The following is a 62,398-nucleotide window of genomic DNA, read 5'->3' on the forward strand; positions in this document are numbered from 1 at the left end:
GAATTTTTTGAGGATTACTTTAAAATACTTTTCTTCTATTCTTTGTGAGCCACGTGTAGTAGAGTGCCGCTCTGCACTTTTCTGTCTGAACCCGTCCAAGGCCAAGAGAAATCCAACCACGCCCAACCCAAACCCGACAGGCATTCTGTTTCGTTGTGTCCGGACCCGACCCTAATCCTGATGCAGTTAATGTAAAGCTGCACTGACCTTGTCGCCCTGCCCCTGACACATGGTTATTGCTTGTTTTCCGAAATTACAGACATGCTGTGTAAAAAATCAACTCGGCTAAAGTGACAGACAAAACCAGAACCTGAATTTCCTTTCAAAATGTTTGTCCGTACCCCGCCCCGGCCTATCTGGTCCCAATGGGTCCCCATACACTCTACTTATGTATCCACACTCTAACATGTGACTCTTTTCTGCTGATCTCCTCCCAACGCAATCCTGCAGTATGGATCAGCTTATTGAATTTTACTTTGAACAGGACATAAGGTAGGCTGATATAGTACTACAGGCATTGTTATATGATCAGTGAAATTAACAAATTCTATCAAGAGGCCTTTACGAAAGAACCCAGTACAGTGATCTGCAGGATGCTGTCAGATTCATTTGGATCCAGTTACTGTTCTTAGGACATGGATACAGACAGACTTGTGTACTTTTAATGAAATGACAATGTGATAACATTGTGCATGTAACGCAAAAGTAATCCTTCAAAATATTCTTGCTGTGACCCTTTACCGTCCGGCTTTGTCTTTCCATCAGCTCATATTTTCAGCATAAAGAAAACTAAGATAAATCATTAGGTAGCTGAGATTTAACTGTATCTGTGGCAGCAGAAATACAGACGCCAATAAAATGTGAGGAAACCAACTGGAGGCTTACGTGCACCTGAAAAAATGTTTGATCAGGTGTGCAATACTTGCTTTGCTTGCATAGTCACACAAACAGAAATCTGTCAGTAATATTACTTCCAATATAATAGTTCTTTTTTTTTCAGTTAGAGAGTGTGCATAATTAAAAACCATATCAGATACCTCCCTTGGATTCTATTAGTGTACATACCAACTCAACCCCAGAAAGAGACACACATTATTGTCGTCTTAAGAATGTCTCACAGTTGGTTTTTCATGTTAGAATTAATTCAATATATTTGAGAAAATTAAAATTGCATATCTTCACAGAAGGCTCGGGCGTGCATTTCTAATCGGAGTGAAATGTAACTTAATTTAAAATAGTGTCCTCACTGAGTGTAGATAATGTGAATACGCTGCTCGGCTTGTGTCCTGCAATTTTGCTTCAGGCTCAGACAGAACACATTCACCCAGGGAGAGACAGACAGTTTAAGAGATTTTAATGTGCTTTTTCATACAGTATATTGTATGCATATCCAGAATAGCATTTCTCATACATATAACTCTCTTATATCCAGGTTTTGAAACATAGAGCTGAGAGGATGATTAACAGTCAGTCTACCATAACGTTACGCCTGCCATACGGTGACGGCACAACACAGCCGCCTCGGAGGCTCACTCTGTACTCGGAGGGCATAATACTGATTCCAGCTGTTTTCAACCCGAAATTCTCCAACTGCAAAAAGTAATAACACCTAGAAACAAATATCTAAAAACAATAAGTGTGCTGAGTTTGAGTACATTATTTACAGGGAGGAAAAAAAAAAACTAATAAAAACAAAAGTTAACAAATACAAAGTTGGAAAATAATTCAGAGAAATCAGCCATATCCTAACCATCCATAGCTCTGATTATACGTGTTTTAAATCCACAAGTCACGGCAGTTCAGAGGCAAAAAAACTGTCCCCTGCATCTTCACTGTAATCAATATGACTATCAAATCCATCATTATCATTATTATCATCATCTTTGACATTAACATTGTCTCTTGATGCTCCTCTCAGTTCAGTCTCACTTACTTATCCTAAGTAAGGGTGCTCACTTTGGAAGTTGTAGTCCGGACACACTTTTTGAACCAGCTTGTAGTCGATGCTGAAGAAAGAGATGAAAATGCAGATGACCTTGAAGGGTTTGGCACAGAGCCAGGCAGCGTGGGATTGGGTGTGCTCTGTGAAACAGGTCTGAGACGGGTCGTACAGGCAGGGTTTGGGCTTCTTGGATCTGTTGGTTTTCTCGTACTCCACCCGACAGTTAAAGGTCTTTATCTCTTTGGGGTCGACAGAGGACTGCCGGGTCTCCTGGAGCTGGACGTTCTGCTGGGTGTGAGGATGCAGCTGCTGAGGCTGGAGGACCTCAAACTCCACCACTTTGGATGGCGGCACGATACTGACCGAAACATTCCCCAGGCTGGAAGAGTTGTGGCGGAAGTAAACGGTGAACGTCCCGTTGATGTGGTCCACGATCTTCCCCGTCACCAACAAGCTGAACTTCATGGTCTTTACGTTGAAGTAGAAGTCGCCCCAACCGAAGATCTTCTTGGTCTTGGATATCTTTAGCGAGGGCTTGCGTTTAGAGCGGTAGCCTGTCTGGTCCAGGAGCAGGGACTGGTTCCGGTTCGGGTCGTACGGGTTGAAGAAACTGTAAGTGGGTGGCTTGGATTTCATGGGTGTCTGGTCGATGGAAGTGGAGAAGATACGGGTTTGGTACGGAGGCTTAACCATCCCTCCTGTCGTTCCTCCAACTGCACCTCCACCCATGCCATATGGAAGAGTCTTCATCACAGACCCCACTGGGCCCAGGTCTGAGAAGTCCACTTGCTTCTCCAACCCTTGGACCTGAAGAAAAAAAAAAAACAAGTAGAAGAAGAAGAAAACGTTATTGACAATGTCACAAAGGCTATAAAAAATGTTTCTACATATTCTTCAAGTAGAAAACTTTGCATCATTAATTGCACTCCATAGTCTGAGTATAAAGATGGATGACATGACAGCTCCCAAAAGATGAAGCCAAAACATCTCGAACACCCCCTGGTAGCTGACTGCAGTGTAGGTCATAAAACCAGTCTCCTCAATGTTAGTGGATTGGACATACACCAAACAAAACAAAAAATCAACAGGCCAAATAAACCTTTTCTAAAGATGGTTTCTGTCATATTAGGGTTAGTCCTCATCTCACTGATGCATGTTCAGAGTGTTGCTGATTCTGACAAGTTTGGATGTAATTAGTTATTTGATGCTCTAAAATGGGGTGAAAAGTAATGATTGACAGCTGACGTCAAAACTGAGCCTGACCCATGATTGGTGACCTCAATTCTGTGGTTTCACTCCACGATTGCCCAAACCTCTCGCTCCAAATGATGTTGCCAGTGCAAGATGGCAGCTCCCATATCAGGGATAATTTGGCTTCGTTTTTGTGCAGTGAGAGGAAGTTGAGATGTGATGTCCATCTTCACATACAGTCTATGTTTCAGTCATTAAAGAATTATGTAAGAATTAAGACTTTATTCCATCTGGAGCAGCGTATGAAGGACAACACAACAATATGATATTGTTATAGAGCCACAAAGTCAATATAGCATGGAGGTCAGGATGGATGGATGAGTCAAAAAAAAGAATGACTTCGCCACAGGACACAGTTTCCTACTGATGCAGATCTTTTATCGATCCCTAACCTTAACCAAATGTTTAACCCTGTAACCATGTCAACAAAGGTGTTCTGTTAATATGACACATCAGATCAGAAAACACTTCTATGTGTCATTCTGGAGGGCTTCATTTGGAGGACTTGTCTTTCCAGAGTTACATAATTCCAACTCAACTATTTTTAGGGCTGAAAACAGTGTAAATGGATATTCAAACTGTTAGAAATACAACCAACATTTCTGGCAGAAATCCACCATTTTGGAGTCTCCAAAATCCATATTATTGATCACATAATTTGGATCCTGCTCAGACTCAAAAACAGCCAATCTGGTGGAAATTCAGCCTAATTCAAAAATTAGTTGAGTGTAACCAGTCAAAAGCTGTCTCAATTTAAACAGTGTCTGTCCTGCATCAGCCACAGAGCAGCATCAGTGGAGCAATTGTAAGGTTTCAGCACTTTGCTTAAGGGCACTTAACAAAATAGCTGGCACCCAACAACAGTAGATTTAATACAAAAATATCCAATGCGGATACTGTGGAAGTAGTGCAACCAGTTTGTGACTGGTTTCTCTAGCTCTAATTTACCTGTACTCCAAATACAACAGTCTGGACAAACAGAAACATTTAAATACATCTCCATTATGTCCCTGCATCCGATCTTTTTGCCTGACTTACTTTTTTTTATTTCAGCGAGCATCCAACTTTTTCGATTTTGCAATGATTCATCTCCTGAATCGGAGAAAACAGACCCATCTATTTTTATTAGCACACTTTAATTTTGTTGTCAATGTTGCTCCAGAGAGAACAAAACAACCACTCTGCATGTAAGGTAGTGGATGTGAGCCTTTGTCTGTTCGTCTGACATCTCTCTGTCTCTAATCCGCAGCCTTGGTGGTTATTCACACGGCTGATTGACTGGAGATCTTCCTCTGCTTTCCTTCATGTGTCATCAATCACATTACTGCCATGCTCCCATACATACGCATTCAAACAAACACACACGTTCACACACATGCAAAGACTACAAGCTCGAAGCTGTCATGAGGTGACAGGAAGAAGTATTACAAATGTTGGGAGAGGTTACATGTGCTTCCCCTGAGGATGCTTTCGGGTGTGGTTTAAAACTATTCTTCTGGTGAATAAACAAACCAAACAAAATATTAAAAATAAATGAAAAAACAAATAGGATCAGACTTTTGATCATGCAAGGACAGTTTCTGTCTCTATTCACTCTTATCCAGGGCAGTGGAACAGACAGGTTTGTGCCAAAGCTCTCCTCATCGTTCATCAATCACCGCACCTAATAACGACTCCACATCGCTATTTGCAGAGGCAACAGTGCAGCGCTCAATACAGCTCCTAATGTATTCAGTCATTCAATTAACATATCTATTTCTGTTGGCCATTCATTAACATGGCAGCAGTGTTGACTTCTAAGTAGATTGATTGAGGAGAAAATAACTGAAAATGTATTGACCACTGAAGGAATGAATTACCAAAAAAAAAGAAAAAAAGAAAGGTGTTGATAAATGACCAGTGACTGGGATAATGAACCACTGAAGGTGTTTTTTTTACCCAGACACTGACTCCCTTTGTGGCCGTGGCAGGAGGGTTGTGCAGTGGTCTTGCAATTTTGAGTGTGTGAATTGGCGATGTGAGCTGATTCTGACAGGTAGGAATAATATACAGTGGATGGCGGGGAGAAAAAAAACATCAGAATACATACGGCAACAAACAAAGTGTAGAGAGCATGCAAGATGGGGACTTCCTGTGAATGCGCTGTCAGCACTGCTGTCAGCTAGCTCCGTGTGTTGCCATCTGTCAGGCTAACACTCGGCTGGTGCAGTCCTAATCACTTCTCGAGCTGATGGCACAGAGCTCGAACTAGCACCATCATCATAATCCTCAACCATCTTCAGCAGCAGCATCACACCACGAGCCTCAACCCAACCTTCAGGGTCAACTGCATGAAGCTCAAAGATGATTTCATGTTGGGGCCTGAGGTCGGTCTCTCTAAGGGGGAGCAAGTGTACACAGTCAGCACCTTTGCCAAACATCGACTGATTGGAAAGAGATGAGTGTGTGGAGAGGGCTTCTTCTTCTGTGGCATGAAAGTAATAAAATGCCAACAGAAACCAATAAATAGATGGCCTTTCTATTAGCATAAATATGAAATTTTTTTGTGCTTGACAGTAAATCCATTTAAAGGGTGAGGATTTGTTAGAAGAAATATCAGATATTTTCTCTTGACATGAAATCCATAAGCTATAGACTTTTTTGCAAAACAGCGGATGTTTGCTATAAGGTCATATCAGGCGGCCGCAACCGGCGTCAGGTTGACGGATTGGAAAACACAGCTTCACCCGTTTCTCTCTCCTCCTCAGCCTCCATTCAGTTCGGTTACAATGAGTGAGAAGTAAGTTTCGCAGCAGCAGCCGGAGGGATGTTACTGGGGTGATGAGGAGGTGATGAAGTTAAAAAAAGGTGCCTGCACACAGACAAACACGGAGTTGAATAACACATTCAAACACTGAGTCAATTACAGACGCTCTGGCTTGTGTTTGTTCAGAACTAAAACATGTAAAACGTGATGTCATTCAACAGTGAGCCACGAATAAACATTTGTCACTACCATGAACATAAGGCAGGGATTAACAAAAATAGACATAACGATACAAGGCTTTTGGTGTATAATGTTTCCTGAAGTATATTTAAATCCAATACAGGTACTCTAGTTTATATCAGTTACTTTAATGTAGGTTAAAAGGACTTTGGTCTTTATTTTACTTGTGTTTCACAGTCTTTATATAATAATACACACGTTCACAATGAGGAATAGAACAGGACTCAGGAGTTTGTAACCTTTGCAGGGACAGTCCTCTGACAGATGAGTAATACCTTGGACTTTAAGAATGCAAGCCTAATGAAAACAAGTGAGGCCTACTTGCCAAATAGTGTATGAAGTACCCATTTGTCCAGTCTGGAGTCTACAGCCATGCTACAAACGTTATGGGGCTGCACACAGGAACAGCTGTGTTTTGGGCTGAATGATAATAATATGCTTACACTGACATGCTGATGCTTCACTGTCTGAATTTCTACTATGACCACGTTTGGAGCGATGCAAATATCAATAGTTTTGTTAGAATTTCTCATAAACCAAAAATAAAGTTTATCACGTTGCTATTTCAAAAGTCAGGAAAGAGTGTTTGTGCCAAATTTCACTGTAATAACCAAAATCTGCAAAATACATCAACATCTGTACAGAATATTGTACCAGTAATCTAGTTGACAGAGTAGATAGTTGAGATAATTTAAAATGCTGACGGCTCGAAAGAAAAGTCATTAGGGTTCATCCCAGAGGGACCATGAACGTCTTTATAAAATTGAGTGCAATCCATCATGGACCAACCAACCGACCTTTCCCGGCCTACAACCAGTATGCAGTATGGCTAAAAATCAGACTGTGAATATCACAAGGTGAAATTAGCTGTGTGTGAAATCACTGGTAAAAAGACGTATTTCCAGTAAACATGTCATTTATCATGTTCCACTGAGGTTAGACACCATTATCTTTCCACACTTTACTTTGACATTAAATCTGCACCAGCTTTTTTAAATGATTTTCCTCTAACACAGAAAACAAACTTGAATACGTCATTTCCAACCCATTCAGCTCACTAGAAATGACCTAACAGTAAATGTCAGTAGAAACCTGACTTGAGGGGCCAGTTTGAGTTTTCACTTGCGGGCCAGTTCGGGCTCCCAGCCTGACCATGCTCCCCACAGCGGAGCTTTACACGTGTCAACACAGCATTAATGTTTCCTCCCTTTAGGTATGAGATTCCTGTTTATAGAGGAGCAAATTATAGAGGGAGATGGAATAAGTATTGTGGTGGACTTATACATATGTATGATACAGACAATTCAATAACAGCACAATCACAGAAAGAACAATCAGATTACAGAGCTTGGGAGATAGAGGGAGATAGTGAAGAAAATGTTATTAGTGGAGAAGTGAGACGAGGAGAGGAGAGAGTAAGGAGATCTTGTACATTTTCCAGGAACGGGGAACATTAATCATCTTTAACTTCATTTTGAGGTTCATATGAGCAAAAAGCATCCTTAGATGGAAGGCCCTATAACTATATACCTGGAAGTACATGCAAGTATGAAATGCAGGGATTGTTCAGTGAGGAGAGAGAAGTGACAGAAATAAAAACGACGAGACGCACATGCAGGCGGACGGAAAAGACTTGAGAGAGGGAGTGAGCCTGTGCAGTGAGGGGGCTTCACACTAACGTATTAAGTAAGAGAAGGTCAGATGAGCTGCAGCATTGACTGCCGAAACCTGATATATCACATGCCACCACAATTAAGATCTCTTTTCATCATTAAGGAAGCTTTGGATCAATGGCAGCACCTCGGCATCTGCTCTCTGTCTTCCACACTCTGTCTATCGGGTGTCCAGCCCTCCGTCTGCAGTTCACTCTCTCTCATATTCATCCATAACTTCCACACCTCCTTGATAGCGCGAGTATTCAGAGGAAATGGACCTTGTGCTCCGGCCCACTCCTGCCACCCCTCCCTCCCCCTCCTTTTCCCTCCCCTGGAGGACTGATGAGAAGATGAGAGCTGCTTGCGGAGCTCTCTCCCAGGCTTGTTCCTTTGTTTAATTGGAGTTTTATCGGTGACAATCAATTCATTTCTATCTGAGCTCCAGGCTGCATTGATCTGCTGTCACAGAGAAGAGTCAAATGTACAGTTCCACTCCCACCGCACTACAAAAACCACAGGCTTCGACGCCAGCTACAGAGGTTTTTTCTTCTTTGACTTTCTCTTTCTGCTGCTTTAGACCTTGTTGTGATTAGAAGTAGTGAGGCTAACCTGTTTCCTAAGGAAGGATGAGAGTGAAGGATTTGTGAGGAGTCACAGGGTGAGATGTTGTGCAGTTGAATTCACATTTACTTTTTTAAGCCCCTTATTAAGCCCCTTTTCCACTGGTCAAAAAACCCCACTAACATCTGGCTTATGTTCAAAATGAGAATGGAAGCAATCACCATTCACTCCCTAGTCAAATGACGTGACACCCGGGTGAATGTGCTGATGTCTTCTACCTCTTTATTTTGCCAGTTTAGATGCCGACGCTGCACCTTTTCCAGCACAAGGTTATGACGTGCAATGTATTTGTGGGTGTTGGTGTTTAAACCTTTTTTTTATGCCATGAACGATTATGCACTTATTATTTTCTAAATCTTTTGAAAAACATGCAACATCAATTTTTTCTTGCAGATACGATGCAAGCGATCTAAAATTGTTCAGTGGTCACTGACTTCTCCTGGATTTCTACAGACATGATACCAGGAGGCCAGGCAGGGAAAGACAGCAGAAACTGTTCACACATGCACCTCATCCGGAGAAAACAAGAGTTCAGTGTTTGTCTGAAAGCAGCTTTGGTGTGACATGGATGTGATGAGGGTCACAGCAGTTTGCAGCTTGAAAACAATGGAGTTCTAGGTTTGGAGAACGACAGGATCTCGCAGAGCAAGAGGTTGACTGAGGTGGTTGTAGTGGAGCAGGGCCTGAGGGTGAAACTCTCAGTTTGTCAGGTGAACTACACATCTGCCCTCACCTGGTTATTCAGCTCCATAGGCTCTGAATAAAAGGAGAATTTAATTGTGGAAACAGTCGGTTGTAAAAGTTGTGATAGACAAAGTGCAGACACAACACACACAGCAGGTAGTTTAAGAAAGTTCTTCACGCGGAGATCAGCAAGGAGCAATCAAACTGAGCAGGCAGCAGGACTCTAACAACAGGTCATCATATCATGGAGGCCGGTTTCAGGCAGGTAACAGGTAAACGCAGCAGGTTGAGAGAGAAATACTAAAATGAAAAGATACAGAAAATCTGAATAAGACGAACGGCAGGCAGCCCTCATTAGATATAGTATTGAGACTGATTACAAGAGATACACAATTTTTCTGATTCAGATACTTCAACTCAAGGTGTCTTCTGATACAGGGAACAGATACATTCCAGAAGTCAGTCTGTCTGTGGCTTATTGGCTTCACACTTGGCATGTGTATTGTTAAGGGGCCAAGGAAGTGTAGTGTTGAATTTGGTGCTATTTGGACATGTGATAAACTTTAACTACACAGGTGACCAGCCCTCTCTAGCAGCAGCGACTGGGACTCATCAGTGTATATGATGATTATGAGTTATAAGTGTGTTCATGAAATCGGGAACAACAACAGCTTCTCCAGTTCAGGGTCGTTCACACTGAGTCGAGCTTCGCAGGACTTTGAATTAACAGGTGAACAGCTCTGTGTGCAGCGTTGTGGCTTCAGGGTCCAGCAGTCGGTCTTTACTTAGCTCGGCTCAATTACTGCAGGTCACTGCTGCAACCAGCATCACCACCGACCAGACAAACAGCCCAATCCGAACACACAGGTTTAGAAAGGCCAATGCACTAGTTTCAAAATCAGCCGAGTTCACTGAGTGGAATTCATTCGATTATTTGTTTTACTAGGAGGTAATATGAGGCAAAAGCTGTTATACAAACTGTATTAAATGTGGATTGGTCGTACCCACAGCAGATGCCCAATAAAGTGATTGTCACCAACAAACATCGTCACTGATACCAACGTGATGTGAGACTGTTGTATTCCTGCTGATGTTGATGATGGACATTTAAGGCCAAATACAAATCACAAATGGGAAAACACAACAGTAAATCACACAATCAAGTTTTCTTATTTGCTGTTTTGTTTCGTGACTTCCCATTATATATTTTTATTGCAGTGTTTTCCCATTTTTTTGTTGAGTTTCGCACTTGAGGGTAAGAATGAGCTTTGAGTACAGACACTAGTGCCTTCACTGAAAAGATCTAGTTGATGTGCTTTGGGCGTTTGCAGTTGTTGTAAGATCACAGACGCCTCCCTGTGGCACCTCAGGGCAGACCTATAGGTCTGATCCCAGGGATTACAAATCCCACCTGATTTATGAACACAGCTGGAAAGGACGTGGGCTTCTCTTTTTAGCATCCTACCACTGTGACCCTGGAGCTGAATGACCAATGGAAACCGATGGATTTGATGTGTTTGGACAGAGCTGTCAACAGACACATTGGATGTGAGAGAACCTTTTTCTGTTTGGTTAAAGGGTATTTTTTTGTAATTGTACAAAGTGCGTATTGCTACTGTAATAACGGTACTAATCTGTGAGGCGAATGAGAAAGAGAGAGCTGTAGTGAACAGATTTAGCTGCTATAGTGCGGCTCAGACATTTTTTTACCAGCCGTGACTCCTCTATGTCTCAAGAAAAAAAAACTTTTCTGCCTTCTTCAAAAAAAAAGAGAAAAAAATGGAGAACTGAAAATGACATTTAATTACAAAGAGCAAAATAAAGCCAGGAGGAAAAAAGATAAACCAGTAGGGGGGGAGAAACAGAGAGAGAGAGAGAGACAGAGAGAGAGAAAGAAAGAAAGAAAGAAAGAAAGGGGGAGAGAGAGAGGGGGGGGACAGTAAAAGCGATTTCGCAGTCCAGTGGTGTCGCTGGATTATCATGAAAATGAAAGCTACTGAGTCAGGGAGTATCAGGGAGCAAGGAAATGGAGCCGGGACAGATAACACAGTGAGGGAGAAGAAGAAAACGAATAAGAGGACGAGTGTAGAGAAGGCAGACACGTCTGTAAGACAATATGAGGCAAAAGTGCAAGAAAAGAAAAGAAAAGGTAAGAAGACAATATATATACGACACACAGTGAGATTATGAGTGCAATAAGACAAAAAAATGAGAATCACTTCACCCCATAGAGAATAATCAGAGGTTTCTTGAGAAGTAATATCTGTAATATTGTTTCAAGAAAGACCAGCTCAGCTCTGAAATCATAAAAGTCCCTTTTCCTATGTATCAGGCAGAATTTAAGTAGTCTGGCCGATGATGAGCAAAAGTTGCACTTAAAAGAATCTTTACTCGAACATCTTGTAGCATATACAGCAAATAAAATGATATTAAAGTGTTTGGATCGGGCATTTACTGAGGAGAGAGAAAGACGGAGAGAGAGAATGTGAGATAGTGCTCTTTTGCCATTTGATGTCTACATAAGAGGATTTATGAAGGTATTGTGCGCTGGCTTAAGTGTTGTATGCTGACAATATTGCAAAATGTTGCAGATGCCACTAAGATTGGACTTGACAGGGAAATGTGGAGCTCCTCGGTCGTGGCGTGCAACGTGCCGCGAGTGCAGCAAGAAAAAATAAAAGGGATTTCTTCAAGGTTCTTTAGGGTTTTATTATTTTCTGCAAATTGTTTTCTCCGTACATTAAGTTAACCCAGGAGTTTGGGGGGGAAATAGTGCATTTATTGTTAAGATAGATTCAATTATTTAAAAATTCTTATCATCAACACTGGTTAATTCACAGGAGACAGTTAGGTGACTGTCTCTGTGATATTGCCACAGGGTGTTGGGTGGAGAGGAAGTCAGACAGAATAATACTGTCTTTTATTAAACAGGGTTTCTTTTACCTTTATCCTTAATATCACGAAGCAAATATACCCCCTTGGTAAATGTTGAATATAACACTTCTTTAGAAATTGTCTTGCTCTGAAAATTAGAGCAACAATTTAAATCATATCCAGGGAATTTCCCACTTTCACGAGTGCATGCATATGGACTTTTTAAAGTATTCCTCCCTCTGTGATTGTGTAGGTATTCAGGTAGCAATGGCTTAGCAATAATGAGTGAGATGAGATTTTCTCACATCTGTCTGGTAAAGGTAAAGTTGTAACCAGCCGCTGGTTGTGTTAGGTTAACTACTCCTTCAAATACTCCCCGCTTCATGACATTTAGACTGCACACACAACTCTATTTGATATGTTTGCCTTCACATTCATAAATTACACATTTATTCAAAACCCGGTAGTTAAATTTGACACTTTCTAACATAATCTGAACTGGTCTCAGCTGCTTCATTCAGCTGTTGTGCACATTAGGAGCTGAACTGGAGAGATGGTAGAATTAAATGATTTCTGCCTTTTTTGGTAAAAGAAAAGTACAAACATACTAACACTGTAGCATAAAGGAATGAAGGCCCTACACTTGTAAATGCAGCTGCTATAAATACAAAATACTGCATTTGTAAACACCATCATTATAAATCAATGTAAGATGTGAACCCAGAGGAGGCTGCAGAATCACCCAGTGAGTTCAAAATCATAATGAAAATAGGTGGGCTGCCAAGAGCCCACACAAATATAATCTTTCAGACATTAAAATGTATCAACAGTCATTTTAAATCAGTTATGGTGTTTACAGGTGTCCTGCATCCTGAAAATATTCTAAAGTGATGAAAGTAAAAACAGCAGCTGACAGAAAAAAAGAGCTGAAGAGCCGTTAATCTCACAAATATCTCAGTGGTGCCGGCCATGTTGGGATTATTGGAGGATAGGTATCTGACTTTTAACCCTGGTAGTGGTGTGGATTACTCTTAATATAATGAGATCTGCAGTGGAGCGACCAAACAGGTACAAAACAACAGCAGTTGCATAAACCAGTAAAAAAAACAAGAACAATCAGTGTTATTAATCCATATGAAGCCATCATTACACTTTACATGTCAGCAAAAGCGCAGAGGAAGTGTATTAGAACGTAAGAGCTTTACAGAACTGCCAGAGGAAAAATTAGTAATGGTAAACTCTGAGGGTTAATAATAATGAGGTTTTATAAATATAATTCTCATGCAGATTACATAGAACCTCCGTCATCTACATGTATACTGCTTTTCCTGTGATGCTCTATGATGCATCAATGCATCATAGAGCCGACATAGAGATGAAAAACCACATCACACCTATGGTCAATTAAGAGTTAATGAATAAATGTAGTTATTAATTGTGTAATTAAGTTAACCTCATCTGTCTTTGGACTGTGGGTGGAAGCCAGAGTACCACGACCAAACAGGGAATTAAACCAACACCCTTCCTGCAGTGAAGAAACTGTGCTGCCCTGGATACATGTAATAATGAATTGAAATCTATAGAAATAATCTATAATCTACTACAATTATAATTAAAACAAAAACAACTTCTATAAAACAGAAACTTTCCAAAGAACATTGTGGACTGAACTTGATTCTCATTAACAGCCTTTTTACAACTAATGTCCCATGACCTGACAAACAACTTTTTATAAGATCTTGTTGTGCCGCTCAGAGGGAGAAAGTTAATACAAACAGCGCTATGCTTTATCTATAAAGCCATTAGAAGCTTTTGCTCCCAGGTGCCTGACTTCAGTGACCATAGATCAACTGTGTGCACTCGTCCTCCCTTGTTTTTGTTCTTCATATCTTACCGCTCACGTCGGATCAGCATGCCGCTGTCTTTTTTTGGCTCGACTGGCAGGGTGGGCAGACTTTTCCCTGCATGGCTCCGGTGATGCCACGGCAGCAACTGATCAATCACCAGAGACAAGTCTTTGGGGACCCATCGGAGAGAGGACGGAGGTGCAAGGGGGGGGGGGGCGTCGGTGGTCTGATGATGTCTGGTTTGCATGCAGGGTGGCAGGCAATGCATCAAAAGATGACAACTCTCCCATTCCTCCTTAAATAAGGGTGGTGCGACTCTTGCTGGCTGCGGCTTAACTTTAATCATTCATCTAAATAACTGTTGCAGAAGTCTGGCAGCAGCAGACGGGCCGGCATGGATGTGGGGGAATATGAGAAGTGACGTGGCGCTCTTGGCTTTCTCATTTGTAAAACGTGTAAACATATATTTGACTCAGATTGCGAGAAGCACAGAAAGCGCTCGTCCTCATCACCGCCACACCCTCCTCTCCCCTCACGGTTCTCCCTCTCACAGATTTATGTATTGAAAGAGTTTGGGATTCATCGAGGTTCAGACCAAGCGAGGAAGGTTCGGAGGAGGTTCTGGGTATCCGGGCTCGGGCGGCACGAGCGTCGTGTTAAGCAGCTAAGTGACAGTGATTGATGCCCTCTGCGTTTTTGCAACTTATCAAGCGTATATACCCGCACTCGCTCCGCAAACAGCAGAAACATTTGATATAAATGAGGAATCAAATAAACACAAGGGACCGGCGAAGAAGAAGCAGAAGAGGGGAAAAGAATCTGCATAATGAATAGATGTGATGGAGGAAGAGGAGGGAGAATAGAGGATGAGAATCCCAGTGGGTGAAGCTGAGCTTGAGAGACGTCAGTCAGGGACGGATACTGGGACACATGGGCCTGTGACGACTCCGACAAGTCACCCAGGCGGGAAAATAAAGCCCGGCTTCCTCAGATTTGTTTCCAGTGCTCATCAGTAGGAGAGCTGCATGACAGATGGACTGGCACTGAGCGCAACGCGAGCGTGTCAGTTACTCACCATAATAAAGACCTGCTCTTTTCCCTCCATCGCTCCCTTTTTTTCCCTCCAGCCACCTGCAGTCCCTCAGCCCACAGCCCATTTCATCTCATTTCAATCTGCCTTCGTCTGCATCCTGAGCTTCCTCCTAACAAACTCGTTTTACACACAAGAGGTTGGGAACTGAGGTTTGTACATTTGAATCATTACTTTTATGTATTACAGTATAAATACTGGAAACTTTTTTATTTTGTCATATTTTCTTGCTTAATCCATTCCCTTGTCGTTCTTATGTTCTTTCATTCGTTCCTTCCTTGTTTATTTCCTACTTCTTTTTTGTCATTCAGTACCTCAATACCTTCCTTCCTTCTTTCCTTCCCTTCCTCCCTCCCTTCATTTCCTACTTCTTTTTGTCATTCAGTACCTCAGTACCTTCCTTCCCTCCTCCATCCCTCCCCTTCCTACTTTTTTGTCATTAGTTCCTCATCCATTCCACTTATCAGTCCATCGATGAGAGGACTTCCTTCCTTCCTTCTTTCTTTTATTTCTAATTTCTTTTTGTCATTCAGTTCCTCAGCCATTCCACACATGAGGAACAGGATTCCTTCCTTCCTTCCTTCCTTCTTTCCTTCCTTCCTCATTTCCTTGCCTAATTTCCATCTTTACTCATCTATTTTCCTCCTTGCTGATATCCTTTCATTTCTCCACCTTATCCCTTTACATTACATATATATATAATGTGTACATATAACAACCTCCAGATGCCTTCCTCCATCTCTGCCATTCCATCCCTTTATATTTCCTCATTCTTCTTTCTTTTCCAGCCTCCATATCAATGCACACATTAACCTCCACAAAGCTTAAACCAGCTCCTGATACTTCCTGTGTTTATTTCTCCCACCCCTCATTCAGTCAACTCCATTCACCCACTCTTATCTCCACTTTCCTCTCCTCCTCCTGTCAGAGCCCTGACCTCCCACCTTCTCTCCCTGGTTCGGGAGTCAGCAGACTTTTGGGATGTGTTGGGATGATTAGACAAAAGATGAAAAGACTAAGCGTTTCCGTGTCTGCTCCTCCCCTGCTATGAAGGATGCTCTCCATGTGTCCGCCGCAGCCTGCGAGCCCCGGCGAGGCTGAGTGGGTTATTCATATCGTCTTCACCGGGGCTGATGGCACAGTTAATTGGAGAGAAAACGGTGGGAGGTGCCAATGAATAAAACCCCTCGGAGATGCTGGCAGCAGGGCACGACGACATTCCCCTGTTCACGTCAAGGTCATGCACACACACAAAAACACACACCTGCTACTGAGGCTGAAGTGACAAGGTCGCTGCATAGAAAGCACAAGATTATCTCCAGTGCGACTTGATACTTTAAGAGTGATTTGATAAAAATGCACAAGGGAATCATACATTATATTGTAGATTTGAAGATGAGCTGTAACATACTCATGTGAGAACATAATGTACAGTAACTTTTCTCCTCTCTTGCCTTTTGGATGCCTTTGCCAGTGTATAAATCACCCAGCTTCAAGGGCGCAGCGTTGGGACCCCTAACTGGGATCTTTCACATCCACCATCTGGACACAGAAAACCAGAGTGCTGACCAGCGGACCTGCTCTCATTCTGTTCCTCAGGATGCAAGATGTGGGTGTGTATGGATATTATAAATCCATCGACTGCTTTAGTGTGTACGGGACTTCATTTAAAATCCTGGCTGCAGAGGAACAGAATTGGAATATAGCAGGGGTGATACTCTGAGAGGGAATGAGAGATAGAGATAGAGGGAGAGAGGGAGAGACATGTACAGACAAACAGAGAGCCAGCGAAGCTGTCAAATGTCTCTGCTCATCCAGAACTGTCCGAAGCATTCGTTCACACTCTCCCTCCCTCGCTCGCTCTTTCCCCTTTGCTCGGCCTCCCCCCTGAGACAGCAGTCCTCCATCATTCAACTTGGTTTCACACTCCGAGACCCAATATCAGAGCAGATATGAACAGAGATGAGAAACCGAGGATTGTCTTTCCACGGAGAGCTGGTGTCCACTCACTGCAGTTCTATTTGTGTCATGCTATCCACTGGTGTTAGTAGAGCTATATCTCTGTGTCTGTCTGACCGCCCGTCGTCTCTCCACCAGGACGAAAAGACACAGCAGTGTCCCTCTTTTTCTCAGTCTCAGCTCACTGTCCACAGCCAGATGCGCACGTACGCAGGTTAACACACCCGAACCTCATCCTTGACTGTAAAAACCCACACACTCACTGTATATTCAAATAAACACGTCTGTGTGGAACGATGGAATAAACCAGAATATCCAAATCCTCCCACAGTTCAGAGCTTCTGGGGAGGAAGACACTTTTATTTACTGGATCAACACAGAAGTTATCGAATATTTTCCTCCCTGGATCAATGAAGACTTTATTCATAATTTTCAAAACAATCAATAAAGTCTGTCTGTCTTTCTATCTGCCCACAGATAGTAATCTGATTATTAAAATGACTAAAACTGTTAACTCTAAATGTTGTATTTATGAAATTTTGGTGCAGATCCAAATAAAAATCCATATCTAGTCTTTTAAATATGTTTTCCTAAGGGGACGGTTGGGTGCAATTCTAGTCAAAAAAAGAGTTATGCCTAAAACAGTGACTTAGTGTAATTCAATTAGATACTAAATTCCCATGTAACTTTATTTGAACTTTAAGTTCAATGCAAAGAGTCAATGCTGAGAACTTGTTAGTAATTAAATTAAAGTTAAACTCATAAATAATTATATACATTAAACACAAAATGTATATAATTAAATCACTCTCAAGATATTTCATGTATTCACACTAGCTTATTTTCTTATTTTACTATTGTGTATTCATTTTGTAAAACTCTTTTTAAAATTCTACTCAGTATATTTCTCTTATAATTATTACCCTGTGTTTTATTACTTACTTAACTACTTTATTTTACGACTTTTCACACGACTAACCGCTGCGATGATAAACATCACGGAGTAAACTTGGTGGAAGGTGGAGCAAGAGGTTGGTCCATCATGTTGACATTATTATAATGAACCATTACTATCTTTTAAAGGAACTGCGTGGTTCAAACAATGAGGCTAAATCTCTGTTACAGTTTCATCACTATATTTGCTGATCCGAGATCTGTGCGACTTCTGCAGAGGAGTTTACTCAGGTACCAAGAAACTCTGAGGATTTGTATAAAAGAAAATGAAAATGTGGCACTGCTATGATAGCTGCATTTGTATTTCCTGGCTGCTCTTCTTCACACGGCTCGTGTTGATTTAACAGCGATATAAAAGGTTGTGGACAGACCAGGACTTGTGACTAATAGTCCGGCAGGATCTGTGGTTCAATTACCGCGTGGGGCAGCTCTCCTCTGTCCCTGGGCAAGACACTTTGCTGGAATAGCTTCAGTAAAACACACACACACACACACACACACACACACACACACACACACACACACACACACACACACACACACACACACACACACACACACACACACACACACGCTCAAGCACACAAACACCGCACAGCCTTTATAAATGTGATGTCACTGACCAAAGGATATCAACACTGATACATTTCTCCTCCTGGTTTTTTTTCCCTTAAAGATACGTCCAGAAGAAACATATTGGAGGATTGGATATTGGCACTATCTAAATGAATGTTTTAGGGCCGCCGGGAGGCGCGGCTCTACGCACCGTCTGGGTCTTTAAAAACCGGGGGACAGCTGATGAAAAGCCCGGCCGAAGCAGCCTATCCACAATGAGTGAGAAAACACAGGAAATGAACAGTGACCTGTGAATTCAATTCCAGCTCTTTCTCTGAACTCTTTTGAAAGTTAGTTGGTGGGAATTTTAACCGTCTTCATCTGAATTCACAGTTTCACTCAGCTGGCAAAACTGCTCCTTTGTGATTTTGAATCCAAGGACTCATGATGTGCATCTGGAGCAAACTAACTTGATTTACCGAGAGCTGTCGATGACATTTTGTTCTGTTTAGCGCAGCCTCAGTTTGGACAATGTGTGCTTTAAAAGGCAAAACAGCTCATATCATCAGAGCCATCTCAGCCTTGGCATTCACAGGGAGAAAAATGATGGATGCAACAAAAGCATGACAAGAATTTACCGACGGGGTCTTTCAATGACGAAAGTGAACTGACTTGACACGTTTGCACACACACACACACACACACACACACACACACACACACACACGCCACACGGTGAAAATACAACATGGTTCTAAAGATCTGGCATGTTTCCAGAGCAGATGGGTGAGTGGGGTGGGAGGGTAAGGTTGAGGCTGGTGGGTAGGGGGTGCAGGAGAGCGTCAATCTGTCATTTCTAACAAGCCGGGAGACTTGGAGCCAGGGCAGGTCACAGACACGGGAGACTCACACACACGCACACACACACACACACATGCCCGTTCCACGTCCTTACGTATGCGTCACATTCCAACTGTGGCATTCCTGCTAATTAGAATACAAATTAATGATCCAAGCAAAGCAGACAGGCTGCCTCTCCCTCCCTCCAGTCAACATTTAGCCTTCCTCACGGCTGCGCCTTCCTCCAGGCTGCATCGCTTTGAATTATTTTGCTCTTTCTCCTTTTCTCTTTTGCCTTTAATAAAAAATCCTTTCCCCCCTCTGTGTTTTCATTCCCACATTCTCCTCCTCCAAGACAGGTGAAAGACACACTCCAGACTTTATCAATATGTCACTTAAGAAAACAATTAGCTATTTATTGGTTTTTTTCTTACGACCACACTACAGCTGAAGCTGGGATGTAGGTGCCATGTCACCTTAACTGCATCAAATGCCGTGTTCATGGTACATGATTTTTTAACCTTATTTTCCAGTGTCCAATGATTTTGGACGTCTCCCAAAATTGGAGCCAAAGCGGCGTTCGATCAACAGTCGCTAATCGCCTCTGTGTGAAATCTTTACAGACACGATTCCAGCCGAATCACGACAACTACAGTAAATCAGGCTGCAGGATGCTTTTATGTGAAGAAGAATAGAAATGTAGTTAGTAATAGGCTAAGTTACAGTATGAGCCACACAAAGTAAAACATGTAAATGTGTAATTATCCAACATTAAATTATGACCAATCATGAGCCAGTCCCAGCTGTCAATCATGAACTTTCACACCATTTTTAAAGCATCAAATAACTAATTTAATCCAAAATGAACATTTGAACAAACAGAGTGATAAGAACTAAAATGACAGAAATCATCTTTGAGAGAAATTGATTTACTTTTTAGTTTGGTCCATGTCCCATCAGCTAACATGGAGGTGGTGTAATTAATGACTTATAGTGCAGTCAGCGGTCATAATGTCAACATTTCTGCTTGAACTTTGTTGCCCCAGTAACAGGCTGAAATGTAGTAAGCTGCCAGATGAACCTATACCTTCGGAAAAAAATCTTCATGATGGAATATTTAGGAATATTTGTGAAAAAGCTGTGGTGTTGAACTACATCTTCCCCTGTATCTTTGAAAACGTTGCATCCTTTGTTTCTCTTACATCATTCCCCCATTAGCATTAGCATGAAATCCGACCGTGCGTACAGTAACATGAAGAAACGGTGGATAATTGGGTGTGTAACTCGAACAGAAGGAGCACTGGTAGTTCCCTCGGAGCTGTGCCGCTGAATAAATTGCTTGTTTCTGTGATTGTATCTGTTATTCTTTCAGGAGGAGCAGTGATAGATTCTGGGGCAAAGTCAAAGAAAACAACAACAGCAGCAGCAGCAAACTCAATCTGGCAGTGCTCCTCAGCAGTCCAGGACACCTTGCCCATGATGCATCAGCGGAGGGCTGACCTTGAGTGCTCGGCATTAAGGTCAGGAAGCATCATTAGTCCTGCTTCCCCGCTGCAAGGCTAAGAATAGGAGCACGAACACAATCACTCACTCATCATCTCCATATATCTTTCTGTTCTTGCTTTGTTCTCACTCTGGTTCATTATTTTTTACATGTCGGGGATTTGCTGGAAAGACTGAAACAATTAAATCTCCCACTGTAATACATGTGGGCCTAAGTGGGATTAAATGAGCAGCAGCAGCACAGCTCTGCATCGAGTATCATTATCTCCGCTGCCAAATCGATACGCAACATGAATTGCATTGCATCTCCCTTATTTAACACTCTGATCAAATAACACAAAAGAATTTATACATTATTTTTGTAGTTGTTCACTCCGGCTGCTTCTTACAGATGACATTACATCTGGTCATATGTTGGCACGTGCACCATATACCTGCAGTTTGCCAGTAGAATAGCAACACTTTCCGTTATTCAAATAAATAAATGCGACCTGCTCTTTTGTGTAAAACGCGCTGCAAAATAACTTCTTACTTGACAGGAGCAAAAACCGTGTGGTTTTTTTTAAGCACATACAAATCACCTGCCAGTAAAAGCCCACACCCTGCATCTCTGTTTCCCTCTCCTCAGTCCCTGCTGGGGCTCTGGCTCACAATCAATACCTTTCACCGCTAAGCCAATCTGCAATAATAAAGGCATTACAGACAGGGGGAAAAGAACACCAAATCTTATTAAATATAGGGAATTGGTCTCTTCCGTTCTACGTCTTCCTGTCTCTTGTTGCCTAGGTGAACAGGAAGCCGCTCCATTGGACGGGCTGGCAGTGGCTGGATTGCTTCCCTAAATGTTCCGGGTCGATCAACAGGCTCAGGATGGGCACCGGTGTTTGTGCGTTACAGGTACAGTTTGGAGCTCAGCATTCTGCTCACCTCTCCTACCCGCCATGTATATTTCACAGGATTGTCTTTTATATTCCGTCTGTGGCTCAGCGGTGCACTCATCTTTATTTCATTTCGTGGCATTTTTTAATTTCAGCTGAGATTTTCTTTTTTTTTTCTCTTTTGCTCCCCCCCTCCTCCTCCACCACCACTGCCTCCATCCGTCCTGACAACCCCCTCTGCCGACTGAATCAGTAATGGCATTATGCATCTCGGAAGCTTTTAGCAAAAACAAACTCTAAGTCCGAGTCTGAAAAGAGGGGGATTCACATCGTGAGCATCAGTGTGACACGTGCCAATTATTTTGTCTCACAATGAGTAGAGATCTGCAAACGAGCCACTGCGGCAACTCTGTCACATACACACAGAGAAATTATATTTCATGGGAAAATTATAGGAAAGGAAGGTCAATTATTAAAGGCTCAGGCCTCCAAAACAAAACATTCCAACAATTTCATCTTCATATTCCTACTGGTGTTAAAGTCCCAATTTTACGAGAGTAAAGTTCTAATTTAAGGCTACGTGACATGTTAGAGGGGGAATATTGGAGGATCAGTGTTGCATGCGTTACAACTGGGAATGTGGAGCATCTACATTGTGTGTGGAGCATGTACTAAAGTTACACTTTAGTACAGATAACATAACATAACAGTAACATCAGGAATCTGGAAAGATTGTGCAGGAAATCCGGAGAATGAGATATAGGCTTGGCGAGGTTTTGAAGTAGTAGGTAGTATAAAGATAAATAAAGTTATCTTTGATGGTTATTCCCTAACTTTCTTTGTCAAAACATTATAACGATGATTTATTACTTTATTCTTGTGTTATTTCATTCTTATTCTTGAATTTGTCTTTAATATGACAAGTAATACGGTCAATATGGTAATAAGATACCAACTGTGATAGGTAGGAAGGTATTATTTTAGGAAAAATATAGTTCTTTTATTGTATCAAAATATATTGTATCATTTTTATTGATGCATTAACATAAAAGCTGAATTTACATGTTGTAGCTGGCTGAAGTTTAAATAAAGCAAGTTATTTTATATACTGTGGGGAAGTTTAATGTGTAACATACAGTGGCCTAAAGAAGTATTCAGACTCTTTAATTTGTCCTCACTTGATTGTCTAGTATATTCAATTTGAAATGGATTAAATTACTATTTGAACACATCAACCTGTAATCACAAAGCAAAAAAGGAAATTTGCTTTTCATCAATCAGGTCTTTATGGTGGAGCAGCGAGACAGAGGCCACTTATATGACACTTGATGTTGGCTTTTGGCCAGTATTTAAAGGAAATAAGAAAAGACATTTTCTGGTCTAATGACACAAACATTTAACTCTTTTGGGAGATCCATGTCTGTTCCATGTCTGTAGAACACTGATGATCACCTGCTCATACATGTCATACATCAGCAGCAGGGACAGGGAGACTGATCGGAAGGAAGAACGCAGTAAAATACAAAGAGGTCCTTGAAGAAAATCTTCTTCAGGGTGTATGTGACCTGAGACTGAGGCGACGATCCACCTTTCAGCACGACAGTGACCCGAAGCAAACGGCCAAAACAAAGCCGGAGTGGCTCCGGGACAAGTTTCTGCCCCGACTTTAACCCCACAGAACATCTGTGGACAACCAGAGGAGACTTGCTCAAGTAGAAACGAAGCTGTATTATCTGCCAACGGTGCTTCTACAAAGTACTGAAATAAGTACTCTGAATACTGGTGTAAATGAGGGATTTCAGTTTCTGAGTTTTGATAAATTTGCAGACATTTCTAGAAGCATGTTGTTACATTGCATTTGTGGGTTTTGCATGTAGACCACTGGGAAAAGATGTACATTTTATTGATTTAAAATTGACACAAAGAAAAAGTGCAGGGGCTGAATACTTAATGAAGCCGGTAAATACAGTAAATATAGCTACTATAGCTGTCAGATATAATAATAAAGTCAAGGAAAAGTATATTATTTCTAAATGTAGTGGAATACGCGTTTGAAGTATTCAAATTAAGTGTTGGCAGAAAACTTGAGAGAGGAAATGAGAAATCAAAACCATACTGTTACCTCAGCCCCTTTTACCAAGCCTGTGAATCCAGCACACGATGTGGACATTATTCTCTCAGTCTTCCTAAACATCATCTTCTCCACGAGCTTCAGAACGACGACAGAGCTCCTCAGATCGTCTCATTACAGTTGGCTCGCTCTCCAGGGGACAATTAACCCACAAACACAACAATCTAAACACACTCTGTTAGTTCTGCCAATACGCCCTCAAGTCAATGCAGCTCACTCTTTATTTTAGACACTTGTTTGTGGTCTTGGTAAAGCTGCTCACGGGCTCTCTAGACAATCCCAATTAGCTGCTAATTAAAAACTATAATGGAGACGTTTTGATCGTACCAAGTCAATTTGAAGAAGGTTAGCCAAAATTAGATACATCACATACTGTGTGTACAAGGTGATGCATTGATCATCACATAATAGTGTTTGGAGAATTTTACTAAACAAAATGAGGAGTGGACTTTTCTGTACAGTGACCTCTGGCTCCTGCACCACCGCGATGATTCACCCAAACGTTATTGAATTTCTCCCAGGCTTTTTTTTTTCCTTTTTAAAATACAAAGTTTGTTTCTCTTTTCTCATGGGGTTATTTTAAGTAGCTTACATGATAAAGTAAATGTTCTTTGAACATCACAAATAACCCCCCCATTAAGTACTTAGCACTAAAGCTGTGCGTCATTACTGGCCGTGTGGTCCTTCCTGTACGACACACACATTCAAACAGTGAACAAACAACATGAGCAGGTAGGAGTTCCTCTACTGAGCCAAAAATAGATGTTTTCTTTTAATATGCTGTACCTTCGTGACTATTTTTCCTGTCAACAGCATAGTTAGTTTTTAACAAGCTAAGAATGACAAAAAAGCACAGCCACTCCTTCAGATGGCAAAATGGCATCAATAAATCCAACTGAGAGAAAGAAGTAGACGACTCAAACAAGCTGGTCACTGCATAACGCTAGCAAAACCACAGGGGATCATTTTACACAATCTTATTCTTGGAGGAGCAACACAGGATCATTTCTCTCAATCTTCTTAAACAACAGTTAATGGCAAGCTTGTAAAACAACAACAATGATTGAAAGAATCAATTATTTAAAGCACTGGTGGAAACCACGAACCATTATACACATCAGTTTGCATTGCCTAAAAAAGTAAAACTATCAATATAAATGCATGTAGCTTAAAAATACACAAGCACTAATTTAGATTGTTGAAATTGCCCAGTGCATCAAAAATAAGTAAATGTCTTTGGCTTTGAAAACCAAATAGTGGAAATTGATCACTGATGAGACATTTTCAACTTTTTCATGTCATGCAAACATCAAACCCACTGCACGGACCATAGGGTTTGTATTGCACATTTGGCCTATTATTATTATTATATATATATATATATTTAATTAGTTGTGTGCCAAATAACGCCTTTTGTAATGTCCAGAAATAGAAAGAAATTGTCCAAGAAATAGTGTAACACAAATCCACTATTGCTTATACATATGAAAAAAACATCTGGCTTAAAGGATTGACACATCTTTATCTGACATGACATTCAGTCTAATCTATGAAACAAGTATGGAATTATTTGGCTCAGAATGTAATCTCCACAACACTGGAATCGTGAATGGGAAGGAGACACTGGGATTTGATATCGCAATAAAAAACAGGAATGAAATCATGAACTAAACCATTTGGCAACAGAATCTAATCTTTGCTACATCAGACGAAGTAAAAGAAAACGGGAGGGTGGTATCTCAACAAAGAGCATTTGTTATTACAGATGAAAATCAATTCTAACACCACGGCCACCAGCAGTGTTGTACTGTAGGTAATATTAATGTGGCCTAAAACACACATCCATGGTTAAAAACACAAATTAAATCCCAAAGCCTTTTGTAATCCATGTCCTGTAAAAAGATAATAACTGGAGCAGGTAGTGCATCTCATATGAAATTAAAATAAAGGAAACGTGGGGGAGGAATGTGATTTACGGAATTGATATGGGTGACACAAGGGGGCTTGGATTAAACATCGGAGAAAATTACAAAAAACATTTATCAGCAACATTCATTTGTAAATCTCATTTTAATCTCCATTTAGTGGATGTGGCAATCTCCAAATAATGCACATCCAGTTAAATACAAATAGCTTTGCCTGATGGGATTTTGTAAGACGTGATAAACCTTGAGACACACAATTACGTGGGAACAAAATTTGTGGACACGTCATTTTTGATATTACTCTAAGGTTAAGTCCTCAAGTCGATCACAAGAATGATGTTCAGGCTTGTAAACTACACCATAAATTCTGGGTGTGAGTCATTTCTCCAAGTGAGGTTTTACACATTCAAGGTCCACACAGGGAATTTTGATACCAAGCCACTGCACAGGTATGTATATACAGTAGTACGTTTTCTTTTTTTTAAGTTCTTGGCAGTTCTACAAGGCAACAGAGTGATCAATCTTCCACGGATATATTTTTAATCTTTTCTTTCTGCCCTTGTGTGTGCATGCGTTTGATTTATGTGACTCAGCAGGCCGACACGATGGACACGAGGGTCTCTCTCAACACCGCCGGTCTCTAAATACTCGGCTGTCTGATGCAGAAAGACACACAAGATCACGCTGGCCTCCTTATCTTCACGACAAGAAAACATCCAACCACACAGGGCGACGGAGAAGAAATGAAAAGGAAATGAACGCCGAGAAAACAAAAAGAGTTAAAGTAGGAGAACGGTGTAAGTGGTGGAGGACGGAGAGGAGAACTGAACAAGACTGAGTCTATGCAAGCTGCTCTAACGCGCTGTACTCTGTGGCACGGTATAATGCAAAGGTCTGTCACCATCTTGGGGCGTTGTCACACCAGAATCCAGAACACACATTTTTACATTTTATGCATTTGACCTGGTTAGTTGTAGTTTCACAGTTCAATTCAGGGAGCGCATTTAAGACTTTTGTGTGACGTATGTACATTCTGTCATTATCACCTACTTGTGCTGCTTCTACCTATACATGAAACTGATTGGTTAGTAGACGAGCATGTGTTTGTTATTCATGTGTTATCAACTAGGGTAGTAGTCTTTCTGTTTGAATGGAGAAAATGAATGAACCGGTTCATTTCATTAACATTGGTATGGTCTTACTGCCAGCCTCCCCAACTGCAGGCGCTGTACTCAACACTAGTTCAAATGCACCAAATTAACGTCCTCGTCATCAAACATTACAACTTCAGAGGCAATGTCTGAAAGCAGTGCTGCAAACCTGGTCAAGTCAATTTCTGGTTCTTCTTCTATTTTTTAATGCTGTCTCAGAAATTGGTCAAAAAATCCAAAGTGTCCAGTTGTGTTTTCACACTGCAAACAAATTGAAAACATGTTTCAGTTTCATCTAGACCGAGACCACCTCTTTGTGTTGAACACAATTTGGTCCAGTGGTTCAGACCCTGGTCCAAGGCCCGTTTGACACCTGTTATTTTGGTTTGAAGTAAACTGAAAAGTCAGAAGATGCGGACAAAACAAAGTAGGCGTGAAAAACATCCTTAGTTTAACATGAATGATTACAATCAATCAAAAGATATTACTAGAAAACACAGAAACTTGTGATGGTGCTAAACCTAGAGGATCAACACTTAGGATGCATCATCATGACAAAATCACAATGGATCACAGCAACAACGTGAATATACGGACATTTCATGACAATCCACCATATTACTGTTGAGACACCAACATACCCATCCAGTCTTTGTCATTATGCCACATCTTTACCAGTAGCATCAGCTTTAGGTCAAGTAATAATCACTATACTCATAGGTTTTTCATCAAGTCGAAAATCAACAACAAAATTATTTTAATATGTATAATTTCAACGGTGAGACGGAGATACGGACCCCAAGGAGTGAACAGCGGCCAATTACAGGAAGCTAATGGGTATCCAGGAAAATATCTTTGGTGTTACATTCGAAATTCTCCTTTTGAAAATATACCTCAGACCAGTGTTGGACTGACAGCCGAGCTAGCAGAGGAATAACGGAGACACAACGTAACCAGACATTCTACGTCACCGATGGCTTACACAAGGAAAACAGTTTGTTGGCAAATTAGGCACAAAACAATAAGGACGACAGTATTTACAGGTAAGATTTAAAACTTCTGAATCGGCTACATCCAAACCAACTAACTTGCTAACAAACTAGCTTGCTAACCACAGCTTGCTGAAAAGCTTGATTGCTAGCAAGGTTTTTTGATCGACAGCTAATCTGAATCTTCAAAGTCTGACTTTTTTGTGTTGTATATATTTGTATTAAATAAGTGGTTTGTTGTGTTTTGGTTGTATTTTGGTAATTAACCAAATGGAACTTCAGTGTTTCTTTCTCTTCACCTCTGCTCAGGGATGTTTTTTTAAAGGGGACATAGCATGCAAATTCCACTTTGTTAGTGCTTCTACAGGTTAATGTGGGTATCTGGCATGTCTACCAACCCAAAAACTCTGGGAAAAAAACACTTGCGCGTTTTGTTATGGTTCCTCTAAGTCAGAAACGTCATGCTTGAGCGACTCGATTGAGCTTCCCCCACCTCCGTCCCCACCCCCCCGTCCCCCCACACTCATTACGCCGGGTTTACACCGGACGCAGCGAGGCTGCGAGGCAGCGCAGCGCCGTTCCCAAGCACGCAGCCGCCTGGCTGTTCACACGGGACGAGCATTTCTCCGCTGGTCAGCCCGCGATTCACTCACATGTGGCATTTGTCTGGATCGTTGGGACTGGGAGGCTGCAGCAGCTGCTCGGGCGCGACCGCTCGCTCTCCCATGCGTGAGCTGGAATTTGTGTCAGCGCCACACAGCCAGCAGTGTGGAAGACCTCCGCAGTGTTCAGCAGTACTGTACGCCGGGTTACAGTAGTTACGCCGGGTTAACACCGGAGGCAGCGCAGCGCCGTTCTCAAGCGCGCAGCCGCCTGGCTGTTCACACGGCACGTGCATTTCTCCGCGCTGGTCAGCCCCATAGACTGTATATATAAGGTCAGCCCGCGATTCTGCTTTCTCCGCTTGTTGTTGTACCCGTTGAATGTCGGGGTTCGGGGGTAAATGATGGTCTTCATAGCCCCCCACCCCTCTCTTTCTCTCTCTGTCTGTTTGTCTGCTTGTGTGCTTGTAGTGGATGGGCAGAGGGGGACATTTAATTATGTGATTGGGAAAATTAAAACTCCAGGACAACAAGGGGAATACAAAGTATGGGATGCATATTTGATAATTTATATCATATAAAATATGTAATTTATATCATTTAAAATCATGGGGGGAGAGGGGGAGGGGGGAGCTGGCTCATTAGCATTTAAAGGAACAGGCACTCAAAACAGGTCGCTCTGTGGAGGGCTGTTTTATACAGGGTAAAAAGGGTGCTGTTTTAAATGATCCTTGTGGTATTTTGACCAAAGTATGTTACAGACATTTCATTAAGACCCCAAGGAACCATATCAACTTGTGGTAAAATGGGCATGCTATGTCCCCTTTAATGTTGATGTTCATTGTGCGAATGTACAACTTTGTACTATATTCAGTCTTGTTGTTATTTGTCTTGTAAAATGCTGGCAGGAGGTCACTTGACTGCACAGTAGTAGTTCACTAAATAAGTAAACAAATACTTGGACTCAATTCACTCTCTGTGTCACTGATTGAACAGCGACCATCATTTCTTTCTAAAAATATGTTTCAATAGAAAATAGTTTTTGGGTTATACACAGACAAAGAAAGTATCCTCACTAAACAGACCGGGGACATTGTCACAAAAAAAAAAAACACTCTTCCCTTTTGGATACAGATTTTTCTCTGGAAATCAGCTCACACTGTGTAATATGCAGAAAAGATATGTATCCTGTGGCATAAAAACCCAATTTATTTCAATATCAAGTGTCAAATTCGGTTAACGTAAAAAAAAATAATAACTAGGGCATTGTGTTTATAACTGAAATGTTTGTTACACAGAAGGGAACCAAAGAAACGTGGCAGTTAGTGCAGGATTGGTCATCTGGATCACAGAGCTCGCAAATGAACTGGATTCGCTCAAGCGACAACTCTTCACTGGCTAAACTGTAGTTGCTGAACTTCATGCACTCATGCAACATATTTCTCTCAAGCAGACATGCACTGGGCGTCTGAGGTTATGCTTTTTTTTGCCAAATTCTCTGCCCAAAGTCCTGAGGAGAGGAGGAAGAGTATAATCAGCATTCCCTGGCTGGTCCTGCAGGGATTACACCGTTCTGCTGTTTCCCCTCCTTGTTTATGCTGCATTACATTGTTCACACTCTCCTCAGCAGAACATGCTGAACACGGCCCTCTGCAGCGAGATGTCCAGCCTCTCGCTGGCGGAACATATGTGTCTATTTCTCTGTCTGTCGCTCTGTCTGTCACTCCCTACCCCCTCATTCTCCGCCGGTCTGTTTCTCGAGGTTCCACATTATGTCCCTGTCACTGGCTGGTCATGTCGTTACATGCAGTTTGGGGCCTGGTCCAAGTGTTTGCCAAGGGGAGGGTGACATCTGGTGAGCAAAGTGAACTGAGGCTTCAGGAAACTGGTTCCATCTGCGGGCGTCTGACCGCGGCACACAAAGAATTTTTTTTTTCTTCTTTTTTTGGATACGAGCATGTGTGACCCAACTGTGACTCTAAATGAGTGAAGAGGACTGCAGTTCCAGTTATCTTTAGAAAGGTCAAAGTCAGTCAGAACTCTATGTTTCTGAGGACAAAGCCACTTTGAGACATAATGAGATAATGAGGTGGGATTTTGGTATTACCTAAATTTCTCTCATTTAGCATCAATATTCATTTTTAACCTTTCCTCAATCTTAAATCTTGCAAAGAGCCATTTATTCTTGTTGTAGATCTAATTTTGAACATGATTCAGCATCTGCATTCCCTGTATTTCAATCCCCACAAAGTTTCTGCATCAAGGAAAAACTTTTAGGAGATAGTTTTGGTAAAATGTGACAAAACTTTCAGCTTGAGTAAAAACCAATACATCCTCCTATCTTGCCCAATATTTGTACAGTGAAATTGTGTGTTGGTGTCTTCCAAGAATAATTCCAACAAAATCTGTATGATCTTTATCTAAGGTTAAGGTTTGGTTACTTGTTACTTAATTTCATCTTTAACTGTATAATATAATCATACAGAACAAACAGCCAGTTGAGTGACATGTCCCTCCATTCCTTATTGTAAATGATCTGTCCATTGTTTAAGGTGGATCCAATCGTCACAAGCGAGGGGATTTTGTTCTACACCAGCTGACGGTGCTTCGCTATTTGCAAACAGCAAACACCTCGCCAGCCTTGTCAAAGCCGAATGAGTGAACAAAATTTGTGGGCTGGTTCTACAAGGCTACTCACTTATTAGAAACCTCCACTTTGACAGCTACAGCCCGTAAATATTATTCTCACGATCCGAATCTGTAATAACATCCAAAGCGTGAAGTGGTAAAATGCATGTCAAGGTCCTCTAACACACACTGACAGCTAAGCTCTGCATGAGGAGTGTAATGAAATTTGCCAATGTGAGGGATATAGATGTGAGATGATTTTCTCAAGTTCAGTTTGCGATGTACTCCTCTCCCTCCTCAGCGCTTGGCCTAGACTCCCTCCCCAGCAACCTCCTCTGGGCCAACTTGGACCAAGTTAAAGGAGAGAAAGTCTACCCTCACCGCCTCCACACACACGCCATTGCTTCCCTCCTGCCATCTATCTCCTCATCCCCCCCCTTGCTTCTTCAATGCTCAGGCTAATTAACTAAAACCCAAGCAGAGATTTTATATAATTCAGCAGTGAACTGCCATGTCTCGATCCAGAGACACCCAGAGAGAAACATGGTGACGGGAGCCAGAAACCACCAGGACAGGAAAACGGAAAAATAAACCTCTTTTCCACCAGTGCACGAGGAGCTGGAAGCTGAAACTATGAAATTCTCCTCACATATTTTATTTCTTCAAGGGCTACATTTTAATCAGACACACTGCGGGCCGGGCATGACCAGTATCAAGACAGGGGAGCGGGGTATAGAGGAGGAAACGAAAAGAGCAATGCAAGAGGAGGAGAGATGGGGCAACGGAATGAAAGATAGAGACTCGATTGTGAAGGTTTTGACAGGCAGGTGCCAGGTGAGAGAGGTGCAGGATGAGAGACAGTGAGAGGGAAACACGGAGGAATAGACTGAGAGGTGCAGGAGATCTGTGACCAAATGGATGTGCCGAGTGCTCGCAAATCTCCTGACCCCTCTGCATTAGGCTCAAGTCCGGCAAACAATATATAAAGAAAGTTTTGACATGGGGAAACAATCCGGAGAAAACAAATTAACTAAAAAAAAAACAGCTTCAACAGGCATATTGTCTTGCTTTCATCTGAATAATGCATCCCATGTAACTCCTGAAATCCTGAAAGGACAAAAAAGGATTATTACATTATTACATGTCTGAAAAAAAAAACAACAGCATCAAATCCCTGACATTCTTATATGTCCAGTGGATTTACACCGGATCTTTTATTTATTAAGATTGTGTGATTGCCGAGGTGGCTTAGTGTACGAAGGTGGTCACCAGCCTCACTAGGTTACCTATGTCTTTTTATTCCCTCTCACACTGTCGCTGTTTTCCAATAAATTCAATGCATGTCTGAATTAATGCATTACAAGCCACGCTGGAGATATTAAAAAATGATAAAAACTAATCCCTCCTCCACAGTCCCATCTGTGGCAGCAGGGTCTTCACGCTGAGCTGACCCTGAGCATTCTCTGCCGTCTGCACCGTGAGTTATGATATTTGGTGTCGCTCGGATTACACTTTAATATTTCATACATGCACACAATCCTCTTCTGCACTCTCCGCCATGCGTGTCACTATTAATCACAAGGTGTTGTGAAAGCATAAAGCTAACTATGTATGTAACAGGGTACATGTGTGGAAACCAAGAAAAAGAAAGTCATGCCGGTGCAGTAAATATGGAGGTAATTACAAACTGTGCACATACCAACACACGCACATACACACCCTGCTGTTTTCTTTTGATTGTGCAACAATACAGTGCTCCATTGAGTCTGTCTCGCACACCAGTAAGCACATGTGAACGCATCGGAATACAGATCGCTCGCACCGAATAGCAAAAGTATGAGGCGCAGCGTGCTGTCTCCCAGAGGGAGCTGAGACCAGGCAACGCATTGACCACGGGCAGCGGAGCCGTGCCATAACTGGTGGCCCCCGCCGAGAGCCGAGCTACTCATCATGCATGTATGAAACAAACACGTTGCCCGTCATCAGGAGCCAAACGTCCCTTCTGATCTGATCTATTTCCAATGCTCGACTCTGCTCCTCGCAGCCAGGAAAAGAGAGAGAGAGAGGCAGAGCAAGAGAGGGGTAGGGAGAAAGAGGGAGAGAGAGCGAGAGACACTGCTCACATCCTGATGATGACTGGGGACCTCTCAAAGTGGAGCAACATCAGTAGAGCGATCCAAAGTAGGGCTGACCACTTCACACCCAGAATCCCCCTCTGCTGCTTTGTTTAAGTCTCGCAAAAAGAGGGCAACAACAACCAAACCCACGGAGGGAAGATTCAGAAAAACTAATAATTGAATACATTACTGAACGAAATAAACAACAACAAAAAAAACAGCTCCTCCACAAAAAGAGAAGAAAATGGCAAAAGTGTTTCAATATGATAGACACTTGCAAGTTTTCATCCTAATACCAAAATGACACCTGGACTTCGGGATAGGACGCAATCTGCCTGACAACTGACAGAAACTGACTTTTGCGTGACTCGCTCACTGACTTCTTTCGCCAGCCAATCATTTCATTCAGTCCAAATGAAATGATTGGCCCTGTTTCTTACAGTCATGCGAGGGCCACAGACACCAGCTTTTTTTGTATTTAGACTACTTTATTTATTAATGGCTCTGGAAGTTAGAAAGATTTCAACAAATAAGATAAAAAGTGTCACAGAAACAACTTACTAACCCTACTTTTAGTCTTAATGGTAATGCTAGCATGGTAAAATTCTCACAATGATAGCGTTACCTTGCTAGTGTTTAGCTTAGTAATGTTAAGTTGAACCTGGATGCCATCTTAGTTCAACATGCTTGCTAAAATTTGCTAATTAGCACTGAACACAAGGTACCGCTGAGCCTGATGGGAGTTTTCCTTTTCTTTGGTGCATAACCAAAGTACTGGAAACAATTTTGACCCTATGAAAAGTGAAGGGATCACCAAAATTAATAAATCTCATCCTGATTTCAGTTCCAAAGAAAGCACTGGGGTTCGTTACTCACTCCTGTAAAAGAAATCTCAAGCTCAATATTCAAAATAGTTCACTAAGACATTTTTGAGTTAAAATCAACAGTAAAAATGAGGGATGAAAAAGTGGATTTGGTTGTGGAGCTTCTCTCTGCTCTTCTCTCCTGTTCAGGACAATCTGCACACGATGGCTGTCTGCCCTTTTGACTGGCAGCGTAACGTGGCCATGACAGAATGCTGTAATGTCCCTTTATCAGCTTCAGCTAAGTGTTCATCTTCTCGCCCTGCCATCATGGCTGTAATGCCTCAATGGTAATGTAGCCCTTTGTTTATCACACCTCTGTTATGACGACATAGAACAATACACTACTGCATGTTTCTTTTTTTACCCCTCGGCTGTATACATGTGTTTCTGTATGTGCTTGTGGATAATTCACTCCATCTCCATTCCAGGCATGCATGTCTGTGTCACACATATTTATGGCAAACACATTACAAGGGATATTTTCAAACTGATTCCTTTTCAGGCGTTATCGCCTCCTCAGACAATCCCTGTTTTTGCCCCCAACAGCTCGTCTCAGAGAGCAATTTCCCACAGTCTCTCCATAAGGCCTGGTGAGTCATACACAATACCATTGTAATAATGGTAGCCCATTCATTGGGGGAGGCATGGAGCATTAAAATGCTGTGCGAGTTTGTGTTCTGCACAGTAGAGCTCAGTTCGTGACAGAAATCAGGCCCAAGAGGAAAAATCATAGAAACGGATAATGTCCCAAACACTAGAACAACACAAACACAGAGTTTAACACAATTAGAGTTCCTGTTTGTTCTCTAACATCCCAGAAACAATTCAAAGATCTCTGACAATCGCCATCATCAACACCTCCTGAGCTGGCAGTTACATAGAGAGCTTTGATGGGGGCTGGATGGGGGCTCCGACCAGGAGACGCCAGACCCTCTCAGGGCAGAGGCAGCAGCTGTCCACGGGCCTTCTCCTCCAGATGATCCTGGCAGGGAAATTCACGTGGTCTGATGTGGAGCCCAATGTTCTGCTCGTGTCTGACTAACCATGGTTTCCCCGTCGCTCTAGAAATAACTTCTCCAACAACACGTCAGGCACATTTTGTGCTCGTGTTGAAAACGGCTCCCTGAACTGTTTGTTTCCACTGTGCTCCAGTGAATGAATGAACTAAGCCTCTCATCTCATGGTTTGAAATGATGTGTGCTTCCATGATGCCAATAATAGAGCAGTTGTGTGGCTGAGGTGTGATGTTAGTTATATGTATGCAAACAGTTTAACTGTTATGGTATCCACTGACACTCAATCAGACTGACTTTATCCTGCACCTACATTTGGATACATCATCTAAACTGCTGCCTGTGCAGAATTCATCCATTCAGTAGCAGTATTGCCTGTAGCAAAAAGAGTGGGAGTATTCACACCACAGTTTTTGCATTTGCGTGCTTTTGATATTTTCATTTAAATATTACAGTTTAAAGGGAATATACTATGTTAAATTACTGTTTTTATTATTTTTATTTTATTATCATCACTATCTTTTAGCAGTGATGGAAGCTACAAATACCAATTGTTACTACAGTTTTGATATAATTGTGCTTTACATTATATATCTTACTTAATTACCTTTTACTTTCACTTTATTTTATGGGCAAACACTCAAATCTACTATGTTTGACAGCTCCAGTTACTAGAGCTGCTATTGTTGTGATTTTGCTGAGTAAACGGTTTTGTTTTTTCATAATTATACCACAAAGCACCTCCACCACTCCCACGGGTTATTTTAGCACAATAAAAAAGATAGTGCAGACAATTAGAACCAAATAAGAAATGAATGGTGGTAAAGAATTAAAAAAAACAAAACAATAAAATACACAGGTAAATTTAAAATGACAAAACAAAAGCAGTACGTGAACTTGACCCAATGGTGCAGTGCAGTCCTGAAGTTGAATGACAGTGAGTAAGTAGTGGGACCATCAACAGTAAGAGCACAGCAGAATATATTGAGTATATATAACTGTGGCTATAACCATCTGGCCATTCTCCATAATGAGTACTTTAAATACGTACATTTATGTGATAATACTTTTTCAAGATTCCAAATGCAAGGCTTTTACTTTTAAGATTAAAGTTCCTGAATACTTCTTCCACCACTGCCTTTTAGTTATTATAGGTTAAACAAGCTGCGCCAATGCAACAGTTATAGTATTCTGACATGTTGTGAAGGGTGTGGCTGTAACCTGACGTGCCAGATGGTTTGTTACACGGAACCATCTGGGAAGACTTTGTTTAAAAAAAAACAGTTGGGAAAATGACAGGCGCTCTTAAAAAAAAACACTTGGCAGGTGATTGGACGAACCATCTGTCTATCACTGTCCATCACAGCGGCTGCAGCGAAAAAACATCCCTTCCAACAAAGAGAAGCTTTCAGGGGCTGTTCTTTACTCTTCCTCTGACAACTGATGCAACAGCAGCATCCAAATAACCTTGTTAGGAGCCGATGTCGTCGTTTAATGTTATTTCTCGCCACCATCACACCTGAGACACGCTCCAAACCGCAGGTCCTCGCTCATCGGAAGACGATTTGTCCGAACCACTGTGGTTTGGCCATGAGCGAATAGCTGGGGGCCTGACAAGATGGATTCTCACTCCTCACCCTCCCGAGGTTAGGGTGCAGCAGTTCAGTCAAGAAAATGTTTAAAGAAAACATTATTCATCCTGCTGAGGGTCGTGCTTTTTTAAAGTCAAATAGAAGGTTCAGCCTTCCTCCTCAATTACTTTCACACAGTGCTTTAGTGCTACACATCATTTTTGTATTCAGATTTATTTGGTTGGGCAGTCAAGCCCTGCATAATACCAGCATTCCAATAATCTGTCCAGAGAATGTGAAAATTGTCAGTATTACATGTGACATGTTTCATATGCAGGCACCACACTGAGACGTAAGTCTGTGGCTGGAGCTTCCAGTCCTGTTCCTTCGAGATGATTTGATTTAACAAATTGTACAATTTAACAATCTGTAAAACGAGTGAACAAAAAACCAACACATTTCGTAGTGTCTGAACACTGCAGTGGTGTGTTTAACATCTTATATTAGCTCGACCTTTCTACAACACAACAGAAGCCAAGACAAGACAAGAAGGGGGCATCTTATTGAAATGATCAGCTTCTGTTTCTCTGATTTACATGTTTTTTTTCTTTTCCATCATAAAAAGCTTCAACCAATCACCCGTGTTATATGAGCAAAAACAACCATCTGGCATTCACACCCCTGTCAATTCAAACCAAAGCAAAACTCCTCTGGCAGCTGGAGACTAGTTTATTCAATTAATTAGAAACAATAAAGTTTATCAGTGCACACTCATATAATAACATCTATATTTACATCTATATTTCTTTAAAAGTAGTTTAACAGATAAGAAATGGTGTGATGTAAATGGGGGTGCTGATCTAGATGGAGGATAAATGGAGGAATGTCTGTCTGTCCATCCTTTGATTCAATTCAGTTGTCTAATCGACTTCAAACATTATGGCTGTTTTGCTGTGGCTCAGGAGGTAGTGCGGGTCGTCCTCTAACCAGAAGGTCTGCAATTCGATCACCATCTCCTACATTGGGCGGGATACTGAACCCCAACTTGTCCCTGATGGCTGTGCCTGCAGTGTATATGATGTGTGATAGATAAAAGTGCTGCACTTAGAAGCACTGTATGAATGTGTGTGTGATTGGGTGGATGGCAAATCTGTTCTGAAAAGCGCTTTGAGTGGTCGTCAAGAATAGAAAAGTATACAGAATTTATATTTACCATTTACAAGAACCACGTCGAGTTATCGGTTGAGTTTTTCAGGAGAGGCCAGTGCCGCCTGTGCCAGAGGTTTAGAGACCTGATCCTCAAACTGGTTCCAAAACAGTGAAAACACCTTAGTTTCTCAGTTTCCTGTTTCCTGCCCGAAGCTGGAGCTCAACCTCAGCTTTTAAACATGACACATCTGTTCTGCTTCAGACTGGCTGCATAAAAGTAAGTAAATGAGGTCATGTGATATATTTACTTTCAAGTGGCCGCTGGATGACTCCACTCTTTTCCTGGACATATCATCATCATCCTCTCAGCTTTATGTGGAAACTTTGCTTTTTAAAAGCACTTTGAGACACACACTCACAGAACAAACATTAACCTATATACCCCTGATTCACTCTTCTCTTGACTTTCAACAACCTCTGGTTATTTACAGTGAGGCTCCATAGGACCAGTCGAGGGGGAGGAGTGGAGTGTAGATGATAAAATGCAGCTACCTACACTCCCCCTACCTGTGCATGATGCTGTCGTTTCCTCTGCACTGAAGATGACAGAATATATACGATATTGAAAAAGGTTGTGTTATACAGTTTGAATGCAAATTCACAAGCGGATATAGCAACATCTTCACATACAAAAAACACACAAATGAGCAGTAAAATGAAAGAGTGGGGATCAGAGGTGGAATATAACTGCACACTCACATACACAACCCAAACCATAAACCTATAAAAGTAAATGTACATACAAACTGATGATCTGATAATAGTAAGACTAACTTTCTTTTCTGCATTACCAAGACATTTACATTTTGAAGTAGTTTGCAAATAATACTTATGGGGTACTTATGGACTTTAACTTTTACATATTTTAAAAATGTTCTAAACATTTCTTCGACCACTAATCACTTTATGCACACACACACACACACACACACACACACACACACACACACACACACACACACACACACACACACACACACACACACACAAACAGGCTGCAAAATATGAATGTCTGACCCAGGAACACCTTTAACATCTGCACATCAACACATTAACAGGTGGATCCAACAGGAAATGGAGCAAACACTGGGAGCAGGTCTGTTTAACAGTGAGAGCAGCAGCAGCAGCAGCAGCAGCAGCTCTGTTCATGCACCTCACAGGTTCTGGATTCTCTTCTTTTGTGTGTTAAAATAATACCTTGGCTTTATCAATAGTTTCAGACATAATTATCCCTTTCTAAGAACTTCAGGTGCAGTCAAGCTGTCAGTCAAACAGAAGGTGTTTGGAGTTGGCACAACCAAAATATTGGCTCCGTAGTATTCATTTCTGAGCCTGCTGTTTGCCTCCATTATTATAACTGGATATCTATTGTAGAAATGTAGAGGGATTATGATGCAATTATTGCACACACCTTACTTTATCCCCTTTAAGTTTGAAAAAGAACAATTTAATTCAATCGCCAGAAATGCAATTATATATGTTATATATTAATGTCGGCTGTCGACGCTCGCGCAAAGCAGAACCCACAAGTCTGTAATGATGTTTTATTTCACATTAGTCTAAAACATAGGACATGCTCACACATTAAAATTAAATTCTCTTCTCTCCTCAAGGCCGATACAAAGCCTGGGGTGGAACTATTCGCTGAACCGAGCAAGTGATGGCTTATTTTAAAAGTAATGGCTTGTCAAAAGTGGAGCATAGAGCCCTTGAAAGGGGGAGAAAGCAAATTAATAAAAATGGATCGTTGTTTAACCTTAAGCAAACCATGTTAGAATTCATTAAAATACTGTATGAATCTGTGCCATTTTTTTTTACGGTTAAAGAACGCTTTGATCTGCGGGAACAATTTCAGAGGCAACAGATATAGCAGTAATGTGATTGCTTCTGTTATCATGATTCAACAGATTACACATCTAATCGGTTTGTGAGGGGAGAATATAATTTGCACAGATTACAGACCAGTGGGGCCTCCTGCCTGTTGGAACTGGGCTGTTTGACGGTTCGGATGATCCACAGACAGATGGACGGACGGAAAAGACGCAGCGAGTGGGAGGGAAACCACCAACCACCTTGTCTAATCCGTGCTGGAAAAACATCTGATCCTGCTCTTCTGATGGTTCAGAGATTTATTTTTCGCTTTCCCCCCCACAATGGCATGAATAAGTGCGTAACATGTGGGCACAAACACGAGGACACACAGCAACTGCGTTTCACATACACATTTTCCCGGGACAAATACAAAGACTGCTGAAACGCAAAGCTATGCAGAATATGAGAGACATGATTGCAAGGGAAGTAGGACTATATATATAATGAAATTAAAGTGACTCAGTTGCTGTAATATCCCGGGGGTATACAGCTAGTTGTTTTATGGGGGGAGATAAGAGGATTTTGTCAGGTTGAGATGCCGGCTAATGCTATTGTTCCTACTGGGAGCATAAAACAGTAAAGAAGCTTTTCACACATCCTTTCTTCTTTTGTAGTGCTGTTACTGTAGATATCGTTGCAAAGTACAAGGTGTAAGGAATTACGATGTTGCAGCATTAGACGTCATAGGCAGGAAACCAAATTTGTTTTTCGGTATTTAAAAATATTTACAAATGTAAGAGCCCACCCACAAAATGTTCCCATCCAAGTATGTCAACACAAATTCATGTTTGGGAAATGATTTATAAATTATATTCTGAATTTTTAAGGCGTTTACAAAATGTAAACGATGATGTTTAGAAGACGACTCTCATCCTTTTCTCCCTTCGTCTCCTCGTCTTCACTTTGCAAAAACTCACTTATGCACTCACACATGTGCTTCAACAGGCCTCTTACTGACTCTAAATGACCACTAAAGGTGGGTTTGTTCAAAGAGACCACCAGATTCAGTTAGAGACACAGTTAATGTTTCCTTCTCCTCTTTCACCCTCCGCTTACTTCTATTGCCCCTCTTATCTATCCTGTCTTTCCTTCTGTCCGTCTTTCCCTGTCTTCACTGCGTCCTCTTCACTTCCTAATCCCTCGAGCTAATGGTGCCTCCACGTCAGATCATGTCAGCGAAATCACTGAGTCATCTACACCAACGTGCTCTTTGAAAACAAACCAGATTCTTATCCTCCCTCACGCTTCAGGAAATAAAAGGGAAAAAGATCTAGCTTAAATCCAAATGGAGGATTGCTGAAGAGCGTGGCTGATAGAATCTAATACCGGGTTGAACCTGGTGCTTGAACCTGAGTTGCACTCTCGTGCGGACGACGCACAGCAGTTCTACTTCTGCAGGAGACATGATTTGCATTCAATCTTCAGGAGACGTGAGGGTGTTATTACCTGTCACAATGCAACCTAACCCCAATCTGCCAGCAGCCTGTTTAAAAAACCCACACATCACCCGTATGTTTCACCAGTATGTCGGCTACTGTTGGCCACTAAGCAGTGAGGGTCCCCACCCGTCCGCCCCCTGAGCTCTTTCAGTCCTTACACCACACGGTGTGACGACTGCATTAAGTTCTTGTTTTACACTTCAGGGCTGATTTTTTTTAAAGCTTTGTATAAATAGCAGATTACAGAAGTCGTGTCATAACCGCAACCAGATTTTACAGTGTCAGCTTCTTTTTTTTTTTCTTTTTACAGCAATATTTGTATAGATACAGTCGGTGGTTTCTAATGAAAACCAGTCGGGGTAAAGTTATCCATAATGGAAGAGGAGCAGAGAAAGGGAGGAAAGGAACAGGAAGGAGGAGGGAAATGAAGGAGTCAGAGGTAAAGAAGAGGGAGGAGATGGGGAACATGGTGAAAGGTCATGTTTTTATTCTCTTTCATTTCTGGCTGAGGCCAAAGACACACTGAGTACAGATGCTGTCTGCTGGGACAGACAGACTCCCACAGTATTCCGTTGTATTGTGTTGCATTGTGTTGGGTGGTATTGAATTGTATTGTGCTCTGTTGTGTGTTGAGGTCCAGATATAATATCTCGGCTGCATTATTACTGTCCAGTGTAAAGCAATCAGGAAAACACTCGTGCACAACAGCCAAAAACGAGTGAACGCGCACGTACCCGCGCACACGCACGCCTTTCACCACAAATAATCAGCAGCTGCAGCAGCCAAACTACAGTTCGTGCGTAAAAAAGTCTTTGCCACGACGATGCCGAGATAATAAAACAAGCCACGGGCGAGTTTGACTTCTGAAGAAAAAATTAGAGGAAGTCGCTGCGAGCGCAAGAAGATAAATAGATAAGGAGCAGTGCGTAAAGTGGGAGTGAAAGAGAAACAGCAGAGATCCGCGCGTCTGGAGATCGGGCAAAAGTCGCTCATGCGTTTCTATTTAAACTAATAAGACACAAATAGAGCCCCAAATCCCCCCTTTACAGGTTGCTGTAGTTTAAACAGCTGTTATGGGTGTATACAACTTTAAATTAAGTTCCATAGAGGAAAGATTTAAAGGAGATTCTGAAGATACAGTTAGAAAAAGGCGATGAAAAAACAAACTACAAAATAAGCAGGTCACTCTGGATGTGGTCAAATGGATAAAATGTGTTAAACAATAGAAAATGTATCATGTTTTTTTCAGTGGACTGATTTCTAGGAAACTGACCCCTCTGACAGAAGAGGACAGGTGCTTCTCTCCAAACGCTTCAATACCCAACATCTCCGGATGAGAAAAGATATTTTTAAGTTTCTTCTTTTTCTAAGGATGAGAATAAACTCACCTTCCGTAGGATCCACTGGCAGAGGAGAACTATGGTCCAACCGAGAACCTGCATGTCACCTTCCTTTACAGCGGACCACCCCGACAAAAAAAAAAAAACTACACGTCTCCCTGGATGGACATAAAAAAAAGACACAACGCCGAATCCAAGCAATCCCAAGAGGCAGGCGACGCGTAAAAAGTGTTGGAAAAGGAGAGAAAACACGCGTAAAGTGTGTTTGTTCAGTCAGTGTCACAGTGGATTTCTGCGGACAAAACTTTGCGCGGTGGCCTCAGTTGCTCCGGTCCGCCTCATGTGGCGCATCCATGGCGCTTGTCTCCGCTCATGCTGGACGTGTGGCTGGAAGTTTGCGCGCAGGCAGTTTGGGAGGTGGAGGCGCAGAGCGGCTCTCACTGAAGATCACCAGTGCTTTGGGAAGCTGACTGGTGGATTTGGAGAGATGAGATCTCGCTCTCACCCCCTTCTCTCTCCCTCTCTCTCCTTCCTTTCCCTACCACCCTCTCCCTCTCTCTCTCTTTCTCCCTCCATGCGCGCGTCACGGCGCACAGCGGCTCACGTTTACTGGCATCAACACTGACCAACACTGCGTGGAGATGATTTAGTCCTGTCGGTGATGTGATGAGGAGGTGACTCTCTACCTGGTTCTGAATCAGAGAGGAAGCTGTGCACCAAGCCTCGGGAAAGTTAGAGCAGTGTAACCACAGAAAGAAAGAACGTGGTTGACTTAGAAATAAAACAAGGTCAGTCAATTAATGCTGCTAGTGGATTGACAGAAAACGTGTTGGCTAATATTTTATTATTGACACATTTTGAAGTAATGGTTTAGACAAAGATGCCAAAAATTATTAGGTCCCATCTTGTCAAATTTGGGTTTTCCTTTGTCATACAAGATAATAAGATGATTATGTTTGTGTGGTTGTGTCTCTGAGAATTTGTTTGTATGAAAATAGTAACATTTCATAATGTATGGAAATAATAGCTTCAGTCCCATTTCATACCACGTCCCAGACATTTTATTCAGAAAATGTTGACTTAATAATGCCAGATTTTCATAGAGAAATCAGATCTGTAGCTTTACATGTGTCTGTTTCTTTGTAGAAAAACATCCACTTATCCATCCATCCATCCATCCATCCATCCATCCATCCATCCATCCATCCATCCATCCATCCATGTATTATAGTGTTTATCCTCTGAGGTTCCCGGTTGCAGCTGGAGAGAATCCCAGCTGACATTCGTCGGAAGGCAAAGTACACCCTGGACAGGTCACCAGCGTAACCAATCAAACTAACCTCAATCTGCATGTCTTCGGACTGTGGGAGGAAGAACGGAGAAAACCCACAGGGCGAGTATGCAAACCAGGACCCTTCTTGCATAGGCGACAGTAATAACCCTTTCCCAATTGTATACAATAAAAAGAACTACACTTCTTAAGCTGACGACACAGTACCAGGTTTAGAATTCATGTATTAGGCTGCGTCATCTTTACCTTCACAATACGTGACTCTGCCCCACTTTGTGGCAGCTAAACGTCTCCTAACCACCAGCGAATGGAAAACAATCATCATCTTACACAGAAACATGAACCTTGACTGCTGCTCTGAAGTGAGTGTGTGTGATGGAGGCCAACAGCGCCATGCTAGCCAGACTATAAATTCCCAGAAAAACAATTTTGAAATATTAATGTTGCAAGGATATATTGGGGCAGCGTGGCCCCACATCTCTCCCTGATGGCCGGCCCCAGCTGCCGCCTGCCCGACTGTGCCACCTTCAAAATGAACTGATCTGGGATGCCTGGCGTTTTTTTTGCTCGCTTGTCTCGCAAGTTTTGTCTGTGCGGAGATCAGCGCATCTGTCTCTGCGCGTCTTTGTGAATCTGTGAATCAGCCGTACATCATCGGACTGAGTGACTGACAGACCTCTCTTCTATCAGCATAATGTCCGTCTCGACTTTCTGTCAGTGCATGATGAAGTGTGTCCCTTCTTCATAACCGTCTGTCTGAATGAGTGACTGACCAGCACGTTTGTTCCTCATCCCAATGCCACTTTGTACTTTCCCCCGGTCTCTCTTGCTGTTTTCACACCTGTCTTCCCAGTCTGTGGCTTTTACCAGATATTTCCAACACATCATATAGTCAGCACACCAACTGTTCTTCTCTGTCACCACAGAGAATTCAATTTCCAATGGCATGAGTGTCTCATTTTTTTGTTCTTTTCTTCCTTTAAACGTCTGCTGTAGACTTCATCTGTCCTGTGAATGTAAACAACCCTGTTTGGCCTGTAACCCTGAGATATGGATCCGCACATCAAACACAAACATCGCCACACTCTCTACTTCAGACAGGGGGCGTTCTCGCTCACCTGTGGCATCTCCTCATACTTCCGCTCTCTGCCCTGATGAGGTCAGTTTTAGTGACTGCTGGTCAGAGTGCACATCATGTTGATGTGCTCAGAGCTGCTGGAGTCCAGACTGGTAGCTGCGCCACAGATGGAGATGAGTGTCTGTGCTACTTTGTGGTTTTGTGTGACTGTATATATTGTATGGTAGCAATCTGTTATCGCTCTTTGAAATGCAGACTCTCTGCAGTCTGTCCGAGGCTCTCGTGTGAGTGAGAGTGACACAGCACTGCCTCCCTGAGAGACAAAGAGTCACTGCAGGCGGAGGCCAACTGCACCGAGAAGAGCTGAACACCAGGCACTGTGTTTCTACAAGGGAGGGAGTGCAGTGATAGGAGGATAAAAATATAATCATAGTTCAGGGTGAGCTACAGTATGATGCTCAGTAAGTCTGCAGAGGACTGGATGACCACGATGGTAAAGCACAAACAGCTGGTCAGACAGATGTTTCTGATGAAATACCTGCCGAAGCAGAATTTCAAGTGTGAACCCTTCCTACCATCGTTCAGCCAATGTAAACATTTACATAATCTGTCAATAAAAACAGGAGAGGATACACAACGATATTAAGTTACATTTCAAGTGTTCAGAGTGATGTCTCAGAGGACAAACTAATCCTCCTGGAGTCTCCTGGAGAGAATGTTTACATGTAAATTCCAACATAATGAGGATATGTTTGAATATAATTTGTTTAATTGCAAAATGTGCACTGATAACAAACATTATGTGATTTGACTCTTCTTACAATATACATTTTTTAAACCGTCTATAACCATAGACTGTATATAAAGATGAACAACGTGTCCCACCTCCTCCAACTATTCAGAAATTGAACCAAAATATCCCGGGTACGAATGTCTTCATCTTGCGAATTTGGAACCAGAGTTTGCACACTAGGGATCATGGAGTGGAGTCACTGTAGCGAGGTCCCTTTGATAAACCCGCTCAACCAATCGCCAGTCAGTCTCAGCTGTCAATCATGTCATTTTGCCCTGATTTTATAACATCAAATAACTGATAAAAACCAAACTTTTACGAACACTTGGACAAACATGAGTGTGATAACAACTACCTAAAATTACAAAAAACATCATCAAAAATGTAATTAACGTTGTCTTTTTAGTTGGGTCCATTAACCTGGAGGGGGGTGGGGTTTTGGCTTTACTTTTTGAAGAGCTGTCATGTCGTCCATCTTTATTTACTGTCTATGGGAGTAAATAAAGCATCTTCAAAAGTTCAAGGATAAATATTAGTCAGCAGTGACTTGAAGCTCAATGTGATCGCTATATAGTATCAAATCAAAACTCTAGTTTGTTTTTCCACATATATGCAGATCCTGATCTCCAGTGTCCTTTGCTTCAATGTTCAGCCTCCATCACAAACACCTCCGTACAATTAGGGAGTGGCACAAAACTTAAGCATTCTTCTTCACACACACAAAACTGTTGCATCTAAATTAGAAATGACAATTCCCTCAAAACATATTTGGCTAAATGCAGAACTTTGGTGTCTGAATGTTGACAGCACATGCTACATAACCCCAGCGTCCATGGTTTGATTCTGGCTGTAGACCATTGCTGCACGTCACACTCCTTCATTTCCGTGACTGTCAAATTAAAGGCAGAAAAAAAATATTTGGCTAAACAAATGAGAGTTTTTTCAAGGGAGAGCAAGTTTTTGTGACATAAAAAATGTCACTAAGATGAATATAAACTCACACTACTTAATGTCTCCCTGATTATAAAGAACAAAACACTTCAGAGTAAGTTACCATTTTGGTTTCTGTCAATCTTACAGCTGCTGTAAATCAGTGTGTTGCACCCATTGCTTCATCTTCAGCCGACCATGAAACCCTGTCTATCAAACACAGCGGGTCTCAAAGAATGTGACCATTTCCCGTTCCCATCACGGCCCTGCGTTCAATCTACTGTCTGTGATTTGTATGGCCACAGCTTTCCTCCCACTGCTGGAGAAGGGATGCTGAGTGCAATTTCTGATCCACATTGGAAGTGGCAGGTGAATTTTGCCCAGCTGCTCCCCTTCTCTGTTCCACTTAGCAGCGACGCTGTTGTTCCGAGTCTCCCGGTCGCCAAATGGTTATAGTAAATGAATGAACATGCTCCGAGCAAGAGCCGAATGCATCTACTTTCAAAAATATTATCCTCACATCACGATCCCCTCTTTTTCCTTCCAAAACGTCGAGGGAAAGTTTTATCATTTACAAAACTGCACGGCGACACGATGCTCGTGTTCATCACCTTCATGTTTGAGAACAAATTATAAGCATCTACCATTAATGACAATAAATTACAGTCAGGACCAAGGGCCTCAAGTCGTCGGCACACATCTAGCCATTAAACAGCCTTAAAGCACTTTACACCATTAATTCTATTTGATAAATTAAGCAAAAAGCAGGTGGAGGAGAAGGAAAGCAAGGAGGTAAAGAAGGATGTGTGAGGACAACACCGTGAGTGTGATGGAGGAGGAAAAAGCAGATAGTTGAAACAGGAAAATGAGAAAATGAGGAAGAGTAGAAAGGGAATGGAGAGGACAAATAGGCTGTGGTGGTGGAGGAGAGGAGGGTGGTGGTAAAGAGAGACCAATACTGAAGAGGAGGAGCAGAGAAGAGGAGGAGGTATAGTAGGGAGGAAGATAAGGCAGTGGAAATATTAGGAAGCGGGATTTACACAGAAAACAACAAGAGGAGATGTGTATTTGATGTGTAGATTTTACTGAATATCTACAGTATATATGTAATAATTACTGTTAATGCTATTTATTGACTGTGATAACAACCACTGAGGTTTGCGCTGGAAGTTACCTTGCTTGTATCACAGAGATAAAAAAATAAACAGTGTCCATGTGGTATCTATGTAGCCGAGGTAGACTTGAACTGTAGTTTTTTGTTGGAGGCACATAAGCAGTGATGTACCAACCCTGTGCTGCTGCAACCCCTTAAAGGTCTCATGTGTAGGATTTAGTGGAACACTTGGTGGAATGATAGGATGAGGAGACAAAGCAGAGGAAGTGAAGGAGAAAAAGAGGCAGGGACGGGAGGAGGTCGGTGAGGAAGGGTGGAGGTGCAGAAGGAAGAGGAAGGAGCGATGTGATGCAAAATCAGCCTGACAAGGTCGAGCTAAAACGCTAATTATTAGAGCACGTCAACCCAAGCTAGGGCGACACGGTGGTGCAGTGGATAGCACTGTCCACCATCCACTGTCCAGGTTCTGGGTTTGAACCTCATGGCTAACAAGAGATTTTCACTTTGCATGTCCTCCAGCTTCCTTTAGTCCAAAGACATGCAGGCTAGTTTATTTAGTGACTCCATAGATGTGAAAAGTGAGCGTTAATGCTGGGATTGGCTCCAGCCCCCTGCCGCCGGACCCTAAAGGATCAGCTGTATAGATGATGGAATTGAATCAACACAATCTCAGTGCTCATAAAACAAGCTCACACATGTCAGGTAACAGTGTCTGTGGAAGATATGATGCACGATTGGTCCCAATTGAACAGTTGGGAAAAAAATGAAATTCACCATCACTACAGAATTAAGTCCCTTATCTTCTTAATGAGGTAAAACATTTACTCAGGATAGTTATTAGTAATTATAAGCATGCCAATCGACAAAGGGAAAATATAATTAGCCTAGCCTTTGACACTTTGTGAAAGCTGGAATATTTATTGCTAAAAATAGACGGCTGTGCAGTCATTGCAAACATGACAGCAAAAAGAGAGCAGGGAAAAAAGTGTGGATGAATGACAGATTCCTTGCCACTGCATGAAGAGCTCTGGTACATGCACAATTACACACTTACACACACACACACAGACACACACCTGCTAACACATACATCGAAACGCCGATCCTGGGGTGTCTAACTCGGAGGTTAAGGAACACAATGATGAGAGGTCACCTGGCAGTAATGGAGCCTTTTGTGTGTGGAAATAGTAATTTCCCTGTGTAGTCTCGGGGTTTCACAGATATGATATGAAACCCCGTCATTTTGTTTTCCTTTCTATCGATTTCAGAAAAGGAGAACGTGTGGAAGGCATAGAGGATGAGAGGGGAGCAGGAGCGGAGCACGGGCGGTGTGTCTGTTGTGGGTGTCAGGACTGAGCCATTGTCATTCAAATGTTTTGTTGCAGGAAGGGAATTTGAGAGGGGAATAGGAGAGATGAGCGCTAATGGGGAGCAAAGGGAGAAGTGGAATAATTGGATTTGATTACGTCTGTCTGTCAGTGCGGGACAGGACATAATATGCGGCTGGAATTATTTTCACCGTGTCACAAGGTGCGTGTCTCATTGTGAAGTTGGTCCAATGTGAAGAACTTTATACAATGGGCATTGTCTGAAGTTCAATTTTTAGCAGTTTGGCTCTCGGAATGTCGATCGGTCATTCAATTTCTTTGGCCCGGACACAACTACTGGTGAAATTGCCTTGACAGTATGAACATTTAAAAAAAGTAAGGTCCCCAGAGGATGACCTTTCCTTCTATCGCACCACCAGCTTTGTGGCGGCTGGGACTCATGAACGTAAGTGACTATTACAGCAACGGGCGAAGACAACTGATTCCCCAGTTCTAGGTTCTGTGAGTCCAACCTGACTGAACCGTGAATAAACAGGTGAACAGCTCTCTGTACAGCAGCGGTGGTGCAGCGTCAGGGCTCTGCTGACTGAGTCCAGCAGCTGGTCTTTATTTGCCGCAGCTCAATTACTGCAGGTCACTTTTACAGTTTCAGAAAGAAAACTGCAACCGGCATCACCACAGTAAACAAGCAGGTTTGGAAGGGCCACTGCACTAGCTCAAATAGATAAGAGGACTACATTTCAGTTAGTGAGAAAAGCCTGTATTTATTCACAGACTTGGGCTGTGACTCCAACTTTTGAAAATGTTCACAACTTAGTTTTTTTTTTTTATGTTGCTATGAACCATGGCTGTTTTCTTCTGAAATAAAGAAAGAAAACTCTGAAACAAAATGTGTTTCCTTTTCTATTTACCTTATTTGCCACTGATACCATCGGAAGTTGTACAAAAGGCCTTAGGATGGCCATGAATAATGAAGGCTAATGCTTGGACTACAGATAAAAGTGGGATACAAGCTGGGAACTGATTGTGTTTGGCCTGAAGGCATGTGTGAATGTGTCTAATGCTGAAAGCACTCTCTGAACACTCAGGTGACCTCAGGTTACATCGATGATGTGTCCAAATGCATCAGATGACAAACAACATCAAACTCATCTGTCAACACATCCATCATTTTAGACACAGCCCGGCTGCAGAAAAAAAAAGGTAGAGCGTAAATACATCTAAACATCGCATTGATCAAACATAATCAGATTCCTCCGTCTGACTCCACCATACACCACAGTTTCTACACAGCTTAGATTTGATTTCAGCTGTTTTAGGTTCATGTTGTACTGTGACATTATGGATAAAATGTCTGGTGCTACAGGATCCTTATAATGGAATCACTTTACACACACTGAACTCACACATACACACAGAGTATCGTTAGCATCAAACTTTACAACTTTACTACAAGCTCATTTCCAACATTAAGGTAATCTCAGGACACATTTCACTTACTAGAGATAAGTCAGTTTTTGACCCACGTTCATTGCCACCATTTGTACGTTGCATGTTAGCAGCGCTCACAAAAAGGTTTTGTGAATCTGGCCTTGAGTGTGGATCAGGCTGCATCTGTACGAACCCGTCCGAGCATGAGAGAAAACTAACCGAGCCCGACCCGGACCTGACAGGCATTTTGGTTCCGAAGCAGCCCTGAGCCTGATGCAGTTAAAGTAAGCTGCACTGAGTTTGTGATACCCTCTACCCCTGTTGGGCCATGGTTCTTTGTGAAACCACACTTCGGCCTACATGTGCCGTCAAAGCCTGAAGCAGCATGTCCTTCCAGGACTCAGTCTCCCAGGGGCCATCAAAAACCAGAGCAAGGAACTCAGTCTCCCAGAGGGCATCAACTTCACACAGAGGTGTGAAAACCCCCCCAGGGACACAGGTTTCAACTCCCATTGGTCACTCTGGACCCCATGACCTGTGAGGTCACCGGGCCAATATAAGGCCTGTTCTCCCCCTCTTCTGTCTCTTCTGACCTCTTCCTACAATCCTTCCACAGGAGGGAAGGCTGTCGAGCCTCTTCTCCAGCTCACATCTTCTCTTCCCATCCAACTCTTCGAGAGGAGCACAAAGGTGCAGCTTCCAGCTCATCTCACCAAGGAAATCTCCTCGCCCTCCAAGCTCTACCAACGTCCTAGCAGCGATGCGATGTCCTGCAGGAAAACTTCAACCAGCAACTGAGCTACACAGCTCAACAGAAACCAGCAAGACGACACAAAACTTCGAACTGCACAGCAACTTCCTTTTCCCCTTTCCACGGACGGGTAACACAACTGGGCTTAATAATTATACTAGGCTAAGCAAGACTGTTTATTCGATTCTGTGTGAGGTTTATAAGTTTGATTTGTGGTGTTGTGATATTTTGGGTACAAGTTATTGAGAAAGTAATGTTATTCTGTTATGCTCTGCACAGTCTTTCGTTGCATCCAATCTAGTAACTTTGTCTAATTTGGCACACACACAGACACACGCATAACTCTTCACCTCATTATCTCTACAGGTCGTAAACATTCCAATAGGTGGGGGAAGGGTGTTATCTCTTTGGCCAGCCGCCATTTTGAAAGCACACAGACACACAGACACACACACGTATACTCATATACACATCTTTGTTTAGTAATTACACTGTTAGTAATTTGTGTTTTTATACTTTATTATATTCATAATAAATGTTTTCCTTTCACAAATGCTTTTTTATTAATGTTGCATAAGTGAATTTTGCCAACCTCTACACTGTCAAGAACTCCATATCCTTCAACTTAGCTAACTATCTATATGGTAATTTTGGTTATAGTTATTAATTTAATTGTTAATCAGAGTTCCAAATTTGTAGTTAGTACTTTTATGAGACTTATTCAATAAATTGGCTATCTTTTCCCTTCCTTTGAAGGGTGGTGCCCCGAGGTAACTTTAATCAATTAAAGTTATTATTTAATATTAATAATAAAATATTAATATTTAATATTTTATTTTGATAACCAAATTTATTGAATGCCGAAAGGCACACCATTTTATGGTATCACATTTAATGCATTATGGCACAACACCCCTGTCTCTGACACACATGGTTATTGCTTATTTTCCCTGATTACACGTGTAGGGTAACAAAATCTGCCCAGCCAATTCAATTTGTCTATGTTTACATCTACGTGCTTCTGTTATGTCATATGTTCGCAGTTTGCCATATGTTTCATTAGAAGGAGAACTAACATAGCATGGAGGGAGCTACAAACAAAAGGTTTGGAGGTATTTCATGCTTATTGCACCAACATGTTTTACAGCTAACATCTGCAAAATCAATGTTTTCTTCACATTTTAATTGCATTTACTTGTTAAATTTTGTTTTACAAAGTTTATAGCAATGTTTAAAGTCAAGCCTGATGTTGCCTTCCACATAAAAGGATCCTTCCACACAGTGAAGCACACAGCTTATTAATCAAACTGGTATTAGAGTATCAGTATTAGGACTGATCGTTGGATTCCTGGTTTTAATAACTGCGTTGCACATCTGTATGAATATGAACAGAGGTTGATAGTCAGCTGGTAGCCAAACAGCTAAAGAATGACCCAGTGATGCTAATGCATGAATGAAGCAGCTGGTGACATGAAAGTATCTAAATCCAAGCTCCATAATAACTGTGATGACAAGCAAACATGTCAGTTGTCTTTACATTGGACACGCAGCACATTTTCATTTCCTGTGTTTATCTGCGCAGCTCCTCACAAAGACTCATTTTCTATGAGTGAGAGCACCCCTGCCCTCAGCGCTCTACCGCACACAAATACAAACACGAGCACACAAACGCACAGGACGCATAAAGACACAAACAAATGGAGACAGTCGACTGGAGCCAGTTGCACCGCTGCTGCTGTTGGAGTGTTGTTATATCAGTAACCGTTGGAGATAAAAGCCCCTTTAAGCAACAATGGTTATAAATTACCAAAAATAATCTTGCAGCCAGGAAAGCATAGAGGGCCTGTCAGCACTCCGCAACTCCCCATCTGTCACACACACACACACACACACACACACACACACACACACACACACACACAGTGTAACAGCAGCAGCGTGCATCTGCTTGCACACACCCCCGCCACCACCCCCACCTTATTAAGATTCATATCCCCCGAAAGGTGACTTCTTAGTCGGGCACAGTGACAACCCCGCACTCCTCACCACCTTGCCCCACAAGTTTCCTGGAGGTGTAGGCACAGTGACAGGTAGCTCTTCACTCCCCTGGGCCCTGGGCAGGGGTGTAGAGGTGGGTGTGTGTGTGTGTGTGTGTGTTGCTCGGAGGGTGGGGGGGGGGGCGTATCAGAGTGGTATAGGTGATATGGAGTAGGATTATCAAGTCAAAGATGCCCCCTGTAGATAAGGAGTCTCTGGGGAGAAGTGGCTGTCTGAGAGCGCTGGGAGCTGAAGTCTCTCTTTCGCTCTCACTCATCCTCTTACTACCTGTGTTGCTCTTGCTCTCTTTCTGTCTGTCCTGTCTGTCTGTCCTGCCGGTCTCCTGTCTCTCCGGGCTTATCTACGTCTCACCTCCTACGGCTTGCCGTTCTCTTTATTCTCTGACATACATTCTCCCTCCTCCTCTGTCGAGCACTCCGTCTGCACTCCAACAAATGAATCAAGCCACTTGACTCCTGATCCGCTGTGCTGTTAAAGCTAATTCTCAGTTCCCCGCAGCAGCCATACGAGGACGTGGGGGAGAGCAAAGATTGCACTTAGTTTCGCTCCCCCTTTTGATTGTTCCATTTTGTAAGAGGTTGTAAGTTCCCTCGTTGTTTGTCCTGCGCGGGAGCTCGGCTGCCGCCGTGTTGGCTTTGTTCTCTCCCACCATATTCACTGTGGACACTTTAATCAATACATTTACACCCTTTTCCACATCCAGAAGATGAAGAATTAGCACAGAAGAGGCTAAATCTTGCCTTTAATTCTTTTGCATGGGCTGAACATGCAGTGTCTCTCTCAGCTTATCTAACAGCAATATTGACAGATGCAGATCTAGGGGCCAGGAAGGGGCCACGATTTATACAGAGGGCCCAATTATACGTCCAACATCCATGCACACTTCCTGATTGAGTAAGGTGCACATTAAGTCATTCCTTATATACTGTTAGCTCTATAGCTTTGAGCAAAGACACACATCATTGTATATATTTTGAATACTGTACCTTGTTCAAGCATATTACTTCAGAAAAGCATAGAAAATAAAAAGTCTTCATACATTGTCGTGTTTGTGCACTTCAGGGGCCAACCAGATTTCAATTGGGGCCAGGGGGGGGGCTCTGGCTCCTGGATCTGCCCCTTCTCTCAGTTTTAACAAAATTCTTCCATCGGTTGAGACATTCTTGCACTCGGGAAGCAGTGACATTAAAGAGCAAGAATAGACAAGCGAGATTGACTAAAATTAACAAGTAGCCCATTCAGAGCTGGTATTGATCAGTGATCGCACTCAAGAAGATGTTAATAGTTTGATTAACTTAGATTTTCTTTGTAACTTGTAAAAGTTCTCTAATTGTCTGGTGTGTTCGATTGTCTCCATCTATTTGAGCCTCTTCCGCTCTAATTAACACTGTAATCAACTTAATTGGTTCTCACTGTGTGGAGTCAGCAGACTCTTGTTATCTTCATTGGTGAGGCCCTGCCAGACCTGTTATTACAAAATATTGTTCATATTCACCTCTTGCCTCGAACAAGTTGACCAGAGTTTCTTTGAGCTGCTGCTGCTGCCGCTGCTGACATCTTGTCAAGTGGAAATATTCCCACCACTGAAGATGAGCATTTAATAGTCTGTGTGGCTGGAGATTATTAGTGGTGACAAGAACAAAATGACAGAAGAAGTTAAAACGTGTCGCTATGAGACTCTCACACAGAGATTTTAAATTGCTGAGTTTTAAAATCACATGGTGGCAGATTTCTGACATTTTAATTAAACCTTTTCACCAGAAGAGACAGTTTGAAAAGGGGGGGGGGGCGAGGACAGTGCTCCCACAGCTCATATTATTTTGTTCCCATTCAGGTGATCTCAGTCTGTGGATTTGACTCTGTCACATGCAACAAAGAAGGATGACCAAGAAGCTGTGTTTGAAGCCAATTCGCTCGACCAATCGCGACTCGGCCTCAGCTGTCAATCATGACGTACTTAGAGCATCAAATAGCAAATCAAAACTAAACTCACTGGAAAAATTAACACTCGTACAAACATCAGTGTTATAACAATCTTTGAGAAATCTTTTTTTAATGTGTAGGGCTACTTGGCGGAGGCAGGATTTATAACCTATACTGCAGCCAGCCACCAGGGGGACGATCGAGATGATTTGGCTTCACTTTTGGGGAGCCGCCATGTCGTCCATCCTTTTACACAGTCTATGATGGAAACCGATTTTAAATCAGTGGTGTTCACTGTAAACCTTTCATAATGCCACTAGCAAAGAACATTTTTTGAAAAACATGGACGTGCATGTATAAGTGATCGGTGGAGTTCTGTACAAGGGCACTCAGAGACATGTGTGCTTCCACTGCAGAGACACCGATTCCTTGGGACTAGAGAGACGTTCAGAAACGAGGGAGACCGAGCTGAGAGACTGAAGGTTGGTCGGTTGGTGAACCAATCGGATGGGGTGTTTAATGAGGCGGGCCAAGCACACAGGCAAGGCTAATACCTTCACACCAGGCTGATTAGTGTGAACCTCCCCTAGGCTGCCAGCTAGAAGCAGGTCTAGGTGTCAACCTGGTCCTCATTATTACTCTTCATGCAGGGAGGAAAGAAACTATTTTATAACCTCTTTTTCCTGCAGTTTAAATGCACTACTCTGCAGGGCTTAGGTTATTTCAGTTTACTTTGCTGTGGCCAAGTGGATGCTATGCTTGCAAAAAAAGTTTAGCGCTATAAGCCAACATGTTACAGAATATAAGATGAACTAAATAATACAATAAAAGCAGAAAACTGACTGATGTGGTAAAATCATTTGTTTGAAACCTTTCGATGATTTGGTTTATCTGCTGCTGTTTGACCTAGTTTAACCTTCGGACAATTTCTGTGTCAAATTATGCGAAGCGAAACTCTTTCTTTACCAAGCTATGGAATTATATTATGCTGTGTTGTGCTATAAAATACAACAAATCAATAAAAGGGCAGAAATTAATATAATATGTATTATGTTAGTATAATATATAAACAGCCTAGATGAAATCAAGTAAGCCTTTCTGGTAGGAGTACAGTTTAAGAAGTACAGTTTTGCTAATTTGCTAGGTTAATATTTAGCTTTATTCATCTTTAACTACAGTTGTCTATGTTGTTTTAATCATTGTATTATATTGTATTGTATTATTTGCGTATTTCCATAGAGTAGTGATGGGCATTTTCTAACTGAGGTGGACTTTTGATCTTCCAGTGTCGGACTACAGCCCAACATTTATAAAGATTACTGACCACGGCTACAAGCTATCAGTACACTTGAAGAATGATAAAGGAAACAACAGGAAAGTGGAAGAGACTGAAGTTAAGAGTCCGTGTGAGAATAGTTGGTCACTATTCTGCTCCAACTAATTAACAGCTCAAGAGCAGCAGCGTTGACCTCTGCATGACAGCGTGCTGCCTGAAAGGTCCACATGGTAACAGCTTCTTTATAAGGAAGGCTGCCTGATGTATTGTGCTTGGAAAAGGAGAAAAAAAACACCCACTGCACATTCACCACAGAAAGTGCAGCTAACAACGGTACAGCAGTTGGCTCCTCACTATTTGCAAAAATGCTTTTGAGCCCTCAACATGATATGGCACAACCAATTAAATGTGTTAGCGAGCCATGAGAGGAAAGACGCCTTTGACGAGAGAGGACTTTTTTTCTTACAGCATGAACTGCTCACCTCGCAGAACAACCAAAGACGGAAGGTAAAGAAGGACGAGAAAGGGGAGGAAAACTGTTCTTTGCAATTACAATGAAATGTTGTTTTTGTTCATGAGCTACAGTCAGTTGTCAGAATCTACGTGAGACACTGACTGCGTTTACATGCACACTAGTGTCCTGGTTATTATTAGGTTTTTGAAATCCACCTTTTTTGTGTTTTCTGCATTTAGACGTCAAATCCACATGTCAGTATCCCGGATAAACCCTGATTCTGGTTTTGAGAAAAATGGATTTTACAAGCTGGAGAAAGAACGACAGTGGCCAAAGCCGCAGTAAGGCGAATAAGCCAAATCTGCAACGCGATGTTGGCAATTAATAAGCCCACTATAGATGGCGTCATTTTCAATAGCCACCAAAGAGGAATCACAATTATCGGTATAGGCTGTATTGTTGTTACCATGGCAGCATCTAACATCGAAGGCGTCTGCTCAGACAGCACACAGTTATGAGTAACCAGGATACTTGCATTTACATGTAGGCTATGGGGAATATGAATAACCTGATTTCTCAATGTTCAATGTAAACACCATATCCAGGATATAAGTGCACATCTAAAGGCTGTCACTGTCGTCACTGCAGGGTTTATGTCACCGGCAGAGTTTCACAGCACAAGGACCGTAAATTTAACATAATCGACCCGAAATGGAAGCTCAGTTAAAATGTCAAAGCTTTTGTTTATAAGTACCAACAGGACAACCTTTGTACAGAGAAGGCAATTACACATTTAGACGGAAAACAACCGTCTTGCTCACTCCCTCACTGCACGCACACACACTTCATTAGCATGCCGCGTCCAAAGTGGGATGCAACGCTCAGGTTCTGTCCTTCACTTTGAGATGTGGATGGAACAAGGTAGGGCAGGAGATGGCAGCTTAGCAGGGACGGGGCTGTGGCTCCTAATGAGCTCCTTGTTGGCGTCCCATCAGCGCAGAGCTGGGTTTTCCCCTCTTACATTGCATTATGGGAGCTTGTTAAGAGACATTACCTTTAAAAGCAGTCATCCAGCAACAACCATCACCTCCCTGTTAGTGTGTCTATATTATATATTATTGTTATTATAAGTCATGCCTTCTGTTTCTCTTTGCCCCGGCCTTACTCTGGTTTCTCTCACCCTCCACACGAGCCTCTTTCCTTGCTCGTCTAACTACATCTCCCCTCCACCCACCTGTTGTTCTGGCATTTTGCTCAGAATTTGGATTCCCCTGGAGTAGAGTTCCCTGGGGAGCAGATCCACAGCCTGCCATGTTTAAATGGGGTCAGAATGACAGGAAGTACGGGAGGAGGACAGAAGGCTGAAATACAGGAAGTGGAGGATATGCAGAACGCATCTCTAATAATGACAATAATTCAGAGGAAGGGGAAAGGGGAGGTCTTTATCTTGAAAATGTCTCTGAAAAATGACATTCATAAAGTACTTTTCTGCATTAAAGCAGCACTATGTAACTTCCTGCTCCCTCTGCAGCCTCTCCTCCATTTTTTAATCCATCATCCATCATCCATCATCCATCATCCATCATCCATCATCCATCATCAATCATCCATTCATTCATCCATACATCATTCATTCATTTATTCATCCATCCATCCAATCATCATCCATCCATCCATCCATCATTGTCAATTTGAATGTCTTTTCGAGCTTAGAACGTTGTTATCCTGGCAGATTTTATTTTATTTTATCTTATTTTATTTTTCCTATTAGTATTTGATGTATTGCGTGTTGCTGTCTTCTTGTTGTACCTTTGACTCTGTGAAGCACTTTGGTCAACCAGGTTTTTTAAAATGTGCGATATAAATAAAATTGACATCGTCATACTGTTGATCGTTGCATTATGGGAGAATTGGGGTATGCAGGTCTATTGTAGCCTCTTTAAAAAGGCCCAGACACAACTGGACCTAACCCACCACAGATGGTCACACTTCACCTGTGGTCCATATCAACAAATCTACTCACAAACACGTTTACAGTCCCAGTTTAGGATTGTGCGAATATTCCCAACCTGTGAGGTACGTTGTGACTTCTTTTATTGGATTCATCACAATTCTCACATACAGTATATCAGTATTGGATTTATCATAATCCCATTGTTCAATAATAAATCCAGTGTTTATTGAACTTGTACTAATTTATAAAATAAATACTTCCACTGACTGGTTTCACTGCACATGCAGCTGTCAGAGGTGGGTCTTTTTTTTCCTTTGGCGCTCGTAAAGTTTTCAGTATTTTTGCTATCTGTGCTCTCCACAGTACTTTTGGAGAGTTTTTTCTAAAGAGCTCTGGCTTGGTTGGAAGCTTTGGTTGATGTTTGTCACTGAAAACTAGTGAAACACTGTATGTGATGTCGAGCAGGAGAGACAAACCTGACAGGTTTATATGGTTTATCTGGTTTAACCCCAGGAAACCACACAGCAGACTGAACAATGCAGTGAAAAGACCCAAAAAGAAAAAACTAAACAGAAAAATACATGTTTTTTTGCTTTTGTTTAATTTAGTTGGTTTAGTTTTGGTTTCACAGCTTTGTTGTACCATAAATGTGATTAATACATATATTTAAATACTTGGAATCTGAAGTGTTACATGTGGTACACATCACCATTTCACTTGTTCCAGTGTGTAATATGACCAAACTGCTGATATTGGAACTTGCTCTGGCTAATGCTACACAACCGGAAATCACTTCTTCTTTACCGCTGCAAAACAGCAGTTGTGCTATACTGGTGAGTTCTGTTTTTCGAGAGAGTGATTTCCCAGGAAGGAAATGTAAAGTTTTCTTTGGTGAAACTAATTATCCGTTTATAGATTTACGTACTTGTCGATGAATAACGCAGCATTTTCAGCAGTGTCAGAGGCTATTCTGATTCTGGTGTCATTATGAGAACATCTTTTTTTATCTGATGTATAATTAAAGGAGCTTCACCACTCCACACAGATCTGATGTTTTTCATCTCTTATTCTAATGCTTCATATGCGTCATGATTTATTCTCCAACTCTGTTTCCACTGCACTTTCTCACGTGTGTTGTTTTTGTCCAAAATGAGCATTAAAGTTTGATGCAACATGTCGCATTTCATCTCGGGTTGTGGGTAATTATAATTTCACTATCGTCTGACTTTTTATAGAGTTAACTGAGACAATATTCAACAGATTAAAGAACAATGAATATAATTGTCAGTTGTAGTTGTGATTCAGTGTGTTTATTGCAGAGCATCAGTTTGGGTTGTTGTGGTTAATGCTGATTAATTTGTTTAGTTGAATTTAAGTCTTGCAATTGATTTGCTTCTGACTTCTTAATGGCTGGATTTGTTCTCTAAAGAAACCAAAAACAAAGAAGGAGAAGCAGAAAACTGAATGAGAGACGGACTATGCACAGAGCTGATCACACATATATATATATATATATATATATATATATATATATATATATATATACTGTGACATTTCCAAGTGGTCTCCTATGTAGCGACAGCACACCTGTTTAATTAGCCGATAATGGGCGCACTAATTGATGCGGGCTAATTTCAAGTCATCATGAACTCGTCATATACGGCACCAGAGGGCTTGGATCCACGGAGCAGGAGATATTCACTGATAGCTGCTGGATGGAAGAGAGGCTCCCCCTGATCAAACCCCCACATCAGCCTCTCTGAGGCCTCAGATTAGAAACGTGGTATCCTGTCGATTACTATCAAACAACGTATCATTTATTAACACTGGGCATGAGAAGACACTGCTTAAGATGATCGCAGCAACACTCGAGTGAGCAGCTGCTGTGTAGATACAAAGGGAGATTAAATAAATAGATTTATTTTTATGTCAGCGTTGTTATTCCCCCACTCCCCACTGCAACACTGTAATGAGCAGTGTTTTGAAGCTTGGCTGAAGGATTCGGTGGAGTGGTCTGAAGGATTGTGGGGCACTGGACAGTGGAGAGTTGTAGCTGGGGAGAAGACACAATCCTCTCACACCCCCAGGCTTTTCCATTATCCCACTCTTTCTGGATCATATAACACAGGCTGTGTGTGTGTGTGTGTGTGTGTGTATTTGGCTGTGATTGCGCTCATGTGTGTATATATCGATGTGTGCACGTTCACATCCATCTCACAAAGTCTCTCTTCATTTTTTTTGCTCCTCCCGTTGCTGCTCTCTCATCCAGCTCCGGTCTGTTGAAGCTTTCCCTTTTTCTCTTTTTTTTTTACCACTGGTAATATCTGGTTTGTTCTTCCAACTGGGCGTGTGTCTGATATTAATTTGCCAAGTGCTTTGGGTCCTGAGAACTTTGTGGGAAGAGCAGAAAAGGGACACAAGAGGAGTGAGGGGAAAACAGCAAGATGAGGAGAATCTTTTCATTCACTGTCTGATGCCACGCTGTCGCACCACAGATGTTTCCTTTTTTACTCCGCACACACACACACACACACACACACACACACGGCCACACACTGTTACGTACAGGGGAAAACAGAGAGCAGACATGAGACAGATGTGCAGGAAAACACACTTGAATGATTGGTTCCACATTTTCCTTAACACAACATTCACAATATGTAAATTGGAAGTTAACAGTCACTTAAACTTTATACTAATGACATTCCCATCAGACTTAATTGTACTCTGTGTGGAGCATTATATTTTAGCATGCTAACACACTAAACTAAGATGCTGAGTATGATGTACTTTACATTTAGCTCAAGTTAAAATCTACAAACCAATCAATGTCAGTTGTATGTAGAAGCAGCCCAGGTTGGGCGATGACTACAACATGTACCTGTGTCTTTAGTTCCGCTCCCGATACTGCGATGTGAAACCAAAACTAACTAGATCAAATAGAGACGGTGGAACAATGACACAAACCTTGGTTTGGACATTGGTCTGGACTTTCAGGTGTGAAAACACCACAGGTACATCCCTTTGAAACACGTAGCTGAGGCAGCTTTTTTCGCTTTTAAACAAGCATAAGTACACCTATCGTGCCCTTAAAACCATGGAGTCTGATTATTAAAATAGCGCCCCCTTGTCTTGCTGCAAAACTCAGTCAATACTTCTTTTCTCACTACACTGCAATTCCACTGCAAGGGAACAATAAGGAAGGAAACACAGAGGATTTACTTTTGAAGATAACTTCTTAATTTGACTTAATCTGACTGATGAAGACTCGTTTTAGCTTAAACTGAATTTAAAACATTTGAATAACAATAGTTTGAGCATAAAATCATACTGCTCCTGTGGTGGCATCCAACTGTCCATAAGCCTCAATATTCAAATTCGACTTGAAATGGCGTCATTCACACCATGGAGCTGAATTCACGTGAGCACACACACACACTGCACACAAGCTCTTACCTAAAAACATAGTTTAAAGGCTAAAAACATGGTGTAAATGACGCAGTTGCGAGTCAAATTTAAATGTTT

At 41.9% G+C, this 62,398-nt stretch overlaps 1 protein-coding gene across 1 annotated transcript; it reads right to left on the reverse strand.

Moving 5' to 3' along the window:
- Positions 1 to 1,337: 1,337 nt before the first annotated feature.
- LOC118105001 (neurexophilin-4) lies at positions 1,338 to 43,048 on the reverse strand. The gene is made up of 2 exons (XM_035152365.2): positions 42,541 to 43,048; positions 1,338 to 2,749 (listed from the first exon to the last, which is right to left on the reverse strand). Exons 1-2 carry the CDS (start codon positions 42,592 to 42,594, stop codon positions 1,934 to 1,936), a joined length of 870 nt encoding a protein of 289 aa, XP_035008256.1. The 5' UTR covers positions 42,595 to 43,048; the 3' UTR covers positions 1,338 to 1,933.
- Between the last annotated feature and the right edge of the window lie 19,350 nt (positions 43,049 to 62,398).

This window comes from Hippoglossus stenolepis, chromosome 3 (genome assembly GCF_022539355.2).
Source record: "Hippoglossus stenolepis isolate QCI-W04-F060 chromosome 3, HSTE1.2, whole genome shotgun sequence".
Classification (NCBI taxonomy): domain Eukaryota; kingdom Metazoa; phylum Chordata; class Actinopteri; order Pleuronectiformes; family Pleuronectidae; genus Hippoglossus; species Hippoglossus stenolepis.

Excerpts from the sequence above, each read along its gene's own strand:
- LOC118105001 (XM_035152365.2), bottom strand. The coding sequence starts at position 42,594 with ATGCAGGTTCTCGGTTGGACCATAGTTCTCCTCTGCCAGTGGATCCTA. Across the intron at positions 2,750-42,540 it reads GCCAGTGGATCCTACGGAAG|GTCCAAGGGTTGGAGAAGCA; the intron begins GTGAGTTTATTC and ends TTTTTTCTTCAG.